At 41.1% G+C, this 72,089-nt stretch overlaps 1 non-coding gene and 1 pseudogene across 1 annotated transcript; one reads left to right on the top strand and one right to left on the bottom strand.

Annotated features, from left to right (window-relative positions):
* Positions 1-33,669: 33,669 nt before the first annotated feature.
* On the top strand, positions 33,670-33,773 carry LOC125110407 (U6 spliceosomal RNA). The gene has a single exon (XR_007130597.1). It is a non-coding gene; the product is annotated as a U6 spliceosomal RNA (small nuclear RNA).
* A 6,000-nt stretch (positions 33,774-39,773) lies between these two features.
* On the bottom strand, positions 39,774-40,920 carry LOC125137388 (mitochondrial-processing peptidase subunit beta-like; annotated as a pseudogene).
* Positions 40,921-72,089: the final 31,169 nt, after the last annotated feature.

Genomic DNA, 72,089 nt, shown 5'->3' with positions numbered 1-72,089 from the left:
TCACTGGTAAAGCAAGATGAGATTCTGACAGTGTTTCCAGGAAAATTCCATGTTGTCAGGCATAGTACAACAAACTAGAGGGAATCTTTTGTTTTGTCATAAGTAATATTGCGTTGACTTTATTCTGCTGTTCTACATTTTAAACTTTAGATGAAAATCCAAAGTATAGAAAGAATAAATTCTGTCATTGTCATTAGTTTTACTAGGCATTCTTCAGTGGGGATTGTTTTATATAATGACTTACCCTTGAGCATTAAAAAATATTATCAAGTAAGCGCAACTTTTCAAAATGCATCTGTTTTACAAGTCAAAGTGCAAACCGTCCTTCTGCGTAAACTGTCTTGAGAATCTTTTAAGCAGCATGCACTTGAAGTCAGTAGAAATGAATTTTCAATCACGGATAATAGATCATGATATAACTCTGTGCCTCCCCCTCCACCCATCTAATATAGTTGGCACATTGCCTTGAAGACCTGTCATGAAGAGAGGAAAAAAAGATCCTCATTCTTCCCTTATCACCCCATTCATCAGTAAATTTCAGTGTTCTTCCCAGCTTTCATTCTTGCAGTCTTCTGTACTGCAGGAGGCTTGTTGCTTCTGACTGATGAACAAGACAAGACAATGACATGCCAGAAACCATTCCTGCGCCAGCTCTTACAAAGCTAGTTGATAATGTTCACTTTCAAAAGAAGTACCAGTAAGTATTAATTTTGGATGAAATGCATGTTAGAGAAAATTTCATCATGATAATGTAATTTTTAGATTATTGCATATTATGGGTTCAACTTTCATTCTGTTTCTCTCTTTCATGGTGATAGACGTCTCAAGTAGCTCTGCAGTCACTCAGACCTGAATAGCTTGAAGGGCAGAGAACTGACATTGATTGTGATCCCCTACCATATGCCAGGCATTGAGCTCTGCACTCCTCATCTATTATCTCATTAAATCCTTGCCGTGGACTCTAGTGTGAGGTGCTAGTGTCGCCATGTTACAGGTGAAGACTGGCAGTTAAGATTCGAAACTCTGGTAGGCAAGGTCATGCCACGATTGAATCCAGTCTCCTTAAACCGTGGGGACATGTTCATTTTTGAGATGAGAAGCAGGATGGGATCCTCTCTCCTGATGGAAGGCAGTGAGCTGGCTCATCCTTTGATAAATCAACCAATGACATAAAAGGTCCATGTGAAGGTGAACTGGTACCTTTAAGTGTCTTAGTTAATATGTGTTGGCCTCCATATTCCCATCTTTCAGACAGCTTTATCTGTATAATAAATCCACTTGGAGGAAATCTGACTGCCAGAGGGAAGAAAGTGTGCTACTTAGTAGCTGTATAGTCTTGTGCAAGTTACTTAACTTCTTGGGGTCTTACTTTCCTCAGCTGCGTGAGGATTAAATGAGGTATGTACCTAAAACACCTACCCTATTACCTGATAAGTGGAAAATAGTCAGTAAAGGTAGACATTTTCTTATGATGATGCTGGCAATAGGGAAGTTAGATTTTATAGCTTGTTGAATGAAAGTTTGCAAAGATTGTTAATGAACAAACTGACAAACAAACTAGATGGAAGTCCCTAATGGAACTTTCTGCTGCCCTTGGTGCTCTAGGTTTGAAGACTGGCACAAGGACTCATAGCATGAGGAAAAAATTACTGGAGGACATGTTCCTGGGAAGACTGTAACATGTCAGAGTTGGGATTCAGGAAAAGCTCGCTGGTCATTGACTCAAACAAAAGGCAGATCCAAATAAATTAACTTGATTTTTCTGCAGAAATTTTGGGATGGGGCACCATGGCTTAGTGATAGCTTTAAATTGGTTTACAAATATCAGTTTGCCAAAAATCAACTGACAATGACCAATTTGCTAAAAATCAGTTGGTCAGATGATCAGTTTGTTCAATGATTAACTTATCAAGTTAAATTAATTAATCCAAACTTTAAGAATTGTCTATAAAGTTTATGTAAATTTGTATTGAAGATGTCTGTGAGGTTGTAATGGACTGGTTAGCACTCAGTTTTCATGACTGAATTTTATGGAAAGTTCAAATTTTCAAAAGTTAATGGATACAGACTTATATTAACTATGAATACATTTAATCATTTTCAATGATTCATTCAGATTCATCAATTTCAGCATAAGATTGTATTATACATTTGCCATTTACATGCAAATTCTGTAAAGGGATCTAAACTAATTGCATTCATATGAAATGCAGAACTTTTCTTACTAGCTGCTAGAAATGTAAAATTAAGGCTTGTATGCCAATTGAGGCATTGTTGAAATGACATTCAAAGCAATCAAAAGAACTCAAGAGTGTCTAGAGCGATTGCATTATACTAAGAATGTTAGTTTCATCAAGACAAGAATTTTTGTTCTGTTCACTGCTTTATCTCCAGTGTCTAGAACCTTGTCTGGACAATAATAAGCACTCAATATCTGTGGAATGCAATGATAAAATTGACCATTTGGTAAGTGGAATTTTAGCCAATTGATTCTCAGCAAATTGATTTTTAGCACTTTAATTTGCTTTCTTAGGCACCAGCAAGAGCAAAATAACTGAGGGTTTTCAGTTGACTGTCTTTTCAGAATATATGGGGGTTTCCAAAGAGGTGAGGGAATTTTTAAGTTGAGCGACTGGGTAAATATGCAGAGATCAAGGGAGGGAGTTGTCCCACTGTCTCCAAAGTGGTCAGACCAACTTGATTGTGACACTCCATTCTTTTTTTTTTTTTTTTTTTGGTCTTTTTGCCATTTCTAGGGCCGCTCCCACGGCATATGGAGGTTCCCAGGCTAGGGGTCTAATCAGAGCTTCAGGTGCTGGCCTGTGCCAGAGCCACAGCAACTCAGGATCCAAGCCGCGTCTGCAACCTACACCACAGCTCACTGCAACGCTGGATCCTTAACCCACTGAGCAAGGTCAGGAATCGATTCCACAACTTCATGGTTCCTAGTCAGATTCGTTAACCACTGAGCCACGATGGGAACTCCTGACACTCCATTCTTGTAACCACACTGAAGAGACAACCTGACCAGGTGCAGCATACCCAGGGGAGGGTAATGAGAATGGTCTTACATGAAGAATGGTTAGGAAACTGGAACTGGAGAAGATTTAAGAGGGTATGCAAGAGCTCTCTTTTAATATAGGAAGAGGCTTCCAGGGAAAGTACTGACTTTCTTTTGTGTTCCCAAAGGGCATTTAGACTTGTGGATAAACTGTGGGAAGAGCAGACTCTGGGTCATCTGATGCCCAGTCACATGTCCTCTCCTTTGTACCTCACAGATTCTCCCTTCCCTGGAATAAGTAGAGATTGTGCTGCAGGTTGTTGGAGAGGAGTTAAGGAGTTAGAAGGAGTTGAGCATCAGAGTACCAGTTGGATCAGCCAGCTCCCAAGTTCCCTGTCTGCCCAGAATATTAGAGATCAAGAAGCTGGGCTCTACACAACATTGTAAATCAATTATAGCGTAATAAGGAAAAATACAATTGAAAGGCGAAGAAGAAGAAGAAGAAGAAGGAGAAGAAGCTGGGCTCTTGAGTAAGACAGATTCCCCCCTGTTTGGATTTTGGCTCCACCATATACTAGCTGTGTGATCATGTGCAGGTGAGTGACCTCTCTGAGCCTTTGTTTCCTTGTTCATAAGAGAGGTAACAGCAGTACAGACCTGAAAAGATGTTGTGAGGATTAAAGTGATGGATGTAATACCTGGCGCATAACCACTCAACAAGTGCCTTACCTATTATTATGAATCAATGGGAAAGAATGCACTATGACTTCTTTTCTTTTTTCAAGAGGCGATAACCAAGGTGTTAGTTTCCCATTGTTCAAATAGACACTTCTAAGAGCTCACCAAGTTCCTCGGAGGGCAGGGAAGTGATTTTCTTGTTTTCAAAATAGCTACTTCCACAGCCAACGCCCCGATATATACATAACCCTTCAGTCTTTGCCGTGGACTCCAGACTTCTGCTTTGTTCAGGGGCCTGGGCGGAATGGAGACAGGAAGAGGTGCTGAGACACGGAGGCCGAGGAGCTGGGGTCCAGGCTGGGTTAAGCGGGGAAGTGGCCCATGAGTCACAGGCTGGAAAACTCCAGCAAGGCCCGGCTGGCTCCTGGGCTCCACACACTGGGAGACATTTCCTGCTCTTTGCACTCGGCCGCCCCCCTTGCTCAAGAGCTCAAGACAAGGTCTTTAAGCGAATTGTTATAACCCAGGGGAAGGAGAGTTTCTAGTGTCCGCCAAAGCTAGGAATCTCCCAAGCCTTATGAAAACTGGGTGTGAGGTAAGTCGGTGCTCTGGCCAAGGCCTATTTTGCCATTTTGGCAAAAGCAGCAGGTGGTGTTGACTGGTTTCCTCAGGGGCTGGAGTGCTGGCTTGCGAGTGAAAAAGTCAAGTGTTACTGTCAGAATAGTCCTTCCCCTGCACCCCTCTGGAAAGGGCAGAGGCTTCACTTTGATTTTACATAGGTGCTCATGAATCCCCTGACCGCACATGCTCAAGCTGCCCTGGTCCCCTGGGGAGAGGAGCTGAAGGGGGCGGGGGCGCGGGTGGGGGGGTGTTTATCATCTCAGCTGGGCTTGGCCTTTGACAGGTTTATGGAGGACAGAAGGCAGGGAGGCCACTCCCCCCTTGGCTTTGGCCTCCCCACCGGTTTAGCAGGGTCCCTGTTCAGGCCCCTGTTCGGGCCTGCAGACTGATTAGGCCCCAGACTCTCCTAGGGTCATTTGGAAATAGCACAGGCCCTCCAACATATGGCGCTGATAAAGATCTCCCTCTCAGAGATAAGGTGCTGTTTAAGGGAATCTGAGGAAGCCCGGGTTTGTGGCCATAAAGCTGCACAATGTAAAGTGTAATCCCTACACAGCTGTAATTAGCTGTGAAGCAGATGAAGCCGTGAGGTAGGGGTACTCTGCTGGCTCATAAATTACCGAGAGTCTACCCCAGGGGAACCGAGGGCAGGGATCTTTTGCTGCTCGATCATCAGAATGGTGACTGATGATGGATCTAGAGGCTGAGCTTTCTGCAGCTTCAGCAACCACTGGGGTCCAGGGGAAGAAGGACCTGGGAGCGGGGGACAGCCACGAATGACCATTTGTTTCCCTGATACAGGGAGGGTGAGTCATCACTGAGGAAGGCTTTTAAGCCCTATCAGGGCTCCGTGTGGCCTCCAGCTCACTCAGTGTTTCCTGCTAACACAGGGTTTGGCACTGAAGCGTTAGGTTGCCAGGTGATCTTGGCAAAGGCAGAGTGTGCCTCCAGTGGGGCCAGGTGGATGCCTGGCAAGGCCTTTAAAGTTGAATCTGTTGGAAGGAAGGACATTCTAATTCCCATTTCCATGTACCAATGGCACCTCTTTGCCACTTTCATTGGCTTAATAGAAATAATAACAACAGCAACAATAATAATCAGTAAATTATGAAGATGTTACTCTGTGTTAGGCAGGGTACTAAGCAGTTATAAATGCAGTTCTCATAACAACCCTGTGAGCTAGGTACCAATATTATCATCAGTTTACACATAAGGAAGCTGAGGTTTAGGCAGGTTAACTTATTTGTGCAAAAGTGTCATTAGCAAGAAGTAGTGGATCCAGGCTTGTTTTTTTCCTTCTTTCTTTCTTTTTATTATAGTTGATTTACAATGTTCTGTCAATTTCTGCTGTACAGTAAAGTGATCCAGTTACACATATATAAATACATTCTTTTTCTCACATTATCCTCCCTCATTTTGCATCACAGGTGGTTAGATATAGTTCCCTGTGCTATACCATATGACCCAGCAATCTCACTCCTGGGCATATATCTGGACAAAATTTTCATTGAAAAGATGCAATGAACCCCTATGTTCATTGCAGCACTATTCACACAATAGCTAAGACATGGAAACAACCTAAATGTCCATCAACAGATGAATGGATTAAGAAGATGTGGAATATATACACAGAGGATCCAGGTTGTAATCCCAGAAGCTGATTCAAGCGCTGAGACTCATCATACATACTTTAGAACCCATTAGAAACCTCTCTCTACTAGGCCTGTGGAGAAATTTGCCATTCCCCAGACTCCAGTTGGTATCAAGACCAATCAAAATGAAGATATTATTAGAAAAGTACATTGGTAGAACCCATTACACTACAATCTTCTGTCTCCCCTCTCTTTGGCAGCCTAATTCAGCCTGACCTTCAGAAACTCATTTGGGGATTTTTCTTCATCATTAACTTTATGTTCTTTGGGAACGTTCTGAGATGGTATAAGAAAAAAGCCATCAGAAAAAATATTTATAATTATGTCTTTGAGTTATTTTATAGATATAGGGATTTTCAGGCAAATAACCAATGACTGGGGTAGGATGCAAGGAAAAATCATTGTAAGTTAAGATTTGGAGTTTTTAAGCAAAATCTGGGCAAGTCTGTTTCTTTTGAATTGGCCAGCTAGCCCTGCAATAATCAAGGAGTTTGTGTGCCTGCACAGGATATATGCCTAAGGGTGGGTGGTTGGCAGGCTATATCGCTCCACCTTTGCAGGTGACATTCTCTCTCTTCTGGTCTCCTCTGTGCAGCTTTCCAATCAGAAATATTTGAACAATTGACAATGTCTGATCTGAGCATCCAACGTGCGTTCTCTGTTGAGGCAGACTGTGATGTAACTGCTCCGTGTTGTCTTTAAGATGATAGCTGGATCTTCCATCACTGACTCATGATGGAAGATTCCTAGAGACTGATTCACTCTAAGCAGAAGCTTTATTGATCTCTGAAATGACAAGTCTCCCCACGAGGCACTTAATTAAAAGTTAGTCTCCGCCTACTACCGACCTCCATAGCCTGCTAGGGTTCTTAGTCTACAGCCTTCCTCAAACCCTGCACTTTTTGCAGAGTCCGTACAGGGAGACTGTACTAAACCTTGAGCATTTAGCGCATCAGATGACGGAGTTTGCGTGCTAGACCTAGGATGGTGAGAAATTTATGGCTTGTGGCCAGCAAGAACCAGGTGAGACTGGAGTAAAGTGTGACCAGGTCAGCCAGGCTACGCTGAAATGAAAACACAGCTTACTCCATATCTTATCAATTGCCATTTTGTGTGATTTAATACAGCCCAGTATTAAATTTTTTAAAAAAAGTATATGGGGTGGGAGTGGAGTGGAGCTGGATGGAAATCTAAACGCCATGGTACTCATTTCCAGCACCTTCAGATAACATCCCACCAGGAGCCATGTGGAGGCACTTAGGGTAGCTGTGCCCTAAGGCAAAATAATAATCACAAAGGGATCTTTACATTTTCTGATAAAGCTCCCCCTGTAGCTACTAGCAGAAGCCGATGAACGCCACCTTTGAGTTAAGCACTAAAAGCAGCAGGGAGTGTTGAGATAAACCACCACAATTATTAACTTACTTGCTGTTTAAGGGCAGGAAAACTATCAGTGCTGTGGTGGGCCCGACTGGGTTCCCAGAGCGATCCTGTCGTCTTGTGGGCTCAGCTTATTGCGTCCAATGGGCAGCCTGCAGCTCGTGTTAATTGTACAGCCATCCCTACGAAGGGTCAGTCCCTGAAAGGTGCAGGTTTGTCCCTCCTCAGAGAGTTTGCTTTCTAGGGCCTCATTAGGAAGAGTGGTGGTTCAGTTTGAAAATTGTTACTCTTTTTTTTTTAATCGAAGTATAGTTGATTTACAACGTTGCGTTACTTTATAGTGTGTAGAAAAGCTATTGTCATACATACATATATATATTCTTTTCTACATTTTTTCATTATGGTTTATTACAAGATTTTGCATATTCTCTGTGCTATACAGTAGGATCTGTTGTTTATCTATTTTATATGCAGTAGTTTGTATCTACTAATCCCAAACTTCAACTTTATCCCTCGCCACCTCCTTTTCCCTTTGATGAACATAAAGTTGTTACTATGTGAGTCTGTTTCCATTTCATAAATAAGTTCATTTGTGTCATATTTTTAGATTCCATATATAAGTGATATCATATGGTGGTTCTCTTTCTCTGTCTGACTTACTTCACGTAGAATGGTAATCTCTAGGTTTATCCATGTTGCTACAAATGGCATCATTTCTTTCTTTTTTTGTGGCTGAGTAATATTTCACCATGTCTATATACATTTTCTTTATCTGTTCATCTGTCACTGGGGGTTTAGGTTGCTTCCAGGTCTTCATAGTGCTGCTATGAATAATAGTGTTCACATTTGTATTTGAATTATGCTTTTCTCTGGATAGATGCTCAGGAGTGGGATTGATAGGATGTTGTATGTTTAGTTTTTTAGCTTTTTTTTTTTGTCTTTTTGCCATTCTAGGGCCGCTCCTGTGGCACATGGAGGTTCCCAGGCTAGGGATCGAAACGGAGCTGTAGCTGCCAGCCTACACCACAGCCACAGCAACGTGGGATCCGAGCTGTGTCTGCGACCTACACCACAGCTCACAGCAACGCTGGATCCTTAACCCGCTGAGCAAGGCCAGGGATCGAACCCTCAACCACATGGTTCCTAGTCGGATTCGTTAACCACTGAGCCACAACAGGAACTCCTAGATTTTTAGCTTTGTGAGGAACCTCCAAACTGTTCTCCATAGTGGTTGTGAGAATTTACATTGCTACCAACAATGTAGGACAGTTCTCTTTACACCATTTCTGGAATTTATTATGTATAGATTTTTTTATTTTTTATTTTTTTTGCTTTTTAGGACCAAACCTACAGCATATAGAGATTCCCAGGCTAGGGGTCAAATCAGAGCTACAGCTGCCAGCCCCAGCCACAGCCACAGCAACCCAGGATCCCAGCTGAGTCTTCAACCTACACCACAGCTCACGGCAACATGGAATCCTTAACCCACTGAGAGGCCAGGGATTGAACCCGCAACCTCATGGTTCCTAGTCAGATTCGTTCCTCTGTGCCATGACGGGAACTCCTATAGATTTTTTCATGATGGTCATTCTCACCAGTGTGAGGTGATACCTCTTTGTAGTTTTGATCTATATTTCTCTAATAATTATCCATGTCAAGCATCCTGAAAATTGTTATTCCTATTTGTGGCTCTATGATTTTTTTCCACCACGTATCTCATGAGATACCTGTGTCCCCCCTTCTCTTCCCCTCCATTGTACCCACCAATTGTCAGAAACAGTGCTTTTGATGGTTTATATTGAGAACTGATACGCTGGAAGATTTAATTCCCAAGAACTTACTGAACTCTTTTAAGCAGGTCCTATCTATTTACTAGAGCTTCCTTGCTATGAGTGATTTTATGAGTATACTTGCAATGAAAAAAGCTTTTTGAAGCTTGTTGGAAATTTATAAAAATGGAATGTATGAAGATCCTAGTGCACTAGTGACCTCCTATCATGCACCAGCCAAAACAAGATATTCTAATGTTGTATTAACTTGAGGGTCATACCTAAACTCAACATTTACTAAAATCTAGTAACTGCTACATTAAAACTGCCCTTCACAAAATACTTTTTAAAAACATAAACACTTTAATGGAATGATTAAGTAGATTCATTCACATCCTTAACCCTTGTTGTGTTACAAATACGCAAAGTCACAGGGAACAGGCTTGGGGTGGGATTCGTTAGATGCCCAAGAAACAGATGTGAGTAATGAAGCATTTTAGAGGCAAAGACTAGAGCCCAGGAGGAACTTGTCTGGAAAAAACCCAAAGCAAAAATCCCCGCACGAAGATTTATAGAGAACAGTGACGGAGATATATGTGAATGTGTCTTTATATGTCAAAATGCTTTAGGTGTAATGAACAGAAAACCCTGACTCAAATGGGCTTGCTCCTGAAAGACCCTGCCTTGACTTTGGAATAACCTGAAATTCTGATACACTGTGAAAGTTAAATACTGATTTAAACAATGAGAAAATGTGTTAGTTCACATAACAACAAGGTTAGAGGTGGAGCCGGCTTCCCTTGCTCTTCGATGCCACCAGAGACCCAGGTTATTTCCCTCATTCTGGTTTTATATCTTCAGCAAAAGTTTCAGTGTCACACAGTAAGTAGGGTGGCTGCAGTAGGTCCAGAGGTGACAGTGTGAGTAAGAAAAGGAGACACCATCTCATCCCTGGCTCTCTCTCAGAGGCAAGCAAATGATCTCCGCCCACACCCTGGACTTCAGCTAATGGCTCATTGGTCAGAGTTGGCCTTTTCTGAATCAGTCACTGGCCAGAAGGCTGAAATTATCCTTAGATCAGTCAGGATGCCCTTGGAATGAAGGCAGGATGGCCAAAGCTTGCTTTGCCATGAAGCACAGGACTGTGGGCCTGAATAAATTGGGTTAAGAAGGAAAATGAAGTCTGGATGAGGGAGGCTGTTCACTGAGTGATGAATGAGGTGAACTGGAATGACTTGTTTGGTTTTATTTTTCTTTTTACTGTTTTTTTTTTTTTGCTTTTTTAGGGCTGCATCCACGGGGTCGAATCAGAGCTAAAACTGCCAGCCTACACCACAGCCACAGCAACTCAGGACCAGAGCCGCATCTGAGCCCTACACCACCGCTCACGGCAACACCGGATCCTTAACCCACTGAGCGAGGCCAGGGATGGAACCTGAGTCCTCATGGATACTAGTCGGATTCATTTCCTCTACAGCACGACAGAAACTCCTGCTTTTTTTTTTTTCCAAGTCACAAAATTAACATAAGTTTTTTATACAAAATTTTTTAAATTCAAGAAATTAAAATCACATATTTCTTTCTACCTAGTAACATTATATTATGTATGTTTTAACCATACATATTTTAAATATATATTATATATATTTAGCATATATATGTATGTTTAGAATACATATGGCTAGAAACCAAATATTAATAACACAAAAACATATTTTGTGTATATGGCTGCATGTATATTTTAGATATCCATGTATGTGTATATATATATACATATATATATATATGTATATATATATACACATAGAGATGCAAGGATATAATGCGATAATAACATTCATGGTGTTTTGTTAAGTTTGATTTTTCACTAAAAATATACTGTGAATATTTCCCCATGTTAGTAAATACTCTTCTAAATCTTGATTTTTTTTTTTTTTTTTTGGCATGCAGAAATTCCTGGGCTAGAGATCGAATCTACGCCATAGCAGTGACAACACTTGATCCTTAACTGCTAGGCCACCAGGAAACTCCTTTAAATCATATATATATATATATATATATATATATATATATATTTTTTTTTTTTTTTTTTGCCACACTGCAGCTGTGGAGTGCCTGGTCCAGAGAGCAGATCCAAGCTGAAGCTGCCACTTACACCATAGCTGCAGCAACACCTGATCCTTTAACCCACCATGCCTGGCTGGGGATTGAACCTGCATCCTGGCACTGCAGAGATGCCACCAATCCCATTGCACCACAGTGGGAACTCTCTAAATGTTGTTTTTTGTGGTCACGTAGTATTCCATTGTTAAATGTGTAATAACCAGTCCCCTGTTATTTGACATTTTTCCCGTGTTTTTACAATTATAAATATTAATTTGATTAACATAACTCTGTCACTTTTTTCTTTCGTTTAGAGATCTATTCCTAGTGGTGGAGTGGCAGATTTAAGGTTAAGGGCATTAAAGGCTTTAATGACTACTGCCAATGTATCCACTCATATGAGTGGTACAATTCTTAGGAAAGCAACTTAGAGAATGTTTCTGGTCATGTGTGTCAAAAGCCTTAAAAATACTTACAACTACTATCCTGTTCCGGTAATTTATGCTGAGGAATTAATCTGAACTAAACAAAAGTAAGAAAAGGTTATTTGCACAAAGATGTTACTGGCAGCATCCTTTATAACAGTAAATTAAAAAAAAAAAAACCAATCTGAACCCTTTAGTAACACATTACTGGAAGGGTGCTTGGACATCACCTAACTCTTACTTTTCAGCTGTGGAAAACTAACACCCAGAGAATTAAAGTAACTTCCTTAAGGCTGCACAGAAATCTTTTCTAATCTAGAAAAGCTCCCATTCTAGATTACAGCAGGAAACTTGTAAAAATTCAACTTATACCTCTCAAAATGTAAAACTTTTTCATAATGAACACTCAACATTTAATGATTTGATCTCTTTGGGGGGAAAATCAAGGTTTCATAATACGATTTAAATGTTTTTGCCCAAGCAGGAAATATTCAAATTATGAAAATTTTACAAATGTAAAATTTCATCAGATTTTAAAGCATTGAAAAACTACATATCCTATCTGAGATTTATTGTACAATACCTACATGAAAGTAATATTTTTAAAATTAGAAGATATGAAAACTTTTTAATGTAAAAGATATACTTAAAAAGAATGCATTTTAGGAGTTTCCATTGTGGCTCAGTGCTAACAACCCTAACTAGTATCCCTGGCCTTGCTCAGTGGGTTAAGAGTCTGGCGTTGCATTGAGCTGTGGTGTAAATCGCAGACATGGCTTGGATCCTGCATTGCCATGGCTGTGGTGTAGGCTGGCAGCTGCAGCTCTGATTTGACCCCTAGCCTGGAAACTTCCACAGGCTGCATGTATGGCCCTAAAAAGCAAAAACAAACAAACAAATAAAAATAATGCTCTCCAAGAAAATCTACCTATTCTGAGTAAAATAAGACATGAATCACTGTTTCTAGTTTCTCATCAAATAACACAGGAATTCAGGATGCACTAATTTTAAACTGCCCCAGTCTTCATCTTCTATGTTAACTCTAATTTAAATTCTCTAAAATTAGTATTCTTTAACAATTTTTTAAAATCTTATCTAGATTTAAAAATATTATCATTTTTGTTACCATTACTTTATGTATTCATTGCTTCCATTTTCAAAATTTATTCTTGCATACATTCTTTTCCATGAGGATTTATGTATTAAAAACTTCCTCAGTCTTTGTTAGTCGAAAGATGTCTTTATCTCACTTTCAATCTTGAACCATCATTTAGCCAGTTAAACATTTCTTTCTTAACATTTTTTTCGTAACTATGAATTATTATTCCATTATCTTCTGGTGCCTATTGTTGCTGATGAGATGTTTGCTGTCTGTCTAATTGCCATCTTTGGAGATAATTAGTTTTTTTCCTTTGCAGATTCGAGATGTTTCTTTTTGAATTTAATGTTTGTAATTTTACTACAGTGAGCCTAGCTGTAGATTTATTTTTATTTATTTTGCTCAGGACATGGTGTGCTCCTTCAACCTGAGGTGTCATTATTTCTTCATCTCCATAAAATGCTCAGCTCTAATCTCTCTGAATATTTCCTCCCTTCTTCTCTCTGTTCGCTCCAGAATTCTTATTAGGCGGATTGGAGATTGGAGATTTTGTCCTATCTTCCAGGTTACTTTGATTTTTCTTTCACATCTTTCATCTCTTGGCTCTCTGTATTGCCTTAAGGTAGTTGATACTTCCGTGCTTTCATTTCTTACTCTGTGGCTTGTGGACCAAATAATTCTCAAGAATCATAGACGGGTCAAATTAGTTGAGATGGGCAACCTCAAAGGTGGTGTCCAATAATCTGGAGGAAAGAAAGAAGAGGGAGATGAAGCAGAAAAAGGAGAAAGAAAAGGAGAAGAAAAAGTAAATGAAGTTAGCATACCCAACATTTTCTTTATTTTTTTGAATGAAATTTTATTGGAGTAGTTGACATACAATCTTTCAGGTGTACAGCAAAGTGAATCAGTTATACATACACATATGTTTTCTTTTTTAAAGACATTTCTGCAGATCAGATGCTTGTGCAACAAAAGTGTTCCAGACAGTGTGCAGCAATGAAGAATATCCGTGCTTTCTATTTGGAGATTTATCCAGAAAAAAAAGATGAAGTCTGCAGTCCATCTATTTCAATATGTAAAACAAATTTTTTTCATAAAGGTGAATATGTACAAAATAGCTCAAATTAATGTCTTAAGACATTAATTGAGCAAGGCTATGGATGAAATCTATTGACAAAATGTTATGAGACAAGATGTGATACTTATAGTTAGTTCTTATTGTTGAAGTCCATTTATGTAAAGTCTTGAGAAAGGTAAACCAAAAATATGTTGTTTTGGAATATGTACATACCTATTAAAACTGTAAAGAACAACTGGAAATTTTTTTTTTCACTAAAACTTGGATAGTGACTAATTCTGATGATGGAACGGGGAATGTGATTTGGGAGAGTGATGAGGGGGCTTCTGGAACAATGGCTATATTCAGTTTCTTGAATTATGGAGTTCCCACTGAGGCGCAGCAGGTTAAGGATCTGGCATTGTCTCTGTGGCAGCACAGGTTTGATCCCTGGCCCAGTGCAGTGGGTTAAGGATTGGGCATTGTCCCAGCTGTGGCTCAGACTGGATCCCGTATGCCAAAAAAGAAAAAAAAAATTCTAGAATTAAGTCATTGTTCTCAGAAGTGGATCTCTTTTGGGATCTGGGTATCAAGATGGATAACTTTGTAAATATTATTTTAACTGTCCATATAATTCTTATGCACTATTCAGAATTATGATATACCTCATATTAAAAAGAAAATACATATGAATTTAATTTTTATCAGTTTTCCTATCTAATGATACATGTCTTCAGGAACAGAACTTTGATTTCTTATACTGAACCTGTATAACATGAGGGCCTAGTTGTAACAGCTTGATATTTTGACTGGCATAGAAACCCCTCATCCTAACTCAGACCCATGTATTAGTAGATATTCATTCCTAAACAAGGTTGCAGCTTGGAGGAAGGTTTTCCACATAGGAAAGAGGGACACTGAGTAGGAGTGGTACATTGCACTGAAGACAGATTTTAGGTACATCCTGATTCTTTGTGGGATGAGCTTCTTCCCAGGGGCCTATGGTTCCCCTGTTCCCATTTGGATGCTATTCTTAGACTGTTATTTAGGCATCCTTGTGATCAGAGTGGGCTCATTTATATATATATCCAGTGTTCAAACAGCCCTTCGTTGGAGAGAGGATCAGGCCCTGGAGTGTTTGTTGAGGGCACAGAGAAACAACAAACCCAAGCAATGTCCTTTCATGAGACCAAATTTTTTTTTGTGGTGGAGAATAATAATGCTGGGGCAACAATTGCTACTAGAGTGAGGAAGAGCTTTCTGATTTGGACAGACTTGAATTCACTAGAGGGTGAGGAAGGGAGAGGCCAAAGGCCAGGGAGGATGTGCTTCCTTCCTTCTTTTAATTGTTTAGGTAGTTACTACACACACACACACACACACACACACACACACACACACACACACACACACACACACACAGTCTAGAGTAGGTGTTTGTCAAGAGTAGATTCTCCATATATGCACATGGGGAAAAGCAACCTACCTAGGTAGTAATCTTCTACATTTATTTATGTGTTATTCTGCACAGAGCACATGTACCTTATTCTGTGATAAGTGTTGTAAATTGTAAATAAGCTTTGGAGTCCGGCAGTATACATTTGAATGCTTTGGGTCTTACTGGCAGTATATCATTTGGTAAATTTTTTATCTCAGCTAAGCACTGGTTTTCTCATCCCATTTTTGCCTTTCAAGATTATTGCAAAGATTGGCAACAAGGTAAGGTGTTTAACATAGTCCCTAGGGAAGTTCCCTGTTGTGGTGCAGCAGAAGCGAATCTGACTAGTATCCATGAGGACACAGGTTCAATCCCTGGCCTTGCTCAGTGGGTTAAGGATCTGGTGTTGCCTTGAGCTGTGGTATAGCTCATAGATACGGCTCACATCCAGCGTTGCTGTGGCTGCGGTGTAAGCTAGCAGCTGTAGCTCTGATTAGACACCTAACCTGGGAACTTCCATATGCTGCAGGTGAAGACCTAAAAAGCAAAGCAAAACAAAGCAAAACATAAACATAGTTCCTAGCTCCATCGTATTTGCTTAATAAATAGTAATGGCAGTGGTCATTAGCATTTTCGTTGTTCTCTTACTGGAAAAAAACGTATTAACCGTTTTGACAAAGACTTAAAATTCTATAATCAAGATTTTGCTGGAAGTTGTTTCCGCTGATGCTGAATAGAGAGAGCAGTTGAAATGTGTGTGTCATTTATTTTGAAATTTTACTCCAAGATTTGCAGTAGGAGGGAACATCATTCAATTCATTAATTTGTTCAACAAATATTTAACGGGGCTTTACTTTGTGCTAGACACTGCCCTAAAATGCTGGAGATAAAATGGTGAGCAAGATAAATAGGTTTTCTGGAGTTAATAGTACAGGGAATTTTCCCCCCTTATATCCTTTTTAGGGCCACATAAAAAACATCCTTTGGACTGTATTAGAATAATGAGATCCTTTGAAATGTCCATTTGGAGACCTTATCCCCTTAATAGATCTTTCAGTCTGAGTGCCTCTGAAGCAATGCTTGCTGCATTTGGGGATCCTTAGCTCAGTTCCAAACAGGCCACCAGCCACAAACAGGCCATGGTAAATTCAGGCAAGGAAATCTACAACTTCAGGAACCTGAGCATTTCCGACCTATTCTGGAAGGATTTGAAAACCACTTAATATAGACATCCTGTAAAATTCCATTCTACTGGGATCTTTGTTTAATCAGTTTTCACAGAAGCATTTTCTTCTGTCTATAAAGCAAGAATCACAGAAAAAAGACCAACTCCCTAACAACTCACTCACTGCCTGCCCCCCCCCCCCCCCCCGTCCCCTTTTCTTTTTCTTTTTAGGCCGCACCCGGGGCATATGGAAGTTCCCAGGCTAGGGGTGGAATCAGAGCTAGAGCTGCTGGCCTACACCACAGCTACAGCAACGCAGGATCTGAGCTGCCTCTGTGACCTACACCACAGCTCACGGCAACACTGGATCCTTAACCCACTGAGCAAGGCCAGGGATGGAACCCCTGAATCCTTGTGGATCCTAGTCAGGTTTGTTAACCACTGAACCGCAAAGGGGACCCCCGCTTTCCCTTTTCTAAACAAAATTTTTTCGCTCCCCCTTTAAAAAATTTCTTTCCAGCCTTTTACTATGAAAAATTTCAAGCCACATATAGCTGAGAGAATTTAGTGCACCCTCCACCTAGAGTCTACCATTAATATTTAACTGTATTTGTTTTATCATGTATCTCTTTATCTATTTATCCCTCTATACATCCATTAATGCATCTTTTCTTTATTGCATTGCAAAGTAAATTTCAGGAGTCGCCGTTTCCCTATAAATACTCAGTTTGCACACCATTAAGCAGAGTTCAATATTTGCAGTTTTTTCTTCCGATGTCAAATATACAAACAAAAACATCATAATTAATCTTAAGCATATATGTGCTGATTTTGACAATTCATAAACTTGCATGACTGAAACCTCTTTCAGGCTATAGGACAGTTACCATTAGGCCCAGGAAGTTGTTTCCTGCCCTTGCAGATCAATTTCTGCCACTTCCCACTCCCACGAAAGTCAACCACGGTTCTGATGTTTTTTTCCACCATAGTTTTCCCTGTTCTGTAATTTTGTATAAATGGAGCTGTATGGTATGTCCTGTGAGGCTTTTTCCACTCAGCGTAATATTTTTAAGTTTCAACCATATTGTTTTGAGTTTTAAAGGCTCTTTATATTGCTAAGTAACGTTTCATTTTATGACTATGACACAGTGTATCTGTTTTCCTATTGATAAACAACTGGACTACTTCCAGTTCCCAGCTTTTTAAAGTAAAGACACTATGAACATTCTTGTACAAGTCCTTTTATTTCTTCGGGGCAAATACCTAAGAGGAGAATTGCTGGGTCAATAAGATACATGTTTAACTTTATAAGATACTGGCACACTGTTTTCCAAAGCAGGAAAGTTTAGTCTGTCAACACATGCGTGAGAGTTGCAGTTGTTTTATACTGGGGGTTGGCATATTTTTGCTGTTAAGGGCCAGAGAGTGAATATTATTGGCTTTGTGAGCCATATGGTCCCTGTTGCAGTTACCTAACCCTGTAATGTAAAAGCAGCAATAGACAATGTATAAACATGAATGTGGTTGTGTTATAAGAAAACTTTAATTACAAAAATAGCAGTTTGCCAATCCACCTCTGTATCCTCAACAGACTTTGATGTCAGTCTTTCAAATTTTAGCCTTTCACATTGATGTGAAATAGGATGTCACAATAGGAATTCCAGTCGTGGCTCAGTAGAAGAGAATCTGACTAGCATCCATGGGGACACAGGTTCAATCTCTGGCCTTGCTCAGTGGGTTAAGGATCTGGCTTTGCCATGAGCTGTTGTGTAGATTGCAGACATGGCTCTGGTCTGACATTGCTGTAGCTGTGGCTGTGGCTGGCAGCTACAGCTCTGATTTGACCCCTAGGCCAGGAACCTCCATATGCCAAGGGTTTGGCCCTAAAAAAAAAAAAAAAAAAGGTATGTCACTGTGGTTTTTTTGTTTGTTTTCATCTTTTTTTTTTTTTTTTTGGTCTTTTGCCATTTCTTGGGCCGCTCCTGCAGCATATGGAGGTTCCCAGGCTAGGGGTCCAATCGGAACTGTAGCTGCTGGCCTACGCCAGAGCCACAGCAACGCGGGATCCGAGCCGCGTCTGCAACCTACACCACAGCTCACAGCAGCGCCAGATCCTTAACCCACTGAGCAAGGTCAGGGATCGAACCCGCAACCACATGGTTCCCAGTCAGATTCGTTAACCACTGAGCCACGACAGGAACTCCGTCTTTTCTAGGGCCGCATCCACAGCATATGGAGGTTTCCAGGCTAGGGGTCTAATGGGAGCTGTAGCTGCCGGCCTACACGACAGCCACAGCAATGTGGGATCCAAGCCGAGCCTGCGATCTACACCACAGTTCACGGCAATGCAGAATACTTAACCCACTGAGCGAGGCCAAGGATTGAACCTGCAACCTCATGGTTCCTAGTCGGATTCATTAACCACTGCGCCACAATGGGAAATCCCTATAAGTATGTCACTGTGTTTTAATTTGCACTTTCCTGATTACTAATATCTTACAAAGTGTCTAAGTCTTAAGCCTGTTTTAAAGCATACTATTTATCACTGAGCTGTTGTTTTTTATGTTCTGGGCATAATCTTTTGTTAGATCAGTGAATTTCAAATATTTGTCTTAAAGTCTGAGGATTGCCTACTCATTTGTTTGGCAAGATCTTCCAATGAGGATAGATTTTTAATCTGTAAAGTCCAATTAATCACTCTTTTCCTATGGTTATGCTTTTTGAATACTACCTAATAAAGTATTACTTACCCCAAAGTCATGTATTTTTTGCTTTCTTCTGGAAGAGTTATACCTTTTGTTTTTACATTAAAGTGTATCATTCACGGCAAATCATTTTTGTGTATGTTGTGAGATAATGAGTGAGAGTCTTTTCTCCCCAGAGAATTACACAGTCTGTCCAACAACCAACTTGTTGTCTTTTTAAAAAGACACCTTTGCGAAAATCAGTTGACTGTGTATATGTAGGTCTATTTCTCAATCCTTTCATTCCACTAATCTATTTGTCTATCTTGACACCAATACCAGTACCCTATTGTCCAGGTGAGAAACTCCATTATGATATTTAATGGAAGAGAAGAGTGTAGACAACCTTGTTTTGTTTCCAAAACAAGGGGAGGAGTTGATATTTCAATATTAAGTAAAATGTTAGCTTTAGGTTATTCACAGGTGACAAAGCCGTTCCCCTCTGTGAATAGTTTGTAAATAAGTCTTATTTTTTTCCCCACGAATTGATATTAAATTTTGTCAAATAATTTCTCTGTGTCTAGTTACACGATCAAATGATTTATAGCCTTTATTTTGTAAATGCGATGATTTATACCAATTGATTTTCTTATGCTAAAACAGTCTTGCACTTTGGGATATATTTCATTTGGTCTTGATGTATGATAATTTTATTTATATTATTGGATTTATTTGCTGGTAAAGAATATGTGTCTAAGTGTGAAAGATAGTGACCTATATTTTTTCCTTCAAATTTTGGTATTGAAACTTGTGGGAGGCATTTCCATCGTGGCTCAGCAGTTAGCAAAACCAACTAGCATCCATAAGGATGCAGGTTCCATCCCTGGCCTCACTCAGTGGGTTAAGGACCCAGCGTTGCTGTGAGCTGCTGCTCGGATCCTCTGTTGCTGTGGCTCTGGAGTAGGTTAGCAGCTACAGCTCCGATTGGACCCCAAGACTGGGAACCTCCATATGGCGTGGGTGCGGCCCTAAAAAGACCAAAAAAAAAGACAGACACACAAAAAAAACTTGTGGGAAAGATTTTAATTACAAATTCAATTTCTCTAAAATACATAGGGTTATTTAGATATTCTATTTCTTCTTGTGTTGGTTTTGGTAAGTTGTGTTTTTCAAGGAATTTGTCTATTTCATCTAAATTTTCAAATTTATTAGTTTAAATCAATTCATGTTATCTCCCTATTTTCTTAATATCTCTATGATTTGAGTAATATGTCCTCTTTCAAGTCAGGTATAGGTAATCTGTGTTTTCTTTTTTATTGCTGTTGTTGTCAAGTTTTGCTAAGGGTTTTTTGAATTTTTTAATCCTCTTAAGGACCAACTTTTGTCTTTGTTGACATTCTCTATTATTTATCTATTTTCTGTTTAATGGATTTTACACTTGTCTTTATTATTCCTTTTTTTCTTATTTTTCTTTTCTTTAGCTTCTTAAGGTGAAACATTAACTCACTTATTTTATTCTTTCCTTATTCTCTAATGTGAGTATTTTAAGCTATGAAAATTTTCCTAAGCACTACTTTAGTCATAAACCATATATTTTGAAATATTATATTTTCATTACCATTTAGTTAAAATTATTCATAATTTTCCTTCTGATTCATTCTTTGACCCAAGACTATTTAGAAACGTGTTGAAGTTTTTTAAAGACTATTTTTTAAGAGCAGTTTTAGGGTCATGTCACTGTTGAGAGGAAGGTACAGAGATTTCTCATATGCCCTCTGCCCACACATGCATAGCCTCCCCCATTACCAACATCACTGAAATGACACATTGGTGATCAAGGATGCATCTACACTGGCACATCATAATCACCCAAAGTCTAGAGTTTACTTTATGGTTCATTCTTGGTGTTGTACATTCTGTGGGTTTGGACAAATGTATAATGACATAGATCCATCATGATAGTGTCATACAGAGTATTTAAACTCCCTAAAAATCATGGAGGCTTTGCCTGTTTATCCCTGGAAACTACTGATCTTTTCACTGTCTCCATGGTTTTGCCATTTCCAGAATGTTATATCGTTGGAATCATACAGTATGTAGCCTTCTCAGATTGACTTCTTTCACTTAGTAATGCATATTTAAGGTTCTTCCACGTAATTTCATGGCTTGGTAGCTGATTTCTTTTTAGTATTAAATAATATTCAATTGCCTGGATGTAGCATAGTTGATCTGTCCATTCACTCACTGAAGGACATCTTGGTTTCTTGCAAGTTTTGGAAATGATGAGTAAAGTTATCATAAACATCTGTGTGCAGGTTTTATAGGACATAAGTTCTCACCTCCTTTGAGTAAATACCAAAGGTTGTGATTGCTGGATTGAACGGTAAGAGTATCTTTAGTTTAGTTTTGTAAGAAACTGGCAAACTGTCTTCCAAGATGACTGTAGTATTTTGAATTCCTATCAGAAATGTATATGATTTCCTATTACTCTACACTCTTGCCAGTATTTCATGTTATCAGTGTTCCAGATTTTGGTCATTCTAAGAGATGTGATAGCATCTCACTGATGTTTTCATTTGGATCTCCCTGTTGACATATGGTATGGAGCATCTTTTCATATGCATATTGCCATCTGTATATCTTTGGTGAGGTATCTGTTAGGGTCTCTGGCCCATTTTTTTATTGTGTTTATTTTCTTGTTATTGAATTTTAAGTGTTCTTTGTACATTTTGATGAGAGTCTTTTATCAGATATGTCTTTTGCAAATATTTTCTCCAAGTCTGTGGATTGTCTTCTCATGCTCATTATCTTTTACAGAGAAGCTTTTAATTTTAATTAGGTCCAGCTTATTAATTTTTCATGAATTTTGCCTTTGATGGTACAAGTAAAAAGGCATTGCCATACCCAGGATCATCTAGATTTTCACCTACCTGTGTTATCATCTAGGAATTTTATAATTCTGCATTCTACACTTAGGTCTGTGATCAGCTAGGGTTGATTTGTGTGAAGGTTGTAATGTCTGTTGTCTAGTTGTTTTTTTTTAACACATGAATGTCTAGTTGTTCCCACACCAGTTGTTGAAGAGACTATCTTTGCACCATTATGTTGCTTTTGCTCCTTTGTCAAAAATCAGTTGACAATATCTATGGAAAGCTATTTTTAGCTCTCTATTCTGTTCTATTTGTCTATTCTTTTGTCAATACCATGCTATCTTGATTACTGTTGCTTTATAGTAAGTCTTAAAGTTGGGTAGCATAAGTCCTCCAAATTTGTTCTTCTCCTTCAATATCGTGTTGGCTATTCTAGGTCTCCTGCTTCTCCACATAAACATTAGAATCAGTTTGTCTATCAATATCTATTAAATAACCTTCTGAGGTTTTTATTGGAATTGCACTGAATCTTTAGATCAAGCTGGAAAGAACTGACATCTTGACAATATAGTCTTTTCCTATCCATGGACAAGAACTCTCTCTCCATGTATTTGGTTCTTAGATTTTGTTGATCACAGAGTTTTGTAATTTTTCTCATATAAGTCTCCAACTATTTTGTGAGATTTGTAAGTATTTGATTTTGGAGGGTGATAATGTAAATGACAAAAATTTTCAGGATAATTGGCACAACTTTCAAAAGAATCTTTTGAGATGGTCTTGATCATCCGATGGAAGCAAGATAGCAGCTGGTTCAGCCAATAGATTTGTGTTTGTGTAGGGTATCAGAAGTAGTGAGATTTTGTATAAACTGCCCAGCTATGTTGGCTCCATTAATGAAGTATCTTTCTACCCTGATAAGCTCATCATTCTCTCATTATCTGTTATAAGAGACTGTATATGGGGGAGATTCAGTGAAGTTATGGAATGGAAGACTTGAGGCTACTTGATCTTGAGATCTCATATTGCATAAGCAGCATCAAATGGTGCACAGGCCAGCATCCCCCCTTCAGATGAAGGTCATTATTTGCAGGAAAAAAAGGAGATACCCATATCCCAAGGACCACAGGTATCCCATTTTACCAGAATGATTAAGTCAAACTTCTGGGGCCCTCTAAAAATCACCTGCCGTATTTCAGGGATAGTTTTCTTCTACCTCTTTTTTTTTCTTTAAATAAAAGTTTTTCTAAAGGGCAGATGTTGGTTGGTTTGTACTTCCTTGTTTTCTAATCCAGGCTAAAGACAGGGATTGTGACTAAAATTCATTGGGGATTTTTTTTCAATAACTGACTTATGTGATAATTTTCTTTCTGTGTTTCTCTGAGTTATTTTGTATCAAAAACCAAATAGATGCCTTTTTTACAGGGCAAAAAATGTGTTAATATGCTTTTAATTTCAAATTTTACTTGTTCATTGAGGACACTCAAAATTGCCCACACTCAGCCTCCAGCAATTTGTCAATTACAATTCATGTTTTTCTACCAGAGCAGTGGTTCCCACAGAAGCTATTACTTGTGAATTTCTGCTCCAATAAGTTGTGACTCTCTGTATTTACCTGTTTCTTCATTTTGAGGGGCAATGATTTGCCTTTTGATCTCCTTCTCTGACAGAGAAGTCTAAGAAGAATTGTTAACTTTCCAGTTTGTCCAGTGTTTTACTTCTTTCTAGGACACATGGGTGACTTCTTAAAATTCCTTACATGCTGGACTGGAAACTGGGAGCCAATTACCTATTTTACTCATTATTTTTCCTTTCTAAATATCCATGTTCCCATCTGGTGTCACTTCTCTTTAGTCTGAATTTTTTTTCTTTAGAATGTATTGTGGTATAAATTTGCTTGCCGCAAGTTCTCTCAGCGTTCTTTAATCTGAAAATGTTCTATTTTACCTTCATTTTTGAAGATTTTTTAAAGTTGGATATAGGCATCTATGGTGACAGTTTTATTTTCTTTAAAGATTGTGTTCCATTGTCTTCTGAGATGTTTTCTGTCTTGTATCATTTCTGATGAGAAATCAGCCAACGTTCATATCATTTTTCCTGGTATTTATGTCTTTATTGTTCTAGTTGCTTTAAAGATGTTCTCTTTATGTTTCATCAATTTTACCATCATGTATCTAGGAGGATTTTCCTCTGTATTTATCTTGCAAGGGGCTTGTTGAACATCTTGGATCCTTGGGTTGATATTTTCATCAAATTTGGAGAGTTTCAGTTGTTATTTCTTTAAGTATATTTTTTTTCTGCCTGCTGTTCTCTTCCGGCCTTCATACTCCAATTACATATAGATTAGAAACTTGATATTATTCCATGGTTATTAATAATCTATTAATTTTTCTACCTTTTTTCTGTCTTTCTTTTAATTTGAATCATTCTATTGCTCTTTCTTTCCATTCACTGATCCCTTTCCTCTGCAGTGTCTAAATGCTATTCATAAATCCTAAATGTCTTAGATACTATATTTTCCTTTTTTTTTTTTTGTCTTTTTGCTATTTCTTTGGGCCGCTCCCGCGGCATATGGAGATTCCCAGGCTAGGGGTCCAATTGGAGCTGTAGCCACCGGCCTATGCCAGAGCCACAGCAACGCGGGATCCGAGCTGCGTCTGCAACCTACACCAGAGCTCACGGCAACGCCGGATCGTCAACCCACTGAGCAAGGGCAGGGACCGAACCCGCAACCTCATGGTTCCTAGTCAGATTCGTTAACCACTGCGCCACGACGGGAACTCCCTATTTTAATGTTTGAATTGTTATCCTGAAGTACTTCATCTCTTTACCTATTATATAAAAATTTTTCAAAATTTCTTTGACATCTTTACAATAGTTGTTTAAGATCCTGGTCTGGTAATTTTGATAACTGGGTCATCTTTGGATCTGCTTTTGTTGACTCTTTCTACATCCTTGAAGTGTAAGTTCTCCCATGTCATTTTTTAAAATGTCAGTTCTCCCATGATGCAGTTTTACATTGGTGTGAAAAAAAAAATTCAACATGATCTGAAATGTTAATGAAGCATCTTTTTTTTTCTTTGTCTAAAAAACATAGGTGGCAATTTGAGGTTAAGTTAGAAGTAGTCAGCTACTTAGGCTATAGAACAGAGGAGCTTGAAAAAACATTCTTAAAAGCCCTATCCAGAATTTGTCTCTGATTCCTATCCTTTTCTCCTGTTTTACATATTTAATGAGCATGACATCAAAGACTTGGTGTTTGTCTCAAAATTGCCCCCCAGAAATTGCAAGTCCTGTACCCGAAAGTATATTTGCTTTCTCTTATTAGACAATCCAGTGTGTATCCCTGGGGAAGGCCAGCCCCAAGGGACCACCCTCGGCCTGCACCCATGTCTCCAGAACTGGTTCCACAATTGGGTTTTGTTTTCCATGCATCAATAAAGTGGTAGAAAGGGTTGAAAGAGCACAAAACCTGAAGTCAGAGCCCTATATTCAAATCCCAGCTCCAAAACCCATTAGCTGGGTAACCTTAGGTAATTCTTATCTTTCCTTCTCTGAAAAAAAAAAAAGGACATAATAGTACCTTCCTTGTATGGTGGCCGTGGTAATTAGATAAGAGACCCTACCTAGTACCAGACAGCAAGTTTGCACACTTCCCCACCCTTTTCCCACTCAGCTTCTATGCAAGTTATGGGAAAGAATGGTGAGGAGCATCAGCTACTGCCAGAAAGACATCAGTGAAAGAAAGGTCTTTGGGAGTGAATATTGTGTGTGTTTGCATTTTTATTCCCCTTGGCGCTTCATTGGCATGGAAAGAAAGAAGAAAATTATATTCTCCTACTCAGTCTGGACACTTTCAGCTGCATCCAATCTGTTTTGCAAAATTTCTCCAAGCAGAGAGCAGTTTCTTGCCCCTGCTTTTCTACAGAATCCCGCAAGCTCTGAGGTATACTCCCTGTGGAATTGCTTTCTGTGGTGATCTTCTGTACCCATGGAGGCTAGAGCCTGGGAAACACTCATGGAAAAAAACAATCAGGTTGACAACGCCAAGGATGTAACAGTGACTCAGGTTTTTCTCAGTTCAGTAGGAGCCACTTGCCACATTCAGCCTAAAGGAAAAGAGAGGCTATATGCGGAAGGTGACTTTGGAATCCGAAAGCAAAGGATTTCTGATATTTATACACACAAACTACCCCCCCCCCCCACAAGTGGTTCACACGGAAATTCAAGGACAACACTGCTATTCTGAAAGTTATTTCAGGATTCCACACGTCTTGTTGACATTTGGATATAAACTTAAGCAGTGGTGTGCTGGTAAGCTGGCTCTCTAGGTGGGGATCAGGGGACCATGTTTGTGGCACCTGCTTGCTGGTTTCCATGGTGTATATACTGCCACTTGAGCTGATTACAAGCTAAGCTACCAACATGACATCACTGAGCATGGGGTTGGGAAGAGCCATGAATGACTGGATCTCTTGATTCAGTGCAAGCCGGCTCCAGCACCACCCGGAGCTTGGGGCTCCAATTTAGTGATAATAGCTACTGGCAAACTCAACCCCTGTTGAAAAGAGACATCATCGAGTTCTAGAATTCGCTGCCTCTTGCTCTATGGCCAGCATTTTGGTCATTGTTCCTCCCGCATTTTGAAACAGTTCAGTAAATCTCATTGCTGTGGACCCCAGACCCTTTGACTTCATGAAGATTGATGTCTTCATTAGATTTTGAAAAGGAATGCTTGGACATTTTATTACCTGGTGGCTAGTTCCTAGTACGTTCTGTTCCATGGCCCATCTCCCCCACCTCCTGTGACACATTCCTGAAAGGACTCCAGGAAAAAAATGTTACAGCCTTGGCAGATCAGAGTTTTCTGATTGTGCAATGTTCTTCCTGAGAAACCCTGTTCTTCAAAGCTAGTCATTCTGAAACCCGTGCAAGAAATGGGGGTACAGGCTGGCCACTGGGAGGGTAGCCCAGGAGACCAGAAGATGGAGAACTGAGACAGAATAAATCTATGGGAGATAGCATGCATGTCTATTTCAACAGTTTACTGGGTTTACAGAAGCCGTCAAAATTGCATCAGAGTGAAGGGACTGAAAAGGTGTTTACTTGTCCAAATGCTCCACTTTCATTTTACTTTCACCCCTTACAAAGGAACTTCACAAACATTATCTCATTTTCTCCTCATAGCAGGCTGATGAGATAATGATAATACTGTTAATATAATAAATAGAATAACATATTGCATGTATTAATATAATATGTAGTTTAATAAATATTATTAATAATCTTATGAATATGGTTATTTCCTGTTGACAGACAGAAACACTGAGATTCAGAAGGCAAATCACTTGTTTAGGGTCATGCAGATGTTAACAACAGTGGAGGAACTTGAACTCCGTGTGTCTGATGCCAGGCTAGAGCTTGCTCTATATCAGACTGTGAGTATAGGTGGCAATTGGAGATTTCTGTCAGCTCTGGTTATAGAATCACATGCTCGAGGTTGAATCACAACTGTCAGAACATTTAAACAAGTTTGAAGTTATGCTACTATCCGAGGAGTTTTCAACAGGCTCCTGGAGGTCAGAAGGTCTCTAAGGTGTAGTTTAGTAACAGCTCACTTATTCAAGGGCTGGCAGGGAAGGAGATAATCTGCAAAAATAAAATGTCTATATAATTGTCCATATAACTTAGACTTCCAAATTTTGCATGAAATCTTTTAAAAGTGTGTGGTATATCACCTTTTTTTTTTCTCTTTTTACAGTTGCATCAGTGGCACATGGAAGTTCCCAGGGTAGGGGTAGAGTTGGAGCTGCATCTGCTGGCCTACATCACAGCCATAGCAACGTGGATCCGAGCAGCTTCTGTGACATACACCACAGCTCATGGCAATGCTGCATCCTTAACCTGCTGACTGAAGCCAGGGATTGAACCCTCATCCTCATGGATACTAATTGGGTTCATTACCACTGAGCCACAGTGGGAACTCCCACCCTGTTTTCTTGAACAGACAATGCAAGACACAGCTTGTTAAACCTTTTCTTGCTGACTCAGGACATCATTGTAAATCTCAATTTTTTTTCAGATTTTAATTTGCAACCCTTTAGGGTACCGCCCTACAAGTTTTCAGACTGCTATGTTTTTTGGAGTTCCTCTTTCTTATTTGCTTCTGATGGTTGCATTTACCTTTTCGTAAGGTGCACCCTCTTCTCTCTTGCCTTTTCTAATCTCTTAAGGAGGGAGCAACTGGTCCAGATATACTCATTAGTGAATTAGGAAGATATAGATTTAAAATAAAGAATTGTATGATTCTTCTAGGAATAAGCACTTTCTATTATCTTTATTTTTTAGGAGTGTTGTAGGAGCTTTTGCTGTGCTGCTCAGATCCCTTTACCAGACCTGTTCACTTGTAGTCACCCACTAATTCAGGGGTATAAAATCCTAGCCCCTTGGCCTCAAAGTGGGATATTCTGTGAGGCCATCTTTGTCTCAGAACTTCCCAAAGGTTTGGGCTGGGGCTGGACCACAACTGAATCTATCTCACTTTGCTTCTCCCAGGCTCTGTCCTGCTTCCTTCACTTGTCCAAATTGTCCTTGAGATGACTTTTACAAGACCCCCTTCTCAGACATCTCCCTATCCCTTTCCTCAACTCAACATTAAGGGAGATGCACAGCCTAAACATAAAAGAAAGAACATACACCGAGAATAAAAAGTATTTCTGCAGAAGACATATTAGAAATGTATTAATCTGTCAAACTTTGACTTAAAGCCTACCTTATGGGTCATTGTAGTAGGATCCTAAAATGCAGATATAGAGGACATGATTTCCCTTCACTTCATCCTTTTGAGAAACTCATGGCCTGATGAGGAAACTGATAAGTAAGTAGGACAATTACCATGCAGTGTAATACATGATGTTACTGAAGTCAGAATTCATTTATTCATTCAAGAAATATTTCTTGGAGTTCCCATTGTGGCTCAGTTGTAATCAACCCGACTACCGACTAGTATTCATGAAGACGCAGGTTCAATCTGGCCTTGCTGAGTGGGTCAAGGATCCGGTGTTGCTGTGAGCTGTGGTGTAGGTTACAGATGCAGCTCGGATCTGGCATTGCTGTGGCTGTGGCATAGGCCAGTAGATATAGCCTCAATTCGACCCCTAGCCTGGGAATCTCTATATGCCTCAGGTGCGGCTCTAAAAAGATTAAAAAAGAAGAAAGAAATATTTCTCAAGCATTGACTATGTGCTGAACATTTGAAGTCTAAATAGCCCCGAACAAAAGACTGTAGAACCCATGGTCTAGAGACAATATGATAGTAGTTTTTACTTTGGAAATGATACCAGAGCTGGTTCTGGAAGAGTGATCACAGGTTTACCAGGTGAAGGTTAGGGAAGGTGTTCAAATCGAAGGGAAATGACGTGATAGGGTGTGGTGTTTGAGGACACTAGGGAGAAGGTTATTGTGGTAGGAGATGAGGAGAAGGCAAGGGTGGGCATGAAGACTTTTATCTGCCAGGCTAAGACGTGCGGGTTTTATCCTGCAGGTAATGTGAAGCCAGGAGGACTTTATAAGCCTAGGAATGAGGCCAAGAGCATTTCAGGAGGAACACAGCTGTCAACCACTGGGCAGGGAGAGGGGTGGGAGCTCACAGCTTCACAAGCAGATGCCTGTATCAGGCTTTTGCCTTCAGCACCCACGCTGCCAGTAGTACTGACATTCTCAACTATGACATCACAGCTCAGCTGTGGCACATGTGGCCTAACCTAGATCTCCATCTAGAAAATGAAGAATTCCTAAGTTTGCACTCTTGAAAATTTGCTCCATAGGAGTTCTCACTGTCACTCAGTGGTAACAAAGCTAACAGTATCCATGAGGATGTGGATTTGATCCTTGGCCTCAATCAGTAGGTTGAGGATCTGGCATTGCCATGAACTGTGGTGTAGGTCACAGATGTGGCTTGGAATCTGTATTTCTGTAGCTGTAGTGTAGGCTGGCAGTGGTAGCTCCGATTTGACCCACATATGCTGTGGGTGTGGCCCCAAAAAACCAAAAAAGTAGGAAGGAAGGGAAGGAAGGAAGGAAGGAAGGAACTTTGCCTTACATTCGTCTCATGCAATCCTCCCCCAAACCAACGTGATTGGAAAGTATTACCTGCCACATCAGTAAACAGAGGGTGTTGCGGCCATGGAGCCATCACATTACAGCATCCCTGGCTGTGAGCCCTGAGGGAGCTCAGGATGAAAGCAGGAGAATTTACTCCATCTAGCAGTAAATTGCTGCAGCCACCCTGGACGGTGTACCCTGAGGAGACTCAGGATGAGAAAGACCAGGATACTGGCCCCAGAGAGCTGAGGTGCATATCAAAGGAATGATTTCAGTGAGCCCAGACTCTTGCAATTCCCCATACTTAGAAAAGTGCTAAATTCCTTAACTTGAGATATCTGGCTTTCTTTAATTAACAGTAACCTTTTGATGTTCCGACTACCTGGTCTTTGCTGCAAAACCTCCTATATATCCTGGCTCCCCCTTGCCTCTTGAGAGCAGTCTCTCAGGGTTATCTGAGGGGCTGTGTGCTGGGCTTAAGTCTTCAGTTTTGTCTTCCCCATAAAAATATAATTCTTAACATTTTAGGTTGTGTGTTCTTTAAGTTTTTGATGCAGATGCTGTGGGTACTAACTTATAACAGAAGAAGGAAGTAAAATTTAGGGAGCTTATTTGACTTGCTTGGCATTCCACAGTTGGTGAGTGGTACCCAGGATAATCTGCCCCACTTTGAAGTCCACCCTTATACCCTGTGTTACCTGACTTTCCCAGCCACAGCCCTTTGCTCCTTCTTCCACCATTTCTAATGTTTTTTGGTCCTTAAAAGTCCATTCCCAGCTTCTTCCCATCACTTAACTGAGGGTATTGAGCATCTTCCATGTGTATTGCATCCTTGTCCTTCATGGAGCTGTCTCACACTGATTTCTATCTTTTTTTATTTATTAATTTTCAGGGATGCACCTGCAGCATGTGGACCTTCCCAGGCTAGGGGTTGAATCGGAGCTACACCCCAGCCATAGCAACACCAGATCCAAGGTGCATCCAAGACCTACACCACAAGGATCTCTGTCCTACTGAGTGAGGACAGGGATCAAACTTGCATCCTCACAGATACTAGTGGGATTCTTAACCTGCTGAGCTGCAAGGGGAACTCCTCTACCTTCTTTAAATACCTCTAGGTCTCTAAAATAGGGAGTGAATCTTATACGAATAGAATTGTACAGTTCTCTAAATATTGTTGGTGGATTTATTTTGTTTTCTTTCCAAAGATTTTAAACAATGGTCGGGCCAGGATCAGGTCTTCAAGTCTTCCCATTTTCCAATAGCACTCAGGGTTGGGTGGGTATGTCAGGAAGCCCCTCATTCTTAGCCCATCTAGTGGCTGTATTATAAGGAAGAAGAAATGCATGTGTGGCTCTGATAAGATCTGAGTGATATGTGGAGATGATGCCTCCTGAGTGATGATCGGCTGTGTTTACCATTTAAATCCACAGCAGCAAGCCAAGATAACTGCCACAGTCTGTGGACAGAAGTTCATGAAGAACCCTGCTTGACAGGTCAGGGTAAAGGTCTCTTTCTTTCAAAATATGTGAAGGGGCAGGAAACGTGTGCACCAGGTGTTTTGTGTTCATGGCTGCCTGGGAAAGATAATTCTGTCGGTCCGATAAGGACATTGTGCTCTACACATCAGGTTGTTTTTCCAGCAGTTATTTTCTGCCTATAAAAAAGAGCATCGCTGGCTCTCAACTTCTTTCTGCAAATCCCTTGGGTTACAAACAATAACAAAAGGTATCTAATATTTATACAAAACTGTCCTCAGAACAGCTCAAGGACCTGAACAAAGTTTGTTTTCATATATAAGAGTTTTTATATAATTCCCAAGGGGGAATAGAGCAGAGGTGACAATTGAGTTTGGAATGTTGTCATTCCCAACTAAAAAAACGGAAAAGCATGTACCCCCCCTTCCCCCGCCCCTCTCCTCCCCTCCCTGCAGGACACACTGACGGTCATGACCAGGACAGGAAGTCCGTCTTCCCCACTTCCTGTCCAGGGCTCTGCACGCTGAGCCACACCACCTTGTCAGAAATCTGAAAGCCTGGAGGAGAAAACTGGAGGGGAATGCATGGGAGAGAAAGCCCAGCCACACAAGAGAGGGAGGCTGTAGTCTCATTGCCTTTAGGGACTGTTTTTATGGATCAGGATTCTGCAGCTCCTAGAGTGACTGTCCTTCTTGTCCTTGGTAGAACTGGAGAGAATTTTCATCACCTTCATTAGTAGTTGTGGCTACATCAGAGTAGATTTCAGAGGTCTGGGTGGTTTGGGGAAGAGGAGCCTTCTGAGAACAGGGCATCCTGACAATATTTATTGCACACTGGATACAAAGTGAGTAAGGTCACTTTGTATACAAACACTCTGCTCAATAGGTGCATGGTGTAGCAGGGAGGACAAATGTAGAAGAAAGGACCTGTAAATGCTGGATGAGAACAGCAAAGGAAAGGCAGTTTTCTGTGATTTTGTGAATTGGAGTCAGGACTCCATGGAGGCTGGGAAGGGGGCATTTGGGCTGAGGCTTGAAAAATAAAAAAAATCACTCGTGGAATCTTTTCAGCAGTCCCCCATCCCTAAATAATTGGGTTTGTTTTTTCTTTTCAAGGCCGTTCCTGCAGCATAAGGAAGTTCCCAGGTCAGGGGTTGAACTGGAGCTGCAACTGCCAGCCTATACTGTAGCCACAGCAAAGCCAGATCCGAGCCCCATCTCTGACCTATGCTGCAGCTTGTGGCAACACCAGATTCTTAACCCACTGAGTTAAGAATGGAACTTGCATCCTCATGGACACTATGTTGGGTTCTAAACAACTGAGCCACAACAGGAACTCCTAAATAATTGGATTTAATTGATCTGAATGTCACCTGGGCATTAGCTCCCAAGGGATTTTACTGCACAAACAAGATAGGCAACCACAGAAGGAGCACAGGCTTTGGAATTAGACAGCCCCATTCTAATGCCCTATGATCTTGGACTAGGCCATTGTGGGGGCTGTGGGAGTGTCCCACAACCACACTATTTCTTCTCCCTTCTACTGGTGCCTGTGAAGAAACTGCTATGGGACGGCCCCTCCCCTTTGACAAAAAGCCTGGACTAGGAGTCAGGAAATCTGGATTCTATCCCAGCTCTGCCCCTAAGGTACTGCATAAGTGCACTGGGTCACACAGGAGATAAAGCAAACTCTTGCAGTGAATATTTGCAAGACACCATGCTAAGTACTCAATGCATCTCCAGGCTTCAGTGTCCCTATCTGTTGAGGTTTCTAGATAAGTATTGTAGGTCATGACGTCTATTTAATAGGTCATGATGAGAACTGTTTTAAATGATGTAAAAACATCATAGAAGAATGGAGTGGACTGCAGAGAATAGGGCAAGTATTGTGAAGTAAACTTTTGTTTCAATTGTATATATAGACATGTGCTTTCTGGGTCATAACGTAAAATACACATCATGTTTTGGGTTGTAAGTTTAAAATTTTCGGTGAAAGTGCTCACTGGCAGTACATATACTAAAACTGGAAAGAGGGAATTCCTGGGTGGCTCAGTGGGTTAAGGGTCTGGCATTGTCACTGTAGTGACTCCGGTCTGCGGTTTCAAAGCCTGGTTCTGCAACTTCCACAGGACATGGACACAGCCAAAAACTTTTTTAAAAATAAAAAGAAAAACCTACTGGAAAGATATAGAGAAGATTAGTACTGTCCCCATGCAAGAATGACATGTGAACTCATGAAGCATTCTATATATTTTTTAATGTTATATGCTTTTTTAAACCATAATTTAAAAATGAAAAAGAGTTTGAGAAACATGGGATTAGATGCTCTGTATACATCTTCCTTCTGCTCTACAGCCCTCACTACTCTAGCCAATGGGAACTCACCGTTCTGTAACCTCCTCTTAGTACCATGTAATTCTAGTCTATCATTTACTTTCTGTTAAGAAGGAGGCAAGGCAGTGCAGTGGTTAAAAACACCCTATTGAGTTAGATAAATCTATGTTTGAATTTAATTTCTCCACTTCTTAATTGAAGGACCTAGAAAATGTACCCAACCTCTCTCAGCCTGAGTTTCTTATGTGGGTGATCATACCCTAGATGCACCATGGTTAGAAGATTAAATATGATGCTGTAAGTAAGACTCTTAGCACAAATCACCTTGTTCACAGAAAGTGCTTGTTGTAGGATAGCTATTATCATCTGACTTCCTATGCCACCCAGATTGTACATAGACTGCAATTTAGCACTTGGCATATACAAGATCATAAATACCATATACATAGAAAAACAAGGATTCCAGCCTCAAACAGCCCATAAAGCTGGAGAGCAGCTGTGCTGTGGACATACCCCATTACCACCCGGATCACAGAGGCAGGGCACTCTGTCCTTGACCCACACGTCCCCTTGTCCCCTTCGCCCTTCTCCTCTGACATGATCAGCAGAATCTGGGAAGGCAAGACAGAAGGAGGCAGATCCTGGCTATAGTTTGCCTCAAGGAACAAAACAATCATGACGTTTCAGTGCCATACAAGCCAAGACAGATGGAAACTCAAGATCAGCTGTTTCACAAGCATCTACCTGAGAAAGTTTCTGATAGAAGCACCCAACAAAGCAAGGAGAAAGAGCTGGTGGCCAGAAGGCTGAGAAAATGATGGCAAGAGTCAGACATTACACCCGGAAAGAATGACCATCATCCAAAAGTCAACAAATAAGCAATTCCCTAGGTCTTAATTGCCTCAGAAATCATCTGGGAACCAAAGCATTGTCTGGTAAATGACTCATTTCAGGAAATACCTACTAATCAATTACTGGAGCTTCTGTGTAATAGTTTCCCCAGATTTATAGGTGGTGATGGTGTGAATTGGGTCGTTGATTTTAGAATGAGATAAGCAGCCATAGTGGTAACCTAATCTACTTACTCCAACTAGCTACAAAGAAACAAGCTCCCCTTGGTGGAAGCCAGTCCATTATGCAGAGTGAAAAGAAACCCATTCATCATGAGCAAGCTTCACACCAAGCGAGTCTCCCTGGAGCATTCAGCTAAGCTGAGAAGATGTTGATGGAGAAGGGGATAATGACCCATAAATAGATGTATGGTGGGGTGGGGTGAGGGAGCCTGGTGAGATTGCACAGGGGAAATAATGGGCCTTAAAATGATAAAAATGATAGAAGTACAGTGTGACAAGGACTACACAAATACTATTACAAAGTAGACTACTTTGAAAGTAGCACTCGATGCTAACATGGTTTTACTCTTGGTTTGGAAGTGCCTGGTGAAAAAGAAAAGAAAACGTATGTGAATAACGTAGCCCCACCTAAAAATATGTTGCTAACACAATGGTTTTTCAGGAAAGAAAAGGCAAGGATGCCTGGAAATAGCTGCATCTAATCAACCCCCATCCCAAGCGATCAACTGAAGTCCAGGAAATTCCATATGTAGCCAGAAGAATAGACATCCTGGAGCATTTTGCCACAGTTAAGATTAGCGGAAACAGACCCCCATCAGCACTAGTAACAAAGAAGAATTAAAGGTGAAGAAAGTGCCTTGGGTCCCTTCTGGGAAGGTGGTGGCCGTGGGGGCGAGAAGGATGGGAATTAGGACAGAGGCACTAGCCCTGGCTGTGCTGACAGCCTATTGTTCTTAAACCACCCCTTCAGCAGCAGCTCAGAGCAGTGTGTTTCTCCAGGGAAAATAATGAAGACAACAGTGGTGAGAGCTCAACACAGTCTTCTGACTTATCCTAGCAATCATTACGAATGTCTGTTAACATAGCAATGGGTTATGATTAGAACTCTGGGGGTCATGTTTAAGTACTCCTTCTCTATATTCCTTTGTATTTTCTTCTGAAAGATTTGAAGTTGAGCCTTTCACAATGAATTCCTCCTTCTCTCTGGAATTGAAAGACACAAAAAGTATAAACCAAAAAGGAAAAGATGAATACATTTCAGTTCATTAAAATTAATAACTTCCACTTGCCAAAAATATCATAAAGAGAGTAAAAAGATCAGCTACAAACTTGGAGAAAATCTTGATACCACATCTGACAAAGGATTAGGCTGAAGAATATATAAAGAATGGCTGCAACCCACTGAAAAATATCTGGAAAACATGATAAGGTAATGCACAAAAAGAAATAGAAGACTATTCAAGATATTCAAAGAGGCTTAACATCCTTAGTAATCAGGGAAATGCACATTAAAATCATAATGAGCTATCATTTTACATTCACTAGATGAACAAGAAAATTATGAAGTCTGATAATAAATACTAAGAGTTGGTGAAGATGTAGAAAAGCTGAATCTTATGTACTACCGTTGGGCTGTAAAATAGTACAATTTCTTTGGAAAACAACTTGGCACTATCTAAAATAAGTAAAGATTACATTTCTATGGCCCAGCAGTTCCGCTCCTAGGTATGTATCCTAGAGAAACTTTTGCACCTGTGCATGATGAGATGGGTATAAGACTGTTAACTGAAAGAAGCTCAATCCATATTGGCAAAAACACAACCAAAGCTCAGCAGCATTGTTTGGGGATAGCTACATTGTTGTCTACTATTTTTATTTTATTTTATTTTTTATATAATGATTTTTATTTATTTTTTCTATCATAGCTGGTTTACAGTGTTCTGTCAATTTTCTACTATACAGCATGGTGACCCACGCACACATATATGTATACATTCTTTTTTATCACATTATCATGCTCCATCATAAGTGACCAGACATAGTTCCCAGTGCTACACAGCAGGATTTCATTGCTAATCTATTCCAAAGACAATAGTCTATTAACCCCAAGCACCCCATCCATCCCACTCCCTCCCCATCCCCCTCTCTCTTGGCAACCACAAGTCTGTTCTCCATGTCCATGATTTTCTTTTCTGTGGAAAGGTTCATTTGTACCATATATCAGATTCATATCATATGGTATTTGTGATATCATATGGTATTTGTCTTTCTCTTTCTGACTTACTTCGCTCAGTATGAGAGTCTCTAGTTCCATCCAGGTTGCTGCAAATGGCTTATTTTGTTATTTTTTATGGCTGAGAAGTATTCCATTGTGTATATATACCACATCTTCCAAATCCAGTCATCTGTTGATGGACCTTTGGGTTGTTTCCATGTCTTGGCTATTGTGAATAGTGCTATAATGAACATGTGGGTGCATGTGTTTTTTTTAAGGAAATTTTTGTCTGGATATATGCCCAAGAGTGGGATTGCTGGGTAATATAGTAGTTCTATGTATAGTTTCCTAAGGTACCTCCATACTGTTTTCTCCATAGTGATTGTACAAGCTTACATTCCCACCAACAGTCCAGGAGGGTTCCCTTTTCTCCACACCCCCTCCAGTACTTGTTATTTGTGGGCTTACTAATGATGGCCATTCTGACTGGTGTGAGTTGGTATCTCATGGTAGTTTTGACTTGCGTTGCTCTAATGATCAGCGATGTTGAGCATTTTTTCATGTGCTTGTTGGCCATCTGTATATCTTCCTTGGAGAACAGTCTATTCAGGTATTTTGCCCATTTTTCCATTGGGTTGTTGGCTTTTTTGCTGTTGAGTTGTGTAAGTTGTTTGTATATTTTAGAGATGAAGCCCATGTCAGTTGCATCATTTGAAACTAGTTTCTCCCATTCTATAAGTTGTCTTTTTGTTTTCTTTTTGGTTTCCTTTGCTGTGCAAAAGCTTGTCAGTTTGATTAGGTCCCATTGGTTTATTTTTGCTTTTATTTCTTGTCTACTATTTTTAAAAAGCAAGAGATGATAGTGGTTATGTTGGAGGAGAAGACAGGAGTGTAGGAAATGGGGAGGAGGACACAGCTAGTTTCAGTTATATTGTTAGTGTTGAGAATCTTCTGTTGTCCAGTGGTGTCATATGGAGTATACATATTCCATTGTAGGCAAAGAATATTACATAATAAGTTGCTTTTAATTTGGAATGAAAGGAGTGAACAAAGAACAAAAGTCTCTAATGGTTCAGTGCCAAGAAACACATGGGATCTTGGTAACATCCATCTCACTAAAATAAGAGGAAAGGGTCACTTGAGAAGTGATGGATTGCTCTCTCTTGGGGAAGGACTGCATAATTTGTGTGGTCCTGGAGGTCCTTGCAGAACATGGGGAGCTGACCTAGTGACCAGGACCTGTGCCCAGGGTTATACCCTATTACTTAGGTTAGCAAGTGGCCTGGGTGGGCAAGTGGTGATCAGTTATGGAAAAGGCATGCCACTTAGCACATGAATGTTGTATGTGGCCAGATTTATTTTAGATGATTTTCCATGCAGAAAATGAGAGCTTTTTCTGGGGAAAGAACTTTTGGTCTAATTTTAGGGATACTTTACTTTCCACCTTGACTTCATGAATTTGACATTGAACCAAGGCTCTTTTTTCAACAGTTGGCAGTTTAAATTGTTATTTGGAAGACTCAGCATTCAGGTCTCAGCACTGTTGGGCTTTGTAACCCTAGCACTACTCATATAGCCACAACACTTTTTAATTGTTATTTCTATCTTTAATGCATTTGGGTCTTACCTATTCTCCCCAAAGAAGTATAAAATTAACCAGGTCACGGGATTTTCTAAAGCCCTGTTTTATTCAACCTTGCTGCCCCAAACTTGGCACTATATAGGCTTAATAGATTTTTGTTTGAAAACACTATAAAGCCATAGAAGTTGCAAAAATAGTAGAGAGGTCCCATGCACCCTTCACTCAGCTTCCCCCCAATGCTTACATCTTATATAATTATGGAACAACATCGAAACTAGGGAACTGACAATGGTGCAATATGTGCCTTTCAAGTCCATCCATGTTGCTGCAAATGGCAAAATTCTTTTTCATAGCTGAGGAATAGTCCATTGTATGCGTGTATATATACATATACCACATCTTCTTTATCTATTCATCCATTGATGGACATTTAAGTTGCTTCCATGTCTGGGCAATTGTAAATAATGTTGCTATAAATATTAGAGTGCCTGTATCATTTTGAGTTAGTGATTTTGATGTCTTATATATATATATATATACACATATATATATATGTATGTATATTTTATATTTGTGTATACATTACATTTTTTATATATGTATTTACATATACACACACACACATTCCCAGGAGTGGAATTGCTGGGTCATATGGTAATATCACTCTAGGTTGATGACTATTTACTCTCTGCTTTAAAGAAAATTCCATTATATTCTTATTTTCTTAGTGCATATTGGGAAATCAGACGTTAACCTAATTTGTTTCTTTGTTAGTAATCTGCCTTATGCTTTGGTTGCCTTTAAGATTTTCTTCCATTTTCATTTTCTTTTATTTTCTTTCCTTCCTTTTCTCCTTTCCTTCTCTGCCCTTCTTTCTTTCTTTCCTTCTTTTGTTATCCTGCCATATCATTACAATATATCTATCTTGCCTTGTGTTTTTATTTATTCTGCAAAGGATTCATTGGGTTTCCTAAATATGAAGATTTCTGTCTTTGTAAATTCATGAAAATTCTTAATCAACCTCTCTTTGAATATTGATTTATTCTAGTTTTTCTACTGTATCTCTCTTGTACTCCGATTAGATGTGTGCTAGGTATCTTACTATAGCTGCCATATCTTCTTTTCCAAATACGTTTCATTCCAAATATTGGTTCATTTTTTAAAAAGTATTTATAGCTTAAAACTCACAGATATCTATTAATTTTATGAGTTAATTTATTGATATTAGTTTATTAATTATGTGTTCAAAATATTTTGACTGAGAGCGTTTTAATCACAAAACCAGTTTATGTTATGGTAAATCCAGTTAAAATCTTGCTCAATGCAACCAACAACAGCAATAGCTGGAACCTAATCATGAATATATTTGGAACACATTTTTTTGAACTGTCTCATCATCTCCAGCATCAATTCCTGCTTCTAAGCTCAGGGATGGGAAATTTTCTGTTAGAGCATAAAGTTTGCCTACCAATATCTTCACCATAGTGTTGAACCATAGAGTTGTGAAATATGTTTGTTTTTAGAATCTTTGTGTGAATTTACTTTCAGCAACACTTATACAGAGTCACATTTATTCTTTTTGAACAACATGCGGCATGTCTGCAATGATGTCTGACTCACACTTATATAGAATCCCCACAATCCTGTATCTGTGTAGGAAGTGTTGAAAGACTGGAAGCTATAGCAGAGGTTGCCATGACAGATGAGATGGGCTGGCTTACTAGATAAATTTATTCCTCCTCTGATGTGGCAATTCTAGCTGCCAATCAATGTGTTTTCAATTATGAGAGTGATTTTATTCGAATGTTCCCAACCAAGAGCTTCAGCAGCTCTTACAAAGTGTGTCAAAGCATATTGTTATCCCTCAAAAAAATCTGATTTACTTTGAACTTGAAGGGAGTCAGAGTTTTTCTTTTTCTTCTGTGTGTGGACAAAATGTCACCAAACTGAAACTTTGCTAACTTAAGCTGTTCATGATAGGAGACTCCTCCAGTCAGAGCAAGGACTATCCTTGGCCCCTTTTAATGTGCGGTTGTATAATACAGTATGTCTTCATGATTTACACATTTGATATTTTCAGTTGGTCCCCAAATTGTCCATCCAAGTGCAGTATTTTGATAAGCTGTGGCATGAAGATAATAAAAAACAACTTTGTGTAAATTGGCTTTGACTTTGTGCATCTCTCTAAGGATTACTCATGTTCAGTCTCTGCTTATTCCAATGTGCTATTTTGTGTTATATAAGCACAAATTTCTATGGCTTTTGGAAAATATTTAGATAATTCTTTGGCATAATATATGAACCACTTTCTGGAGGTATAGTCATTGAAATGAGCACTCACATTTTTGTTTTCAAATTCCAGATCTAATTTGAATCTCTTTTTGGTGCCCTTGAAGTTCATGTCTTCCAGAGACTTAGCTGTTCTATTTTTCTTCTTATTTTCATATCAAATTCTAGCATCAATCCAGAGACTGTGCATATTGACAATCCAGAGTTTTCAGAGGGCACTCTGAGTTCATTTTCCAAACATGTTACCCATGTTTCAGGAACATTCAGAGCAATTTGTATAGCGGCCTGTGCATTTCTCACTCTGTTGTCTCCAAATTATAGTGACAATCCATTGACTCCTCTCATCAAGAGCCTCTTGGTGAAACCCCAGAGCCACTCCCATTCCATGGGCCAAACCATATCATGCTTTGGATCTCCACTGCTACTATCTCTTTTCTTCTAACTTCTGTTTATTTTTTCAATCTCTTTCCTCCTCTTCTATACATCAAGTAACTTTCCAGTTCTTTCTTTCCTCCAATTCATTAGGACTCTCTTCTATTACATCCAATGCTGTACCTATCCACAGAGTTTCTAGTTTCACTTGTTGTGTGTGGGTTTTTTTTTTTTTTTTTGCCCCAAAATTATTTTGGATCTTTTTTTTTCTTTCCTTTTTTTTAGGGCTGCACCCACAGCATATGCAGTTTCCCAGGCTAGGGGTCAATTCAGAGCTGTAGCTGCTGCTGGCCTATGCTACAGCCACAGCAATGACAGATCTGAGCTGTGTCTTCCACCTACACCACAGCTCAGGGCAATGCCAGATCCTTAATCCACTGAGTGAGGCCAGGGAATGAAACTGCATCCGCATGGATCCTACTTAGATTCATTTCTACTGTGCCACAACAGGAACTCCTCTTTTGGATCTTTTAAAAAAAAAATCCACCTGATCATATTTCATAGTTTCTGGAACATTGTTACACTTCAAATATTCTCTATTTTATTGAGTATCAAATCTATTTATTTTTTAACTGATAATTCCAATATCATCCTTGTGGTAGCTTTAATCTTGTTATTTGTAATTTCTACTTATTCTCACTCAAGTGACTTTTTTCTTCTTGTGTTTTATAATTTTTGTATTTCAGTGAGTTTATAATTACCTGAGGGAACTCTTTGAAGCCTTTATTTAGGAACATTTATCCAGGAAGTCATTATGAATCTTGAGTTATATTATATTAAATTCCAAAATTGGGTATTTTGGGACCATATAGGAAGTGTGTATCCTAGATTTTGTCTCTAAACTCTCATGAGGACAACCTGTGAATAGCAATTTTCAAGATAGACTCTACCAGTGCCAAGGTTGAGATAAGAAATTTTCTTTACTATTTTCCTTTATGGAATAGATTTTGTTCTGTTTTGTTTATCCTTGCATTAAAAGCATCAATTTCTGGGTCCTGAACTATTTAGGAACCTTTTTTCTCGTCACCTGGTTGAAGTCCCAGGCATTTATATTCCGAACCCTGCTTGATGCCCATTAAAATAAAGACATGGAAGGCAAACTTATGTTTGCCATGGGGGAGTCTGGGGTTGGTAGATGCAGACTGTTACATTTAGCACAGATGGGTGATGAGGTCCTACTGTACAGCACAGGGAACTATGTCCAGCCTCTTGGGTTAGAACATTATGGAAAATAGTATGAAAAAAAAAGAATGTATATATCCATGTGGCTGGGTCACTTTGCTGTACATCAGAAATTGAAGGAACATTGTAATTCAACTATACTTTAATAAAAACTGCAAAAAAGGGGAAAAAAAAGAAACCCTTCTCGGGAACTTGCCATGAATAAAACAAAGAGCATACATTTACATATGTGAAGACACATGAACAATTATATTATAGTGCAGTAAGTTAAATGATAGGAGTTATGAGAACATTGGGAAGGGCATCACCACTGAGACTAGCCCATGCATAGTTTTGGGATGGAAAAAGGGGAAATGGTTGCTGACCAAAATGAGTAGCAAAATAGAGGAATGAACATCAAGAACAAATGAAGATGGGACAGTCTTCTTGAGATTTACTTCAGGAGCTGACTGTTCTTTCTTACTATAAGGAGGGAAATAAGAGCTCAAAATGATTGTCTTTAAGAAGGATATATTCCCTTCAGTTACCAGGATCAAAAGCTGTTGCAGTCCAGGATCAGCTCACTTTCTGGATAGGACAAATCAGTGATGGTTTGGTTATCTGGCTTGTGGTCTTTTCTAAATTGAAACATCACACAGGGAAAGACTTGTCTGGTATAATCATTTATAATTGTACTTTCCTCTCCATTGCATAAGTCCTTATATCAGGAGCTCTAATCCAATTTTATCAGATCTCTTCTCCCTACTGGCCAACAAAGATTCCATGCTGGGTGTTGCAAAATTAAGCTATAAACTTTTCTTCAACCAAAGGTTCAAATCTAAGCACAGATGTCAGAGTTAATCCCATTGCCCCCAGGCACTCTTAAACCCCCTTGCAAAGTAGATTTGTCTTGCTGTCTTTTTTTTTTTTTTTCCAGTGGTGAGGGATTTTCCTCTACTCAGCAACTTTCTTCACTTTGTTGGTTCCACCTAATTGGGTTTATCTTTGTCTGAACCAACATGATAGACAGACCTTTTGACAAGTGTTCTGTGTTTATTTCTAGAGCTTAAAATGTGGGTTATAGACACCATTAGAGACTAAATATCCACTGGGAATCTTTATCTCACTCTACCTGTTTGTTCTGAAAACAAAACTGTCATCAATGACCCTGGAAAACAGAGCCTGGAGCTTTAAGGATGTTGTAGCAGTTACATGATATTACTACTAAACTGAGTATGCCCGGTGGTGTTAATTGGGGTCATCTTCCAACATGCTTTTGAGGTCTGTGATTACCACTCCTACAACTGAAGTTTCTCTCTCTCTCTCTCTCTTTTTTTTTTTTTTTTTTTTTTTTTGCTTTTTAGGGCTGCACCCATGGCATATGGAGGTTTCCAGCTATGGGTTGAATCAGAACTGCAGCTGTTGGCTAACACCACAGCCACAGCAACTTGGGATCCGAGCCACATCTGTGACCCACACCACAGTTCACAGCAATGCCGGATCCTTAACCCACTGAGTGAGACCAGGGATCAAACCTGTGGCCTCATGGATGCTAGTTGGATTCGTTAAGAGCTGAGCCACAGTGGGAACTCCCCTAAGTCTCTTAAATGCTGCATACTTATTGATAGTCCAAACCGACCCCTGGTCTTTTAGATGAGTCACTTACCATCACAGTTGGACATTTAATTTGAGATTGAGGTCTCTCCTAACTCTTGTTGAGTGATCACTAGTGAGTCCCTTATATCCATAATTCTTGGCAGTATACTTTGGACAAGACAAAAAGACCTGTTTCAAATCCTGACTATAACCCTTTTTAAATGTGTGACCTTGGGCAATTCACTCAAACTCCATTAGTTTCTTCATCTGCAAAACTGGGACAATAATGTTCACTTCAAAAATTTGTTGTAAGGACTAAGTGAAAGAACGTATGCAAAATATTTATCATAGGACACGACAGGGTATGCACTTGATAAATAGTGGTTGTCATTCTGATTTCCTTACAGACAAGGGCATCATGTCCAGAGTTCTACTGGGAATGTGTTGCTGACTTATTGCCAAGAAGAGAGAGACTGTAGATTTATATTCAAGGTTGTATGAAGAGCAAGAACAACTAGTTAAATTGGACATTGGTAGACAGATTTTGTACACTTACCTCTGCCCAGGCTTTGGCAAATATTTTACAATACTGCAAGAAATGTGAAACCAAGGGGAGGACTGGCAGGAGGTGGGGTAGTTTGAAATGATGCAGTTGTTTTGTAGCCCTGGTCTTCCTCTTGCCACAGCCCAGGTCCATCATTCCTCACTGTGTACAGGTCTCTGCTGCCTGCAGCTCCTCCTTGCTTCTCACTCTATGATTCACAAGAGTGCTTTGTCCTGTGTGCCAGGAGTTGGGTTTTAAAGTACCAAAGGGATCTGTGTTGGGTGGGGTGATGAGGAGACAGGCTCAAGTGACTTGTAAGAAGAGCCCAGCTATGTTAGTGTGCCAGATGCTGTGCTGGGAGCTTAGGAAACCATGCCCATGACCATCCCTGTCCTCAATTTGTCTACCACAATCTAGTGCATGAGACAGGCAAGCCTACAGGCAATGCCACTGTAGAACAAGGACTGCCCCCCAGGTTTCTGCTTAGGGTTCGAGAAGCCACCGTGAACCCTCCTGGAGCTCAGAGCTAGGGATGCCAACGCTGAGAAATAAAGGTATAAATAAGGAGTCAGCCAAAAAGCAGACATGTATGCACATGCATGGATGTGCCCCTGCGTGTTTAGTGGGATGTTGGGCGGGGCCAAGACTGTTAGGAAGAGACAGGAGAAGGAGCATTGGGAAAGAACTCCTGGTGTGGAGATGAGAAGAGCAAGGCGTATTTGAGCAACTGTTTGCCCAACTGCTGTTGGCATGCTTCTGATGTCTGGTCAGCTGAAGAAGATTCTCTGGTGACCTGAATAGCCATGTGGGGGGTTCCTCTGCTCCAAGGACCCCGCTGTAAGAGACAATCCCTCTCTCGACTGCTGCTCTTTGGTATTCCCTGTTTCTTGTCTCCTGATCTTCATCACCTCCCTAAGGGTTTCTCCTGCAACGCTGGGCTTTGTCCAGGAGTTCTACTGCTGGGGGGACTTTCGGGGAACAAAACTTTGGGAGGTAGGATCCAAAATGCAGCCACCACCTTCCTCGCAAGGTGCACCTGTCCACTGGGCAGGGACACATGCTGTCTCACTCTCTTGTCATGTTGAACCCCCCTTTGGTCCTGACCCCTAATCCCCAGGGCCTCTTTGCTGGCTTCCCTCTAAGAGAAGTTTGTTCTTTCAACTCCTGTGCTCAGAAGGGAAAGTGTAGGGCCTTCTTCCTGCATCCCAGTTCTGCCTCTCAGCTCCTGACTGAAACTGTTTTATGGTCCCCTGAATCCTGAAAGCATCCATCAACCACTCTGCACAGAAATCTCTCTGAAACAATAGTCAACCTTCCTCCTCTTTTCTCTCCCTTTTTCTCTCACTGTCTCTGGCTCCTCTCTCTCTCTCTTTCTCTCTCTCTACCTGTCTCTCTCTGGCTATCTTCTCCTCTCTCTCTCTTTCTCTTCCCCACTCCATTCTCCCTTCTATCTGGCTCTTTCTCTCTCACTCTCCATCTCTCTCTTTCCCCGCCTCTTATACTCACATCACCAAAACCAAAACCTCTCTTGGTCATCTCACACTTCAGCTTTCAAAACTCCTAAAATGATCACTTCCCAGCGTCCCCCATGAAAAAGTTCTCTCAGCCGTTTCTGTGAAATCTCAAATTTGTATCTTTCTGGAAGTGTAACTAATATTTACCGAGAACCTAGTATATACTAGATGGTTTCTACATTTATGGACTCATTTAATCCTTGAAGAAATCATGGGAAGTAAACGTGATTCAATTCATTTTTTTTTAAAATGAGAAAATTGGCAGTCAAAGATATAAAGTAATTTGCCTGATATCACCAGCTAGTGTGTAACAGAAATTTCAAATTGGGTCTGAATTAAAGGCCCTTGAGTTTCCTTTTGTATGTTATAATTTTTTTTCTGATTATGACATGTTTATGCAGAAACATTCAATAATACAGAAAAACAAAGATGTACCTTCCTATCTTCTTACATCTTAGCTCGCTATTAGCATTTTACGGTTTATGTCCTGACTTTATCTTATGCAGTTTAAATACATATTCATAGAACTGGCAGATATACATGCATGTGTATATTTTTCCAGCTTAACGATATGTAATTGACGTAAAACACTGTGTAATTTTAAGGTGCAGATGTTATGATTTGATACAAGTATTTATTGTGAAATGATTACCACAATAAGGTTAGTTAACACATCTATCATCTCACATAATTACCTTTGTTTGTGATGAAATTATTTAATCTCTACCTTTTTTTTGCAATTTTCAAGGATATAATATAATGTTGTTAACTATAATCATGCTGTACATCAGATTCCCAGAAACTACTCATCCTGTAAGTGAAAACTCGAACTCTTTGACCAGTATCTCCCCAACTACCCCAACTCCCAGCCCCTAGTAACCACCATTCTAGTCTCCGTTTCTGTGAGTTTGACTTTTTAAAATTCCACATACAAGTGATATCATAAAAAACTTGCCTTTCACTGTCTGACTTATTTCACTTTATATAATACGCACATATATATTTTACATATTTATACATAATTTTCTAAAGAAATTTATTTCAAGCTACAGTATACATATGAACACTTCTATCAGAAGTATATAAAACCATCCCACTGAACTGCTTCTAACAATAACTTTGTCACTTTTTTGTTGATAAACAATTTCCTCACTATTTAGATTTGTAACTTTTGGATTCCTACTAAATTAAATATTTTTCAAATGTTAACTGATCATTTATATTTCTTTTTTTTTCTTTTTTCTTTTTTAGGGCTGCAGGTGCGGCATATGGAGTTTCCCAGGCTCAGGGTGGAATCGGAGCTATAGCTGCCGCCTACACTGCAATCACAGCAACGCCAGATCTGAGCCATGTCTGAGACCTACACCAAAGCTCATGGGAAGGCGGGATCCTTAAGCCACTGACTGAGGCCAGGGATTGAACCCACATTGTCATGGATACTAGTCATGTTTGTTAAAGCGGAGCCACAACAGGAATTCCGTCAAATCAAACTTTGCATGAGCAAGAAATAAACTTGTTAACAATGAAGATTTTGGAGTTATTTACTGATTTCATTTTCACCACATCATAGCTTATGCTACTCTAATACACAGTTGTTCAAAACACTAACATATAAAGAGCACTTGGATTAATGGCTAGAATATTAAGTGCTATAAAAGTATTTTCCTTGTTTCCTCTTCTTCTTCTTAAAAGAACCATAATTCGGAGTCCCCTTCATGACATAGCGGAAAAGAATCTGACTAGGAACCATGAGGTTTTGGGTTGGATCCCTGACCTCACTCAGTGGGTTAAGGATCTGGCATTGCCATGAATTGTGGTTTATGTCACAGACATTGCTTGGATCCCATGTTGCTGTGGCTGTGGTATAGGCTGGCGGCTACAGCTCCCATTCAACCCCTAGCCTGGGAAACTCCATATGCCACGGGTGCGACCCTAAAAAGACAAAAAAGGAAAGAAAGAAAGAAAGAAAGAAAGAAAGAAAGAAAGAAAGAAAGAAAGAAAGAAAGAAAGAAAGAAAGAAAGAAAGAAAGAAAGAAAGAAAGAAAAAGAACCATAATTTTTAGCTTGGACAACTTCATTTTCCACTTACATCTTTATCACTCTACTTATTACTCTAATTATGATGAACCCGCCCCATGGGTGCATTTCTTGCACACACACACACACACACACACACACACATACACATCATGCTGCCTTAAGGGAGTGAATAGTCTACAAGTAGGGCTAGAAAGTGTGGAGTGAGGTGAGAAAGAGTTCTTTTCCATCTCAAAATACAGCCACTCAGGTGTGAAGTTCTGCTTAGAAAGAATCTCTGTCTTTGAGAAGGAGAAAGGAATCCGTGCGTCAGGCTCCCATCCCTCAGGTGGCTGGGGCTGATCTCTTCCATGAGGGGAAGCATGGAAATGCTGCCATTTGGTTTTCTCAACACAGTTCCATTCAGCTAACAAGTAGTAGAAATTTCTCCTTGATTCTGCGGTAGGCTATTTTTGTTTTTCAGTGTTAATTATTTTCATCTGTTTTTCTGCGTCTCCATTGGTTCTTTATCAAACCATCAGTCTTGTTTTTGACCTCCACTGGCCTTCATTCAATAATGCTTCCTACACAGATTATAGTCTGTCCAAACATTCTCAATTTTCATTCCAAAGCTATTTGCTTTGATGATGCTTTCATTAGTTGGAGGATGGAACACAGGAGAACAGACATGATTAAGAGAGTGACTGAAGTTCAATATCCTCCATCCCCTATATTGTTGCTTATTCCAAGGAGAAATCCAGATTTTGTTTCTTCTTTGACATCTCAGGTATGCATAATCTAACTTTCTTATTTTTGGAAAACATAAAACTCTACTATTCAGTCTACACCCTGAGCCGCAGTACGTACCATCTGTCCATGCTGTTTTGGAGTTACAGATTTAAGGATGTGTAAATGGGACAGTTTGGGTGAAAAAATGAGTAGGGGACAAATTGTGAAGGGATCTAAGTCAAACAGGACTTTGCATTGTAGGGAATGGAGTAACTTGACACAATAGGCATGTAGCAAAGACGATCCTGGTAGGGAACATGGAAGGCAGTGGAGATGATGAGGAACAAAGTGAGTAGGAGTGGGGTGTAGCCCAAGAGTGTCTGATTTACCACCTCAGCAGGGAGCAGAGATAAAGATAGATGTTGCCAGGAAGGTAGAACTGATAGGACTCGGCATCTGGTTGAAGAAACAGAGGTGGGGTGTTCCCAGGACTCTGACATGAGTCACTGTAAATGCGGGGACCATATATTCATCAAAATTCCACCCACAAGAGGGAAAGAAAATTTTTGGAGAAGAAGAAAATTTCTTTTTTAGATGTGTAGTGTTTGGGGGCATTCTGTTGAGATGTCTGAAAAGCCCAGAACTCAGAGGTTTCCAGAGGAGAGAGGGTGGAGAAGCAGCTTGGGTAACTGGGGGAAATGGCTGAGGGATGGCAGGGCCAGGTAGAGCCCCGTGGGGTGCGCATAGGCGGCAGGGCCTGAGGAAGAGCAGTGTTACTGAAGGGTAGCATTGGTCCACGTGTCCTTGACACCCTGGGGATTCTGGGAGATTCTACAGGAGAGAGAATCCTGGAGAGGAAGTAGCGTCCAGATGTTCAGCTGAGGGGACTTTGGGACCAGAAAAACATGACATGTTAATGTGATCTTATTAGCCTCTACATGCAGAATGGCTCATCCATTCATCCTTCAGAGGTTACCTTATTACTCAGTAACAGAAAGACCTCATACTTTGCTCTTCAAACCATTGTCTTGGTCTTTTTCCTCTTTCTTCCACACAGAGACCATTGCCCCCTTGGAGGCAGCAGCTTATGGAAACAATGGGGACTCAAGAAATGTTCACTTCTAGATTTAAATTTGAGGGAGATGAGTTCCCACTGTGGCTCGGCAGATATGAACCCAGTTAGTATCCAGGAGGATGCTGGTTCAATCCCTGGCCCCGCTCAGTGGGTTAAGGATCTGGCATTGCTGTGAGCTGTGGTATAGTTTGCAGACATGGTTCAGATCTGGTGTGGCTTTGCTTCCCTGAGCCTCTGTTTCCTCTTTTATAAGCTCATATATTGCTGAGAAGATTAAATAAGGTAATAAAAAAGGTTTGTCACAGCTGGCTTTCCTTCTATCTTTTTTTCTAATAGATGAATAGTACTTTTACATTTTAATGTCAGCATTTCATCCAAGGACTTTTATTTTTCAGTAAAGAGCACCTTTGTGCTACCTTCTGACAAAGGTTCTAGCAGCTTTCATTGAGATCCAAGAACCTGACCCTCATTTTACTGAAGGTTGATTTTAAGCTTCTTTTCAGATGTGTCTCTGATAAACTCTGACTAATTAGATAGAGCCCTCTTTCACTTTTAGGAAGTTCCAGAAAACCATTCTTCAACCCAAAACATGCTCCCACCTCCTTTTTAGGGGGCCCCAGGAAACTGCAGTCAGATCTTTGTGTAGTTCAATCTTGTCTGACACAACTTTGTTTTTCTGAGCGTCATGAATGGAGAAGCTTCTTCTGCTTCTCTGTCCACCCATAAAGGTCTCATCTGTCTCATTCATCTCCTTGAGGTTTGGGATCTCGAATTTCTCTTTTATTTACCCACTGGGGTCATTGATTGAACTTCATAGCCTATAGATAATCCTTGGCCTGGAGAATTGTGTGGATTCCTCTAATCCTTTGTAAATGGTATAACCATTTTATTGGCATGTTCAAAACTATACCCCACACTATCCACAAGTAATGGTTCTTAAGAAATTTTTCCTGAGCTGAAATGGCATAAAGTGAAGAAGCAATTATCCTAAGACATGTCATGCTAACAGATGCACCAAATCAATAGAGATAAAACACAGATGCTCAGACACAATTCGAAGTGATGGCGGCTGGATAGAGAGATGCTGAATGTAGTTCTTGGGGAAGGAGCTTTGTGGCACCACTTTCTCTGCCCAGGTACACATGGACTCTATAATGGCTCCTGCTGCAAAACCAACACTGAAAGCTCTTTTCAATTTTGTCTTTTTTGTGTGTGTAATAACAAAAATCTCTTTGGATTTTTTTTTGGTTAGACAAAACAGGTTCTAATGTTAAGTCCTTCATGAAAGCTAAGTGGAGTAAAGCGACCTCTCGAAAAGCAGGGGAGGCCTGTACCTAATAAGAGGCAGGGCTCTGTCCATCCAAACACTTGGGGTCATAGCTTGATTATGGGCTCAATGGGGAAAATAGTCTTCCAGAATTTCCTGAGATGAGTTTTAATGTATCTTATAATCTTCCATTCAGCTTCTCCAAGCTAGATTCTTAAGCTGGGTGGTTCCTTCCCTTTGTCATTGTTAGTCTAGGACCGAGGTCATTGACGATGACTTGGCCTTGGTTTACAGAACTATCTTAAAGGTGAAGCTTATGCATTAAAGGATTTCCAAAACAATATGGAGGGACCATTCTCTCTTGGCCAGCCATGTTGGTCTTTCAAGAAAATGAGCCACTACCACACCCTTTCTCATCTTGCCATTGTTTGCTAACTCTTTGTCTCTTTCAAAAATTACATGCTCAGTGTTTTATATCCTAAAGAGGCCCAGATCAGTGTATGGAGTACTTCATTTCATCTCAGCTACCTTCAGGAAAATGATCCAAGATGCTACCCTCCATGGCACCTTTTTTTATAAGTCCTGTTGTTCTAAATTACTTTAAAGTTAGTAACTGGTGGAAGATTAATTTACTGCTTCTATGAAAAGAATCTTAGCCTGCTGAGGGGCTTTTAAATATAATCATAGCTTCTTTTTTATCTCTAGAGTTACCCTTCTGTTTCCTCAAGTTACTTTAAGGATCATCTTTCAGAAGGTAAACACCCTGGCATATAAACCACTTCCGAGCCTGTTTATCCAGAGTGGAGGATGAGGATGCTAACAGGCATGAAAAACAATTTCATGGGTATTAGGCTGCAGTTCTAGGCTTCCCCTTCAAGGACTCAGTGTCTCAGGCTGCAGTTGAAGAAGAGGACATTGATGCCAGTGCCTCTGTGGAAGACCAGAGGCTAGATTGAATATTGCTGAATCTGTTTTCTGAATAAATGTTTAGAAACATCTGTCACTTTTCATCTTCTCACCTGCACACCTGATTAAACATCTATAAAATCACTGCAAAGTCAAATAACCACCATGATTAGGACCAGATGCAATTGCGCCCCTTGGAAAATGGAGTGAACTGAGGTGGGAAAGTTGTGTGTAGGGATGAGTAGGGGAGGGAGGACAAATGGGACAGCCAGAGATACATCTCAGAAGGCTGGGGAGATTCTTCTGGAACCTCCCCAGTCTCTGGACTAAGCCAGGGAGGTTCACTATGAGCCAAGAACTCATAAATACCTCTGGGCCAGTGAGTTAATCATTTAATGAATAAGGAAACTATGCACGGGCCTCCAGGTTATAGGTTAACGGGCAGGGTTTCAAAAACAATTTCATTAAGTAGACAAGAATAGATTACAACTAATATCTTGTGTTCCCATATTAAAGCAAGAAGTTGGTTCAAATGAATGAATGCATCCTGGATTCAATATTATTAAAAAAAGGTGGGGGGGACGCTCCCGTAGTGGCTCAGCAAAAACAAATCTGACTGGTATCCATGAAAATGTGGGTTCAATCCCTGGCCTTGCGCAGTGGGTTAAGGATCTGGCATTGCCATGAGCTGTGGTATAGGTGGCAGATGCAGTTTGGATCCTGTATTGCTGTGGCTGTGGCATAGGCCAGCAGCTGTAGCTCTGATTGGACCCCTAGCCTGCAAACCTCCATTTGCCGCTGGTGCGACCCTAAAAAGCAAAAAAATAAAAAATAAATAAATAAACACCTGGAAAGAAACCCAGGTGTTAAGTTTCACTCCCCAAAATCAAATGGACTGAAAATGGATTGCTAATCACCACCACTATGCTAATAGCAAACATAGAGTGGAGACTTAGTCCAAGTATTTTACATATGAATGCATTTAATCCTCATAAAACTCTGTAAGAGAAGCACCATAATGGTCTTCGTTTCATGGAGAAACAAAGTGAGGCCCAGAGAGGTTACATTACCTGCTCACTGTCATACAACCAGTGAGTAGCAGAGCCTGGATTTGAATCAGTGCATTCAGGCTCTAGACTCCACGCTGTGGAGCCTCACTATACGACTCCCCTATGGTACTGTGCAACCAGCTCGAATAGCCTTGGGAAAAAATACTCTAAACCTACCAGATAGGGAGCATGTCATTCCATCTGGAGTGTTCAAGAAAGACTTTTTTTTTTTCCTTTTCAGGGCGGCACCTGTGGCATATGGAGTTTCCCGGGCTAGGGGTCAAATCAGAGCTGTAGCTGCCAGCCTACACCACGGCCACAGCAATACAGGATCCAAACCACATCTGCGACCTACACCACAGCTCACAGCAACACTGTATCCTTAACCCACTGAGCAAGGCCAGAGATTGAACCCGCATCCTCATGGATACTAGTTGGGTTCGTTAACCTATGAGCCATGACGGGAGGTCCAAGAAAGACTTTTTAAAGGAGGCATCATATAAGTTGAAAAATGAGTTGGATTTTGGCAGGTGGGGAAGGAAAGAGGTTATGATGAATGGGGTAGGTCAGCATAAATGGGAGAGGAGATGAGGAGGGTTTTTCAGATGACAGAAAAGAATGAGAAAGACTATGGAGGAAGAGAGGCTCAAGGCAATTTGGGGAAATAGTGGATAGACCAGTTTGGCTGGAGAAGACAAATGTCAGTGTTAACACAGGAGATAAACTTGGAAAAATACAGAGGATGGTAGGCTGAACTTGATTCCTTAAGGCAATGGGAAGCTATTGAAAACTTTTGAGCCAGTACATGACATGAGAGATAACCTCCCTGGCTTACTCTAGACCAAAAATGGGCCTTAAGACAGAAATCAGGAGTGGTTGTGGTGTAGGCCAGCAGCTACAGCTCCCATTCAACCCCTAGCCTGGGAACCTCCATATGCCGCAGGTGGAGATCTAAAAGACAAACAAACAAACAAACAAAAGACTGAAACCCAACATGCCCAATGACTAAATTTAGTTAGAAGCTAAGCCCAAATATAGAGCATGTGGTTTCAAAGGTCTCAGATCTTAGTTGTGCAATTATGCTATTGTGTTTACTTTCCTTTTTCATATTAAAATACTATTGTTGGCCCTAATAGAATATTTATTATTAATACAAAAGTAGCCCTGTCTTCATAGAGCTAACAATCTAGTGGGAGAAGGCATAATGCACAAAATAAAATACGTAAAGATAATATGTGAATATTCTGAATACATTGAGAGTAGATCTTAAAATTTCTCATCACAAGAGAAAAAAACATTTTAATTACGGAAGGTGATAGATGTTAACTAGACTTTTAGTGTTGATCATTTTGTAATGTATACAGATATTGAAATATTATGTTTTATACCTGAAACTAATTAATGTTAGATGCTAATTATAGCTCATTTTTTTAAAGAAAAGAATGAATTATATAAATGCACATCTTAGTATATTAAATTTCCGGACAATGACACAGACTATAAGAATCTTAGTAAGAATTCTTAGCAAGAATTTCCTCTTAATAGATCTTAAGAGAAAGCCCATTCTACTGACTATAGTAAAAGAAATAAAGATGTTATATGTAGAGATAGTATGTACGAATGTTAGATATTGATTAAAAGGAAAGGAGAGAGGAGTTCCTGTAGTGGCTCAGTGGAAATGAATCTGACTAGTATCCATGAAGATGCAGGTTTGATCCCTGGCCTCGCTCAGTGGGTTAAGGATCTGGCATTGCTGTGAGCTGTGGTATAGGTCAACAGCTACAGCTCTGATTTGACCCCTAGCCTGGAAACCTCCATATGTCCTGGGTGTGCCCCTAAAAAGACAAAAAAAAAAAAAAGACATGGAAGGAGAGAAAATGAAGGTGGGGGAACAGTGAGGGTATGGAGTTTTGGACAGAGTTTCCAGGAAAAACTGTCTAAGAACATGAATTCTGAGTAAATATTTAAAGCAGTTGAGGAGGGAAGCCTGTGGATGTTTGGAAAAAGAGCTTTCCAGGAAGAGAGTAGAGCAGGTGTAAAGGTCCTGAGGTGGAAGCATGCCTGGATTATCCGAGGAAGAAAGTGGAGTGGCTGGAGTAGGGGGAGTAAGGGAGTGACTAATTGGAGGTAAAGTGATAGAGGTGAGTGAAAGGTAGATGATGTGGGCCCACTTAGGGCATCAAGAAGACTTTAGCTTTTACTCTGAGACCACTGTGGTTTGGGAGCGGTGGATTGGCCCAGTTTAACGTTTTAGTGGAAGCAGTGTGGCTCTCATGCTCAGAATAGGCCATGAGGATGAGTGTGGGATAGGAGACAAGGGCAGAAGCAGGAAGACTGGCTAGGAGGAGAGCGGTAGCAGTGGAGAGGGTATGCCATCTTGAAAATATTTTAAGGTAAAACCTTAGAATTTTCTTTTTTTTTTTTTTTTTTTTTTTTTTGTCTATTTACAGTGGCACCTGAAGCCTATGGAAGTTCCCAGGCTAGGGGTCAGACTGGAGCTACAGCTGCCAGCCTGTAACTCAGGATCCGAGGCAAATCTTTGAACTACACCACAGCTCATGGCAACATTGGATCCTTAACCCACTGAGCAAGGTCAGAGATTGAACCTGCATCCTCATGTATATTAGTTGGGTTCATTACAACAGAGCCACAATGAGAACTCCCCTTAGAATTAATCTGATGGACACGATGTGGAGTATAAAGGAAAGGGAGGAATCAAGAAAAGCCTGGTGGATTCGCCTGAGTGACTAGATTATGGAAGGAGCTGTTTTCTTTGTGGTAGCAGTGGAAGGAGAGCCAGTGGGGGCTCGGCTCTAGATGGGATAAGCTGTTGAGTTCTATTAAGCATTCAAGTAGAACTATCAGCTGAGAAGGTAGATAGAAGATCGGGGGCCAGAAAAGAGGTTTAGTCTAGACACACACACATTGGAGTCGAGCACATGGATGGTATTAAAGTCATAAACTGGAAGAGCTCCCCTAGGGAGTAGGCTTCAGTTGGAAAGAGGAGTTCCAAGCACTGATCCCTGGGCATTGAACATTCAGGAGAGGATGATGCAAGTCCTGTTGTGGCTCAGCAGAAACAAACCTGACTAGGATCCCTGAGGATGTGGGTTCAATCCCTGGCCCTGCCCAGTGGGTTAAGGATTTGGCATTGCTGTGGCTGTGGTGTAGGCCGCCAGCTGTAGCTCCGATTGGACCCCTAGCCTGGGAACCTCCATATGCTGCACCAGTGGCCAAAGAAAGAAGAAAGGGAAATGGAAAGGGAAAGGGAAAGGGACAGGAAAGGAAAGGAAAGGAAAGGAAAGGAAAGGAAAGGAAAGGAAAGGAAAGGAAAGGAAAGGAAAGGAAGGAAAGGAAGGAAAGGGAAGGGAAGGGAAAGGAAAGGAAAGGGAAGGGAAGGGAAGGGAAGGGAAGGGAAGGGAAGGGAAGGGAAGGGAAGGGAAGGAAAGAGAGGGTGAGGATAACTAGGAAAGAAATCTGAGAAAGAAGCCAAGGGGGGTGGAAGGAAAACAATTGAGTGTGAAGTCCTAGAAGTGAAAGAAAAAAAGGGTTTCAAGGAGAAGAATTATCACCTGGATCAAATGCTGCTGATGAAGCAAGTCAGATGAGGCTGGAGAAAGAAGCCCTGGACTCGGCAACATGGAGCCCTGTGACAATGAGAAGAATAGCAAAGGTCAAAAGTAGAGTGTGGCTGAGTGATTTGAGAGGCTGGATGTGTCCACTTTATTTTAGCAATGGCATTCTCTTATCTTGGCATCTTCTTAGGTGGGTACCTGGTGAAGAAAAGGTCCATTTTTAAAAAGTGCTTCTGGGGATCCCATTTTAGCTCAGCAGGTTGAGAACCTGACAGAGTGGGGAGTTCCTGTCATGGCTCAGTGGTTAACGAACCTGACAAGCATCCATGAGGACGTAGGTTCGATCCCTGGCCTTTCTCAGTGAGTTAAGGATCCGGTGTTGCTGTGAGCTGTGGTGTAGGTCACAGATGCGGCTCCAATCCAGTGTTGCTGTGGCTGTAGTGTAGGCCAGAGGCTACAGCTCCGATTCAACCCCTAGTCTGGGAACTTCCATATGCTGCAAGTGCAGCCCTAAAAAGACAAAAAAAAAAAAAAAAGAACCTGACAGAGTGTTGGTGAGGATGCGAGATTGATTCCTGGCCTCACTCAGTGGGTTAAGGATCCAGCAATTGTGATGTAGGTCCGCAGCTACAGCTTGCCTCCCACGTTGCTGTGGTTGTGATGTAGGCCGGCAGTTGAAGCTTCTCTCCAGCCCCTAGCCTGGGAACTTCCATATGCTGCACCTGTGGCCCTGAAAATAAATAAAATAAAATAAAATAAAATAAATAGTGCTTTTCAATCCCTGACTTTTGAACTTCCGCCTCAGGGCCAAAAAAATAAATAACTTGGGAGTTCCCGCTGTGGCTCAGCAGAAACAAATCTGACTAGTATCCACTAGGATGTGGGTTCAATTCCTGGCCTCGCTTAGTGGGTCAGGGATCCAGTGTTGCTGTGAGCTGTGGTGTAGGTTGCAGACTTGACTTGGAGCCCATGTTGCTGTGGCTGTGGTGTAGGATGGCAGCTGCAGCTCCGATGCAACCCCTAGCCTGGGAACTTTCATATGCCTTGGGTGCGGTCCTAAAAAGCAAAAAGTAAAAACAAATAAATAAATAAATGACCTAATTAAATTAAATAAAAAGTGCTTCTATGGAGTTCTGCCTTTGCATGGCTTTTATCACATGTTCACTTATGGATTCAATTTTTTTTTTTTCCTGCTGTAAAACTCATGTTGATGGAAGCCTCCTTTGGCCAAAGGCATGGTGCTAGCTGGTGTGCTGGGTTGAGAAGGTTGAGGGAATTCAGAGGTGGCTCTAGTGCCCATCATGCTTGCTTTTTCTTCACTGTGGAAACACGTTTCACTGTGGTGTGGCTATAGCTGAGATGGCCACACCCCCAAACAAGAGTGGGCGGTGACCTAGGCTTGGCCAACCCGAATGCTGCCTCTCCTCTACCCTACCACAGTGATTGGCTCAAGGCTCAATCAGAAAAACTATCGCCACACCCAAAGCTCCACCCTCTAGCCCCCGCATCCAATAGTTCACCTGGCTTGGGGAGGACTTGGCTGTGAGTGACTGGCCTGGGGAAATTTTCAAGCTTCCCCAAGTGGCCTCAAACTGGCAGTGTGCTTAAAGCTGGAGGCTGCGTGCTCTTCAGAGGGCAGATGGCAGGCTCATCTGGCAAGTGGGACGTTCTGACTGAAGGGAGATCCCTGGCAGGAGGGCAAGTCACACAGGGAACCTCCCTTTCCGACTTGGCCCCCCAGAGCTGACTCGGTACTTCATAGGAGCGACCTCAAGAGCATCCTGGCTGTTTTGCATTATCAGCATCTATTACAAAGCCACATGATAAATGACGGCCTGTTTCCTCACTTCTGTTTTCGAGGGCACCACGAAAGGACATCACACTCAACAGCCATGCTGGGCCAGAACTCCCCCGCCCCCACCTTCCCTCCCCCCGTCAGGACTAAGGTTCTCCCCAGAGCGTGATTGATCACAGGAATGGAAGGACTCCAGCTGAAGTTGGGGAGAGAGGAAGGATGGGCAGTGGGATTAAAGTGGAAGGAAAAGTTAAAAGAGTGAGATTTTTTATTTTTGCAATGTGGCCCTCTGCTAACCATTATTTCAAAGCTTCCTGAATGGAAACGAATCAGGAAACAGCACTGGGACTAATAAAATCATACTGGAGAACAGCTGGGGATAGCATCGGTGATCATTAATAAACCACTATTGTGTGAGACCTTTGGTCATACATAAACTTGGCTAATATCCTTCTTCTCCCAATATCCCTAAAGTTTATCTTTTTTTGAACAATGAGAATATAATTCAGAAAGTTAAGTGACTTGCCCAGGGTCATGCACACTGGATCAAGACGGGGAAAGAAGTTAAAATTATGTTCTTGGCATTTAGTTTCTTTACTCTTAAAGCATGGAGGTGTTTAGCTTTCCTGGCTGTGCCCTTCTGTCGCCCCGTCTGCCTGGGGGGATTCAGCTCATTTTCAGTCTCAGTGAACAGGGCTAACAATGTTACTTTTGACATTAAGTCAGAAGATGAATGTCCTAGAACGAATCCCCATTGCTTTTTCTGGCGATTGACCTGGTTGACCTGGCCTGAGAATTGCCTTGAGCCAAAGCACTTTAGACCTTAAAGAATGTATTTTCTTTTCTTCTCCTCTCCTTCCTTTGTGGCAGAGACTTTTGTCCACCTGGTCCTCAGTTAGGTTTTTTTGTTTCGTTTTGTTTTTTAATGCACATTAATTTTAGATTCTCTTTCTGCTCATTCATTCATTCATCAACTAAATTTATAAAGCATCACTGTTTATTGAGCACCTACTCTGGGCCGGTGCCATGATAAGTTCTGGAAGGACGGTGGCTCAACCTAATTAGGGGGGTAGGAAATTTTTTCCCTGAGGAAGGATTAGCTGGACTTGAAGGATGAGTAGGCTTTAGCTAGGTGAAGACGGAACTGGAAGAGAATTCTGGGATAGCAGGTATGTACACCTGGGGCAGTGCACAGGTATTCAGTTAGCAAGGAGGACTTGGAAAGATAGAAAGGCATGAAAACTGTTAAGGAGTGATGACTTCCCCCACCCCAAACAATGGGAAACTGAAAGGGTTCTATTTTTATTTATTTATAAAATTCTTTTGCTTTTTAGGGCTGCACACGGAAGTTCCAGGCTAGGGGTCGAATCAGAGCTGCAGCTGCCAGCCTGCACCACAGCCACAGCAATGCTGGATCCAAGCAAAGTCTGTGACCTACACCATAGTTCATGGCAATGCTGTATCCTTAACCACACTGAGCAAGGCCGGAGATGGAACCAGCATCCTCATAGTTCCTGGTCGAGGTCCTTACCGCTGAGCCACAACAGGAACTACAGAGGGTTTTAGATACACAAGTTTCTGGCTCCATAACTCCCTCTTGTCCTAGAACCCCAATGGCTATGGGAGAAAATCAAATGTTTCTTGATAAATACCTGAGTTCCCACGCCCTGGCCACACCCATGCCTCTTTAACTCTGGGTGTGAATTGACCCCAGGAGCTCCGTTACAAAGAACAGCCTGCCTTGGGGGAGATAGGAGGGGCTGTCCTGAGAGATTCAGATCTCCCCTCGCAGAGATCTCATTTCAGAGTGGCTATGAACGGAGAAAGGTTAAGAGAACTCCAGTGACCAAGGCGATCCAAAGAAGGGGATCAGGGGACAAGTACAGCTGGGAAGGAACAATCCTAAGATTCTGTGATCCCAGGCCAAATTCCACGAGTGCCTCAGAAGGCACCTGGCCACACTCGTAACTGCATGGGGAATTAAAACACAACGACCTTCCTTGTCTCCTGTTGACTTGTTTTGGGTGTGCCCTTGAGATTCCAGTCCCGATTCTCCACTCAGGGAGTGGAATCTTGGAACATGCTCCTTTTTTTTAACCTTCAGCCTCGCCTTTTTGCCTATGCACACCCCAATTCCAAAAAACTGCCCTTCTTGAAACCGTTTTCATCATTACTCCTGCTGCTTCAAAGCTTTTCCCTCTGCTGCCCACAGAGAGGAGCTGTCATGTCTGGGGCCTCCCTGGCAGAGGAAGAGAGGGAAGCTGAGTCATTGTTCATTAAGCATCATGATCCTGCCTCAGGACCTTTGCACGTTGGCCTGGACACTTTATTGAGATACTTGCCTCACCTTGAGTCTTAGCTTATTTTTTATTTTATTTAATTTATTTATTTATTTAGAGCTTCCCCTGTAGCATATGGAAGTTCCCAGGCTAGGGGTTGAATAGAAGCTGCAGCTCCTGGCCTACACCACAGCCGCAGCAACGCCAGACCCGAGATGCATCTGTGACCCACATCACACTCATGGAAACACCGGATTCTTGACCCACGCAGCAAGGCCAGGGATCAAACCAGCATCCTCATGGACACTAGTTGGGTTCATTACCGCTGAGCCACAATGGGAACTCTGCTTATTTATTACCTTCTTACTAAGGTCCTCTTTATGGTATTTAATACCACGTATTTTCCCATCTTCCTTACGCTACTTTCTTTTCCTTGTTTCCATATACCTATCTAGAACACACCACGTCATTTTCTTATTTCCTATGCTTATTGCTTATTGTCTGTTTTATCCAACTGGAATCCAAGGTCACTGAGGGCATGGGTGTGTCCCAAGTGCACAGAGCATGCCTGCATGTGGTAGGTGCCCACTGAGTGTCCCCTGGTGGATGAATGCTCTCCAGCAGGATGATGCATTATTGTCTCCATTACTGCTGTTGTGCTACATGGCCAGTGGACCCTGATGTCATCACAGTGGCACATGGTATTAGGCATGGGTAACATCTCTGCTCCAGGATCCTCTGAGATAGTCTCAATGTTCAGTCAAGTCTCCTTAGACACAGAGGAGTGAAACAAAAGATAAGTAATTGATCTCTGATAGTCACTTCATATCAAGGAGAAAATGTTTGATGCCCCATAGGCACATGTATTAACAAATGCTTTGAAAATGGGAGTGGTGGGGAGTTCCTGTTGTGGCTCAGTGGAATGAACCCAACTAGTATCCATGTTGACGCAGGTTCTATCCCTGGCCCCACTCAGGATCCAGTGTTGCTGTGAGCTGTGGTGTAGGTCGCAGATGTGTCTTGGATCCCACGTTGCTGTGGCTGTGGTGTAGGCTGGCAGCTGTAGCCCTGATTCAACCCTAGTCTGGGAACTTCCACATGCTGCGAGTGCGGCCCTAGAAAATAAGAAGAAAAGAAAATGGGAGTGATGAGAGTGGAGGAGAGGCGAATTACCAAGCCCTGAGAACTGTTCCTTGCCCCGGACTCTCATGAAGTCAGGAGGTGGCAGGCCAGCAAACACTGACCACACTCCAATCAACAAGGTCAGCGAAGAATTTACATGCAGGAAGTCATCTATTTTTAATATTGCAATTGCTTTCCTGTTTTCCTTTATTCGGTATGTTACCACAGGAGCCCCATTCCAAGAGTTTTGTTTGAATGCTTTCCTCTCCTATTTTTCTTTTTTAAATTTGGATGCAGCCTGGTATTTTCAGAGAGCCAACGTTCTCCTATTATTTAAAGAAAACCAGGAGGCCGGGTCAACTGTCAGGCTGAACAATGCCGGGCTGATGCAAAGTGTGAGGGTCACAAAGGTGGAGATGCTAAATGGTTGGGCTGAAAGGGAGCTCTCTTCTGGGGACTGGTACAAAAGGGTGTGCCTGGAGCAGAGGAGGGCTGGAGGTATGCTGGGTGAGCCAGCCCAGCGAGGCAGGAGGTTTCTTGCCAAACTGGCAGGACTTGAAGTGAGTCCTAGCAATCCACCCCCATCTCAGTCCTACCTCACCACACCCCCGTGGAGCGAAAGTGAGACATTCCTTTCATACCCAAAGCTGTCCAAGCCCCTCCTGGATGTATTTATCCAGCCAATTATCTGTTATTCAGCCGAGGTTGTGTAGACTTTGTCTTTTCCGAGATTGCAAAGTTTCCCAACTGTTTGATTAGAATGCTGTGCAATCAACCCTGTTTACTTTATCCTTTCATTAGCCCTTTGCAGTGCCATGATTGGCAAAGCCTGGATGGGAACAGAAGCAAAAGGTGTCAAGAGATTTTTTCCCCAAACACAGATTCTGTATTGTAACACAATGCTTTTTGAGCTACATCCTGGCTAAGGCTGTTTGCCGGGTTGCAAATCCTCAAGACTGTCTTCCCTTCTGTGTGGCTGAACTTGAGTTGCTGAACTGTGGGTTGTTCCTTGAGTTTTCTCCCTGGTCTCCCATCAGTCTCCCTGGCCCTGGTTCTGGGGCATTTCAGCTCCTTGGCAGCAGTCGCAAGGAGGGCACTTCCCTTGCTGAGCATCGGCCCTGGACTTCCTGCCTTGACCTTGCAGGTGTTTCCGTAATTTCTCCTGGAAATCTGGATGGTCCCGTGCGCCTGTAAGTCCTAGATTTTTGCCCCCCACCTCTTTCTATGCTTTGTTTGGTGTCTCTGAGTCATAGTCACATATCCAGTTTAGGTTGCTTTTTTGCTGGTAACTGGTTCTACTTATTTTTCTGGTGACTTCAGCAAACTCATAAGGGAAATGCTTTTGTAGATCAGAAAAACTTGAAGTGCACTCCCCTTTCACAAAGAGCAAGGTCAACACTGCAACTGAGACAGAAACCACCCCCAATTTTTCATATTCTAAATGATTTTAAACATTAACCCATGAAGCCAAGTGGAGTTGTGCAGTGAGCAAGGCTAACCCCATATTAAAAAAGGGAACTTGTCAAGGTTAAATTGTTGATCAAAGCAGAAGCCCAGCAAAGAACTCTCACCACCAGTACCATCTCCAGAACTGGAGCGACGTTTGAGGAAAATAGAGCATTCTGCCTTATGAGATTCAAGGAGTTATCCTTTTGTTTAAACACTTGTCATTGTTGTCTAAGGCATCCCTGTGCTTTGAAAGAAAAATTGCATTATTTGAGTCAGAATTGGCTTATTAGTATCCCATACCTTGTTCAACAAACAATATAGGAAATACATATAATATAACATAGGCTTAAAATTGAATAACAGGGCCAGAGAAATACAAATTAGAACAAGAATGAAGATGAGGGAACCAAAAAGATCTTACAAAGCGATAAAAATTGAGCAGTAAATTTGCCTCAGAGCTGCCTGATGACCAAAGCAAAGAAAGAAACATGGTTATTTACACAGATGTTATTATCCACGGGGGCCAGGGGGAATCCATTTCTTCCATTTCTTCAAGAAGCAGAGCATTTTGGAGTTCCCATTGTGGCTCAGGGGTAACAAAGCTGCCTAGTATCCATGAGGACACAGGTTTGATCCCCGGCCTCACTCAGTGGGTTAAGGATCTGGCATTGCTGTGAGCTGTGGTGCAGGTCGAAGATGTGGCTCAGATCCCGAGTTGCTGTGGCTGTGGTGTAGCCTGGCAGCTGTAGCTCCATTTCAGCCCCTAGCCTGGGAACTTCCATATGCCACAGGGGCGGCCCTAAAAGGCAATGCATTTTGCTTTTATTTCTGAAGGAATTGTCTCCTGAAAGGCCTCAGCAAATGAAGTAACATTTTTATAAGGCCATCTGTTTCAGGATATGTCCATGAGGTGAAACCTTGGGTAGGCTGCAGAATCTCTCCGAATCGCAGTTTTTCATATCCATCCATTTTAGGGGGATCCATCACCCATGCCTGGGCAGAACTGTTGATTCATTTCAATAAATGTGTCTAAAAGACTTCATGTGTGAAGCACTATGCTAGGTGTTCTTGGAATATAAGATTAAAAAAATATATATATATGGACTTCATCCCCTGGATCCATGGCCCAGTGAGAGGGATATATAAATACAAAAATAATTCTCATACAAGGTAACTCGTTATCCTAGCTATGACAGAATACCATAGACGGAGTGGCTTAAACAACAGATATTTATTTTTCAGAGTTCTGGAGGCTGAGAAGTCCAAGATCAAGGCACCCAGGGACCCAGTATCTGGTGAGAGCCTCCTTTTCTGTTTGCAGTTGGCCATCTTCTTGTACCATCACCTGGTGGAGAGCAGAGGCGGAGCAAACTGTCCTGTCTCTTCTATAGAAGGGAACTAATCCCATTCCTCCCTCATGACCTACTCACCTCCCCAAATGCCCTCCCCTTCATGTTATCACATCGGGGGTTAGGATTTTGACATGTGGATTCTGGGGAACACAAATATTCAGTCCATAATAGTTGTGTTTAGGGTTGTTATAAAATGTGAAAAAATGAGTTGGGTGAATGCATTTTTCCAAAGAAATTTCCAATGCCTCCCCCACTTGGTTTTTTTTTCTCTTTTAGGGCCGAACCTATGGCATATGGAAGTTCCCAGGCTAAGGGTAAAATCGGAGCTGCAGCTGCCGGCCTACACCACAGCCACAGCAATGCAGGATCCAAGCTGCATCTGCTATCTACACCACAGCTCACAGCAAAGCCAGATCCTTAGCCCAGTGTGAGAGGCCAGGGGTCGAACCTGTGTCCTCATGGATCCTAGTCAGGTTTGTTACCATGGGGCCACGATGGGAACTCTTCCAATGCCCTTTAGATACAATTGTGTTATGAGCCTGGGCCTGTACATATCTGAATCTGCTCAGGAATGACAACAGCTACAGACCCTAGGATTTTCTCTGAGTGCCTGGGTAAGAAATGTGTCAACCTCTAAACTGACCTCTCTGGCCAAGGATGCAGCTTTCTCTGCAGGCTGCCTGTCCACCCTGGTAGCCTAGACTGGGACCAGAGGCAGGTGATTGTCATAGGACATATGTGAGTTCTGTTACCCAATTAAAGGATGCTTGGAAGCTCAAAGCCACAAATGTCCACTACCTGGTTTTCCCTTTTTCAAACATACCTCCTATTTGCTATCCTGGATAATTTAGTTTTCTTCTGAGATATCTGCAACCCAGAATCAGTTATTTATTTTCTTTCTGCAGGGAGAGAGGGTGCCTTCGCCACATATGGAAGTTCCCGGGAATTGAATCCCAGCCACAGCTGTGACCTATACCACAGCTGCAGCAACACTGGATCCTTCCTTAATCTGCTTCATCACAGCGTAAACTCTCAGAATCAGTTAGTTCTCACTGAACCTAGGGGAGACACAGCAAACCCACGTCCTTCACTTATTATCATTATTATTGGGAGAGAAAGAGTTAATTGTAAGGAAGCAATATTTCTGCTTCCTTTGCTGGCTAAAGCAGCTTCATTTATAAAATGCTCTCTATCGCCTGGCTGCTGTTACCAAGGGAGCTCAGTGGAAACTCTCCAGCATTTGTGTAATTCCCTAAACCCTGCAGTCCTATTATTCACCAAACCCTGCTTGGGTCACCTGACACCAGAAGAGCAAGCCTGGAAAACAAGACGTAGACACTAAGAGCCTCACTGTGAAGAGTTAACTGGCTCTTGAGATGAATGATGACGTAAGAAGGACCACTCTCACTTACATCCTGGTGGGACCTGGGGGCTGCGTCTTAGACATACATTCTTTTCCTTCTCCCTGACTGGATTGGACATCCACTCTTATTCTGTTTCATAGTCCAAGGGGAGGACAGGCAACTGGATGAAGCCTGTCAGGGGAGATATGCCTCTCCACAAAGACCACACTGAACTGTCCTGACGTCCTCTGCCAGTCAGGATGGCACAGATGGTGAGAAATAAAGCATGGTACCCAAACAGCATTTTTCCCCCAAAGCCAGTCTACACTGCACGTGGGATGTGAACACTGCAGTGGCTGTGTTAGCCATTGCATGTATATACAGAACAGACTTACCTGCCTGATTCTCTTAGGTTACACATCATTTTGTCTGCATCTCCAAAAACCAGATGAAAAAGGTCCCCAAAGAAAGTTAGTTCCCTTTGCGATGCAGCCAAAAATGAATCTAACTAGAATCCATGAAGATGCGGGTTTGATCCCTGGACTCGATCATCAGGGATCCGGTGCTGCTGTGAGCTGTGGTGTAGGTCGCAGACATGGCTTGGATCCCGAGTTGCTGTGGCTGTGGTATAGGCCAGCAACTGTAGCTCTGATTTGACCCCCCAGTCTGGGAACTTCTATATGCCACGGGTGTGGCCCCAAAGATGTCCCCTTTGAACCTCAAATTCAACATGTCTATGAGACTTTCATATGACCCAAACCTCAGGATTATCTTTGTTATCTCCATTTCCTGTTCTCTATCTAATTATATATCAGTCTATTTATCAACCTATCTTCCCCTCAACAAACATATCCTGAGCTCCTACGTCCTGTGCAAGGCCCTGGGTCTGCCATGGGAAGGAATAGCAGACATGGCCCATGCCTCATGGAAGCTCCCATCTGATAAAGGAGCCAGATGTTACTCAAATAATCAGAGACACAAATAAGGGATTATTTTATCTTTCTCTCCACCATGGCCAAACACCTTGGCCAAAATTCATCATCTCATGTCTAAACTCTGCATAAACCTCATGTTCTATTCCTCTACTCAGCGCAATATGAAGACTCCTCCTTGCCAAAATGCCTTGGACCTATTTGCCTGGGAGCCTTAGTCTTTGAACGGTCTCTCCTATTTGACCCACTCATCATTGTTATCTCTTCAATTCCTACCACTCTTTAAGACCCAGAAGATACAAGTGAACTTATTTACACAACAGAAATAGACACACAGACATAGAAAAACAAACAATTTCCCAAAGAGGAAATTGGGGAGAGGGGTAAATTAGGAGTTCGAGATTAACATACACACACTACTGTATATAAAGGAGATAAACAACAGGGTCCAACTGTACAGCATAGGGAACTATATTCAATACCTTGTAATAATCTATAATGGAAAAGAACTTGAAAAAGAATATATATATATATATATATATATATATATATATATATATATATATATGAATCACTTTACTGTATACCTGAAACTAATACAAATTGTAAATCACCTGTATTTCAATAAATGTTTTTTAAAAAGATCCAACAGAAGTGGGGTCCTATCTTTGAATCTGTCCTATCGTCTCCAGCCAGAATTGAACTCCCACCTCTCCCTTCAAGAAGCACTCCTTGTCCACATCATTTTGGTGGAATAGCTTACATACAGTGGTCCTTTGTGTGCATCTTCTCTCCAGTTAGTTTGTAAGTGCCTGCAGGGCAAGGACTCCATGTGGTTGTCACTTGTCATTATTTTGGCTGTACCAGCCATCTGAAGTCCCTTTCCACATTTTGGGAATTGAGTCTTTGTTTAAGACCAGTACACTTCTTACTAAAGGAAATTGTGTTCCCACCTTCCTTGTAATTATATATGTGACTCAAGGTCTTCCCAACAGAAGCCCCCAGTGGACAGCTAATGATGCAAAGCAGTGAGGACATCAAAGATGCTTTCTGATAGAGGTTGCAGTCCAGCAGGATCCAGTCCCGGGGGTAGCAGTGGTGGCAGTGCTGATAATTTTCCAGTGCCCATGACAGCGGAGTCAGTGCTGACAATTTCCTCACTCAGTAGCATCTTAGGCTTTGATTCTATTGGCATAGCCACATCTCCTGAGGATCCTGTGAGCTACTCAATATCCTTTAATGAATCCTTTTCTGCTTAATTCAGCTGCCGTCTGTCTTAGCCTCCAAAGAAACTAACACAGAGCCTCAGTCATTATAAGGATTTTGTAAATATTTGTGAATGAATAAATGAATGAATCTATTCCTGCTAGTTGTAATAGCTTTTCTAAAGTTGTGTTTCATCATCCATAAATGGGCTAAAAATTTCTACACCACCCAAAGAAAGCTATAAGAATCAGCTAGTCACTTATCATGGAGCATGATAATGTGCGAAAATAGAATGTGTACATGTATGTGTAACTGGGCCACCATGCTGTGCACTAGAAAAAAAATTGTATTGGGGAAATAACTATTAAAAATAATGATAATTAAAAGAATCAGATGAGATAATGTATGGACAGCAGCTAGCACATAGTATGTAAGCAATAAAGAGTAGTTATGGGGTAGAAATAGGGATCTGAAGATGATGATAACAATAGATCAATGAATACTCTCTGCTTGCCCAGGAGGAGAGAATTTTAGCAATTTCTATCTGTAAGGGATACATCTTAAATTTCAACACTTTCCTTTGTATTTCCATGAAATCTGCAGGTTGGGAGCCTGGGCTTACAAGTGCACTGAATGTAAGTCCATGTGAAAACACCTGTGAGTGTAGTACCATAAAGCAGGTGCATTTTTTGACATCACTGCATTACCTGAGAGACTCAGAAAAAGCCAGCGTTTGACACAGGAATTTGCCTTAGGAAACCAACTTTAAAAAACACCAAACTTTGAGCTAAAAGTAGACTTTTCCAAGGAACCAGAGTGCCCCTTGCAGGACAATGGGGGAACTTGAAGAATGTAAGAATGGTCAGGCAACTGTATTAATTGCAAGAAAGAGAAAGCAAGAGTCCAAGAATAGAGTTCCTATCACGGCTCAGTAGCTAACGAACCCAACTAGGATCCATGAGGATGCGGGTTCAATCCCTGGCCTCGCTCAGTGGGTTAAGAATCCGGTGTTGCCATGAGCTGTGGTGTAGGTCACAGAATCAGCTTGGATCTGGCGTTGCTATGGCTGTGGTGAAGGCTGGCAGCTGCCGCTCCTATTTGACCCCCTAGCCTGGGAATATCCATATGCTGCAGGTGATTCCCTCCAAAGACAAAAGACAAAAAAAAAAAAAAAAGAAAAAGGAAAAAAGAACACATGTGTATATGTATGACTGGGTCACTTTGCTGTACAGTAGAAATTGACAAAACACAGTAAACCAACTATAATGGAAAAAATTAAAAATCATTAAATAATTAATTAATTTTAAAAAAAGTTCAAGCCAGGAATAGCAAGCTAAGAAAAGCTTCTGGCTGACCAGTGAGAAAGCAGAAGCAGATGGCAACCCAGCTCTGAAACCAGTGACTGAAAACAAAGGTCAGTCTTGAAAAAATGTGCACTATGGCCAAGACTTGTTGATCAAGTGTTTGCCTTTTGTATCTCTATCAACAGAGGTATAATCATCTGTAAATGCACGATTACAACTCTCACATTTTCAAAACCAGGCTCAGTGTTTTTGATAGTTTGTTCATCATGGATTTTTTTTTTTTTTTGCATTAAGTTTGACTTTAAAAAATATGTCGTGGCGCAGTGGTTAGCGAATCCGACTAGGAACCATGAGGTTGCGAGTTCGGTCCCTGCCCTTGTTCAGTGGGTTGCTGATCCGGCGTTGCCGTGAGCTGTGGTGTAGGTTGCAGACGCGGCTCGGATCCAGCGTTGCTGTGGCTCTGGCGTAGGCTGGTGGCTGCAGCTCCGATTTGACCCCTAGCCTGGGAACCTCCATATGCCGCGGGAGCGGTCCGGGAAATAGCAAAAAGACAAAAAAAAAATATGATATTTAAAAAAATAAATTTAAAATATGGCTTTTGGTGGGGGGAGGGTTGCTGCACTCATAGCATGTAGAAGTTCCTGGACCAGGGATCAAACCCATGCCACAGAAGTGACCTGAGCCACTGCAGTGATAGCAATGGATGCTTAACCCACTATGACACAAGGGAACTCCAAAAATACAGTATTTAAATATTACTTATTTTGATTGTTGAACTTTGGGGAGTCCCTCTAAATTTTCCTTCTCACTTGCCTCTCTTTGGTCCTGGCCTTGCTCAAACCAAATTGTAGTTGGCAAATATTCCTGCATGTGATCACATTCATTTTCAGAGCAGCTGGGCAGGGAGCTGTATTTTATGGTGAAATAAACTGAGTCACAGGAAGATCTGGCCAAGTTTCATAAGCTAATTGAAAAATGTAGCCAGTTCAAGCTGAATGCAAACACCAGCTGTATTCTTATTGCCTAAACAAAACTCTAGTCTAGGATGATAAGACAAAAGACAGCATGGAACATCAGGTAATAATGGATTGAAACATATAAAATTCATTCTAAGAAGTATTGTCATTGAAATTGAGATGACAGTACACTTAAAGCAGGATGACTGTAAGGTTCCAACGAATTGCTTTCCAAGGAGTATTTGACACATGGCTCCTGGAGTTCCCATCATGGCTCAGAGGTAATGAACCCAACTAGTATCCATGAGGAAGAGAGTTTGATCCCTGGCCTTGCTCAGTGGGCTAAGGATCCAGCATTGCTGTGAGCTGTGGTATAGATCACAGACACTGCTTGGATCCTGCATTGCTGTGGCTATGTGTAGGCTGGCAGCTGCAGCTCCAATTTGATCCCTAGACTGAGAAACTCCATGTACTGCAGGTGCGGCCCTAAAAAGACAAAAGACAGAAAAAGACTAGTAACTCCAGAAAAATCACATTGAATAAAATGTTTCCATGATCTTCTCTACTCCAAAAAAACATTTTTCTCAACAAATACTTTAAGCCAAAAGCTCTATTTGGCATACAAGCCAGTTCAAAACCCTACTTGTGCTCTCCTGGTCCATCATAGCAACCTACCTTAAGTATTCATTTCTTCCTTAGTTAAAACCAGGCATCGGTTTCCCTTGGCTACACATCGTCAAAGCCATTTTTAATTAAATTTCTGAGAAACTTGGCAGAGTGAAGGAAAAACATTTGACTGGCCGGGCCACCTTCTTGAGAATGATATCCATGAGTTCTAAAGAAAAAATTGATTTCAGTATTTTATAATTAGAGCTCATTCTCACTCACATGCTTATCTACAGAGAGCTTTCTGGAACACATAGGCAATAACCTGAAAAAACGCCAGCCAGTTGGGCTTTGGCTGCAGGTGGAAACACCCCTGAGGAGTCGAACCTTATAGCACAAGACATCAGCACTAAGGGTATTCAGGAAAGACAGGGCTCCCTTTCAAGTGCTTGCTTTGCAATTTCAAAAGCACAGCTTCTTAATAGGGAGACTAGTGATAAATCTGCTGTGGAAAAGCTCTGAAAAAGAAGGACTCATTAACTCTTTCATGCATGCGCTTTCAGTCTGGCCCTAGTGATGCTAAGAGAGCTCAGAATTATGTGTGGATTCTCCTCATGTCTAATTTTTATTGCACAGGGAGGAGTCCTGTAAATTAAGTGAATGCATGAGAAAGCTTTTTTCAAGAGAAATGGCTGTGATAAGGATACTCCCTTTAGATATCTCTGAGGAATCCACTGTTATTAAATACTCTCAAAAAACATAGCTAAATGTTTCCAAAGTGAAAAGCTTGTCTATATTAAATGTCCCCAATGACCTGTTTGCTATTTATTTGTTAAAACAAATAATAATTGGTCAATGGGGTGGTTCAGGCTGAGTTCAAGGAGTTGGGAATATAGCAATGACAAGGCAGGCAAAATCCTGGCCTTCTTGAAGCTTATGTTCTAAGGGAGACATCAACTATAAAAAATAAACAACTGACTAATAACATGTCAGGTATTAGAGAATGGATTTTTGGTTGCCAAGGGGGAAAGCAGGTAGGGGAGGGGTGGATACGGAGTTTGGGATTAGCAGATGCAAATTATTATATA

Source organism: Phacochoerus africanus, chromosome 10, assembly GCF_016906955.1.
Source record: "Phacochoerus africanus isolate WHEZ1 chromosome 10, ROS_Pafr_v1, whole genome shotgun sequence".
Lineage (NCBI taxonomy): Eukaryota > Metazoa > Chordata > Mammalia > Artiodactyla > Suidae > Phacochoerus > Phacochoerus africanus.
Note: the sequence above shows the minus strand (reverse complement) of the source record. Positions and strands in the feature narration are given on the sequence as shown.